Raw genomic sequence first — 72,089 nt, 5'->3', positions numbered from 1 at the left:
GTGCCGACATTGTGTGCAATTCGGATGGTGGAGAATGAATCAAATCTCCGTGTATTTGGCATTGATGACACTTGCGCACAAAACTGATACAATCTCGCTCCATGGTAAGCCAATAGTAACCAGCACGGAGGATCTTCTTTGCTAATACATATCCACTCATGTGGGGTCCGCAAACTCCCGAATGTATTTCAGACATGACAGCTGTAGCTTGTCTGGCATCTATGCATCTTAATAATCCAAGATCTGGTGTTCTTTTATACAAAACTCCTCCGCTTAAGAAGAATCCATTTGCCAATCGTCTAATGGTCCTCTTTTGGTCTCCTGTGGCTTGTGCGGGATATATCCCCATCCTGATATACTCCTTGATGTCGTGGAACCATGGTTTACCATCAAATTCTTCTTCTACCATATTGCAATAAGCGTGCTGATCGTGGACTTGAATATGTATCGGATCTACATAAACTTTATCCGGATGATGCAACATTGATGCCAAGGTAGCCAATGCATCGACAACCTCATTATGGATTCTTGGAATATGTTGGAACTCCACTGATTGAAACCGCTGACAAAGATCATGTAGACATTGTCGGTATGGTATGAGCTTCAAGTCTCGAGTTTCCCATTCTCCTTGAATTTGATGTACCAAAAGATCTGAATCTCCCATGACTAAGATTTCTCGGATACCCATGTCTGCGGCTAGCCTTAACCCCAAAATGCAAGCTTCATATTCAGCCATATTATTGGTGCAATAAAATCGCAATTGAGCCGTAACAGGATAGTGATGCCCTATTTCAGAAATGATTACGGCTCCTATCCTGACTCCTTTCATGTTAGCGGCTCCATCAAAGAAAAGTTTCCAGCCAGGTTTTTCAATTCGCTCCACCTCGTCGATATGCATTGTTTCTTCATCAGGAAAATAGGTTTTCAATGGCTTGTATTCCTCATCGACCGGGTTTTCGGCTAAATGATCGGCCAGTGCTTGAGCCTTCATTGCAGTTCGAGTCACATAGATGATGTCAAATTCTGTGAGCAATATCTGCCACTTTGCAAGTCTTCCCGTTGGCATAGGCTTTTGAAAAATGTATTTCAATGGATCCAACCGAGAAATGAGGTAAGTAGTGTAGGATGACAAATAGTGTTTCAATTTTTGAGCTACCCATGTTAGGGCGCAACATGTCTTTTCCAGATGAGTATACTTAACCTCATAAGCTGTGAACTTCTTGCTAAGGTAGTAGATGGCCTGTTCTTTTCTGCCAGTGAGGTCATGTTGCCCCAATACGCAACCAAATGAATTTTCCAAAACTGTTAAGTAAAGAATCAAAGGTCTTCCTGGCTCTGGCGGGACCAACACGGGTGGGTTCGACAAGTACCCTTTTATTTTATCGAACGCTTCTTGACACTCATCGGTCCATTTGATCGCAGCATCCTTTTTCAACAATTTGAAAATTGGCTCACAAGTTGTTGTGAGCTGAGCAATAAACCTGCTGATATAATTCAACCTTCCCAACAAACTCATTACTTCAGTTTTGTTCCTGGGAGGTGGCAATTCTTGGATGGCTTTGATTTTTGATGGGTCTAGCTCGATACCTCGTCGACTGACTATGAATCCCAGCAATTTTCCAGATGGAACTCCAAATGCGCATTTGGCAGGGTTAAGCTTGAGGTTGTACCTGCGAAGTCTTAAAAAGAACTTCCTCAAATCCCCAACGTGGTCGGCCTGATGTTTTGATTTTATGATCACATCGTCCACGTATACCTCAATCTCCTTGTGTATCATATCATGAAACATTGTGGTCATTGCTCTCATATAGGTTGCTCCGGCGTTCTTTAAACCGAATGGCATTACCCGGTAGCAATAAGTTCCCCATGGTGTGATGAATGCCGTCTTTTCTGCGTCTTCTTCATCCATTAGAATTTGATGATACCCGGCATAACAATCCACGAAAGATCCTATATCATGCTTGGCACAATTGTCGATCAAAATATGGATATTGGGTAATGGGAAATTATCCTTTGGACTTGCTTTGTTGAGATTGCGGTAGTCGACGCATACTCTAATTTTGCCGTCTTTCTTTGGTACAGGAACGATATTAGCCAACCAAACAGGATATCGAGTGACTCGAATGACCTTTGCTTCCAATTGTTTGGTGATTTCTTCCTTAATTCTCACACTCATGTCAGGCTTGAATTTTCTCAGCCTTTGCTTGACAGGAGGCACCGTTGGATCGGTGGGCAATTTGTGAACCACTAAATCAGTGCTCAGGCCCGGCATGTCGTCATACGACCATGCAAAAACATCTTTGAATTCTATGAGTGCTTTAATTAACTCCTCTCGGATTTTTGGTTCGAGATGGACACTTATTTTAGTTTCCCGGACATTACTCGTGTCCCCTATATTGATGTCCTCGGTATCACTCAAGTTAGGTTTGATTTTTTCCTCAAAGTGAATTAACTCTTTACTAATCTCTTCAAAAACCTCATCTTCATCATATTCTGATTCATAATCACAATATATTTCTTGAATTATTACTTCGGAACTAGATTGATTTTTAAGACTGGGCTGAAGGATTCCTCATGCATGCCATATCACTAGAGCCAGCGTAAAAAGAACTGTACAGAAAAAAGAAAAAGAAAAGAAAACTATCAGGAATGACAATAAAAAGGAAACTGCTTTTTATTGGATGATGAAAGATAACAAGGTTTGCACACTTCAAACAAACTGTAAGATAAGCTTTGGGATTACAACCCTGAAGTAACCCAAACAAACTTGAAAGAAAATCAAAATAAACTACCAAGACTCCTTTCGAATGGGGAGAGGAGTGGCTTTCCAATTATTAAGCTTTGTTTCTGGCCCAACGAATTGAACTTCCGCATTGCTACACCCTTCTCCGCTTTCCAACATATTCACATCATCAAACAACTTCTCGAATATTTCAATCAACTTCTCCTCAGGATCGACCCGGGATTTAGGAATTGTTGTTATTGGGCGATTTCTAGCACCGGTCTTGACAAAAGATTTTGACAGATGTGGGACTGGTTTTGGAAGATCCCATGCCTTATGTTTCAACTTTCTGGCCTTTATCACGTCATTTACGGTGGGTATGAACCCCAAACCGAATGTTCCCCAGTTCTCGGGGAGAGATACTGGTTGTATAATTCCTTGCAAAGATAAGCCCAGGTCTTTGCCGGGTATAAAACCATTCTTTAACATTTCATAAGCTATCATGACTGATGCAGAGGATATCTTTGGATTCGGAAGGTATTTCCCTCTGGAATTTTCTCTACCGACACTGTGTTGGATACTTGGTATACCCATGGTCCCTGGTCATTTTCTATTCCCTCGACCGGTACAATGGCACTGCTGCGAGCATTTAAACTTTCTTCCCCATGCACAACTATTTCTTGATGATCCCATTCAAACTTGACAGCCTGATGTAGTGTTGACGGGACTGCTTTAGCAGCATGGATCCATGGTCGACCCAACAACAAGTTGTAAGAAACAGTTATGTCCAACACTTGAAATTCCATTGTGAATTCAACTGGCCCTATAGTTAGTTCCAACACTATGTCGCCAAATGAATCTCTGCTTCCACCGTCAAACCCCCGTACGCAGATACTATTCTTCTGGATCCTCTCCTCTTTAATTTTTAATTTGCTTAAAGTGGAGAGAGGGCATATGTTTGCACTTGACCCATTGTCAACCAATACCCGGGTTACTACGGAGTTTTCACATTTCACGGTGAGGTAAAGAGCTCTGTTATGCTCGGTACCTTCCACAGGTAATTCATCATCAGCAAATGTAATTCTGTTTGTCTCAAAGATTCTGTTGGCTATTCTTCCCAAATGATTTACAGAGATCTTTTCAGGAACATGAGCCTCATTCAGGATTTTCATTAAAGCCAGACGGTGCTCCTCTGAATGGATCAGTAATGACAACAATGAAATTTGAGTGGGCGTCTTCTTTAATTGATCCACAACAGAATAATCATGGAGTTTCATTTTTCTTAAAACCTCTTCCGTCTCTTCTTCCGTCACAGCTCTCTTTGTTGGTGTTGGATTATTTTTAGTCTTTCTTAACTCTTCGGGAGTAAAACATCTTCCCGAACGAGTCAAGCCTTGTACCTCACACACTTCTTCCTTGACTTCTTTTCCCTTGTACATTACAGTCATCCGTTCATAGTTCCATGGGATGGCTTTGTTGTTGATGACCGGCAGCTGGATTACAGGTTCGATAATAACCTGATCTGTACGGGCTCCTTCCACGAATACAATGGGTTTGTTAGAAACCCCTGGTACTATCACTTTCGGCCTTTCTTGTTTTGGAGCAACTTTGCTCGATGATCCCTCCTTGTCTACCACAGATGATTCATCGCCATTTCTGCTCTGTTTAGGTACCGATTTCTCCTTTGTTAACTGCTTATCTGGTTTGGCTTCATGAGACTTGATCATCATGACAGTTTGTGACGGCTTCTTTGTCTCCCCATCAGCTTGTATGATTTCTATCATATTGGCCTCTTGATGGGCTGGCATTGGATTTCTATTGATATTTGGAGTTTCTGGGGTTTGAACCTCGATTTTATTAGTATCAATCAGTTCTTGTATTGCATTTTTCAAATGTCAGCATTTCTCCGTGTCATGGCCTGGTGCACCGGAGCAATACTTACAGCTAATGGTGTAATCCAGATTCTTTGGAGGAGGATTGGGTAGCTTGGATTGTATTGGTCTCAGCATGTCCAGCTGTCTCAGCCTGTGGAACAGACTAGTGTAAGACTCTCCCAATGGAGTGTAAGTTTTCTTTTTCTGTTCTCTTTCCCCCCTGAATGCTGGCCTCGGCCTGAAACCTGGTCCGGGATAGGCTCGTGGGTAAGTACTTGGTATGACAGGAGCACGCCAATTGGCGTGAACAGGTGGCTGATTGTATGCTTGAGCATGGTTAATGGAGAAATGAGACTCCGAAGGGTGATAGTAGTGTTGGGATAAATCATGGTGGTAAGTTGATTGGCGAGGTCGTTGTTGATTATAGTAAGGCGGTGAACCTCTTGGTCCTGACCAAATTCCTGAATCAACTACTGCTGCCTCTTCCCTCTTCTTTCTTCCGATTCCTCCTACCCCGCCTTGAATAGCTTGAGTAGTCGCCTTAATTGCTGAATAGCTCATGATTTTATTTGTCTTGAGGCCTTCTTCCACCATACCTCCCATCTTCACTACTTCGTTGAATGATTTCCCAACCGCTGAAACCAAGTGGGCATAGTAAGTTGGTTCCAAGGCTTGGAGGAAGTAGTCTACCATTTCACTCTCCTTCATAGGAGGATCCACTCTTGCTGCCTGTTCTCTCCACCGGAAGCCGTACTCTCTGAAACTTTCATTGTGTTTCTTCTCAAATTTTGTCAAAGATAGTTGATCTGGGATGATTTCCAGATTGTATTGAAAATGGTATGCGAATGCCTGTGCCAGGTCATCCCAGATGTACCATCTCCCATGATCCTGGCGTGTATACCACTCCAAAGCTGATCCGCTTAAACTTTAACTGAAGTAAGCCATCAATAATTCATCTTTTCCCCCAGCTCCTCTCATCTTGCTACAGAATCCCCTTAAGTGGGCTACTGGGTCGTCGTGCCCGTTGTATAGGTCAAATTTGGGCATCTTGAAGCCAACTGGTAATTGTACATTAGGGAATAAGCACAAATCTTTGTATGCTACACTGACTTGTCCACCTAATCCTCGCATGTCTCTGAATGATTGTTCTAGACTTTTGACCTTCCTGAACATCTCTTCTTATTCAGCATTTTTGGGTGGCTTGTCAATTTCTGTTGGGAGATCAAAATGAAGAGCAGTTGAATTAATTTCGGAGGCTTTGAGGGTGGGCTCTGGGGGTAATTTTGGTTGTCCTAGGCCTGGAATGTAGGCTCACTAGGAGATTTATGAAATGTAGCAGGGGGAGGTGCTACGAAAACAGGAGTCATAGGTGGAGGAAAGTATGGAACTGGTTTCGGAGGTGGAGACTGTGGTGTCTGAGAGGTGGTGCCTCGGTAGTGCTGGTAAATGGGGAAAGTTTGGGGATAATTCAGTGGTAATATTATCCTGAGTTTGGGTCATTGATGGAGCAGGGTTATTTGGGTAAGATGGGGGTAACTGTCCTGTAGACCAGGCTTGGTACATCTCAGCCATTTGCTGCTTGAGTTTAAACATCTCTTCTTTCATTTTCCCGACATCCATCTCCTCTAGCTCAATACCTGTGTCAACATCTGGGATAGACATACTTTCGGGTATTGGTCCTTTTGATCTTGTGTGATAGTGATAATATGCCAGTATACTCTTTAGAGAAACTAACTGCTTGAATTCTGAAAATGAACAAACTTGTTAGTTTTGAGAGTTTAACACATATATAATCACACGTTGAGATGCAATGCTCCTAGACAAATAATCCCTTTCTATTATGCATTTGCTCGGCTGCTTGTGTCGTCCCAGCTTTCTTGAAATTTTTATTGTTATTCACTTTTATTTATTATATATGTCTTTTATCGTGGTGGTCGAATCTTATAGAGATTGCCTACGTATCATGCCCTTACATGAATCAGACCTTGCGTAGTTCGGACTAAAGGCAATCACTTTTATTCATTATACAAAGATGGAATTACATTTGAAAACTTTTAAGAAAATGGTTTGAAACACACACACTTAAATCAAAATAAAAGATACAATTCTTAACATCTCACAACATGCCCCACTTTCCATTTTTGTTGTCAAATATTGGATTATCTGCTCAATGCGGGGCTTGACCTGGATGGCCTCCCAGCGTACGATACATCCTTTCCAACTCCATTGCTAGATGACGAGAAAAAGTGGGAGCATGCTCTGTAAACCTTTCATAATCCATTCCTTGGCAGTTTACATAACTTTGAGATGTGAAGACTTCCAGGTCGTGGATTTGTGCCCTGAAACCTTGAAGACGTTGGTCTTGGTCTTGCAATTGCTGCTGACGAGTAGTGGCTATATCTCTGACACGGTTTTCACGATCTAGAGCTGATTCTAACAGAGCTCGGAGTTTGGCCTGCTCTAATCTTGCTTGCGCTCTTTCTCTGTCGAGGTCTGCTTGTTGATGTTCTCTGTTGCATCTTCTTGCCTCTTCTAGTTGTGCACGAAGCTGGTTTTCTGATCGTATCCAATGGTCTTTTTCCTTCTTGAATTGTGCCCTGTCTTTTTTGGATTGCCTATCTTGGCGTTCCTTATTAGACATGGCTTCTTCGTTTAATCGTTGGATCCTTTCTTTTGCTTTGCTCAACGTCCTTTCGTTTTCTGCAAGAATAGAATCATAATCTTGCATTCTTTCAAAAAGATTGGCGATGGTTTTTTGATCCTTCCAGCTCCTCTTTGGTGTTTCAGAAACTCTTTTCATTTTTTGGAATCGAAGCATGAAGATTTTCATTCTCACAAGCTAGACTCTTCTTGTCGCCTTCGGCTTCTTGTGCTTGCAAATCTTTCTCCAAACTGAGGCTTCTCAGATTTTCTTTTAGGGCATGGATAGTTGCTTTGTACCCTTTTTCCTTTTCTCCCCAGATCAACCGCTCTTGGATTTTATCATTGAAGTTTTGAACATGGGGTCTTTTTGTTGGCCTTCTTAGCTCAGGCTCTGGTACATCATCCACGCGAGACCGTTTTTCAAACCACCTTGCATATCCAGGATTTATCTCACCCTTTGTAGTGTCTGGGACTTGAGTATCACTTTTTAAGTATCGACATCCATTCCACATCTGCTGAAGTAGAGCCTCGGGAATAGTGGCTTCTGGGTGTAATTCGATTACTTGCATACTCAAATCTTCATCATCAGGAACTACTTGATATCTCCCTAGTTGCCTTAAGACTCTTAGTGGCGCATACGGCTGAATGCTTCTCAATCCCAATAGTAGTAGATAACTATTTGAGGTTGACATGTGTATTACTTCCCTCATCGGGAGCCATCCCAAAGTCCATTCAATCTGATTTGCCGTTAAAGCCTTTAGATGAGATACCCATGCTTCTATTCCTTCTGGAGCCTGATAATTTTTTGTTCTTTCCTCATAGCTCTCGATGCAATTATCATTGTTTGACCCATACTGTATGATCTTGGGCTGTTGTTGGAGATGTTCCATTACCCACATTTGCAACAAAATTTTGCATCCTTCGAAGACCTTTGCTCCTGATTTACATAAAGTCAAAGCCCGATAAATGTCTGATAGAATGATGGGGACAAGGGTGTGATTTTCTTTGGTGGTGAGGATTTGCACAATTTTTGCGGTGCGAATATCAATTGTTCGCTCTTTGTTTGGGAAGATCATGATTCCTAGAAAAGCCACCATGAAGGCAAAGCGACGGTGAATCTGCCAAGTGTCTTTGTTTTGCTTGTTAGTAAGGCCTTTCTCATGAATTTCGAACCCATCTGACTTTCCGAACCTTGAATACAAAAAGTTGAAGGAACAACATCCATTGATGACATTGCTTTTCCTGATTTGACTGCTGATGTTCAGAAGACCGAAGAATCGAAGTACCGAAGGAGCCTTTGTGAATATCAGGCTTTGATTTTTTAGACTTCCGTCAAAACCAGCATATCCAGCTATCTCCTCTAATGTAGGAGTTAGCTCGAAGTCAGAGAAACGAAAGACATTGTGAACAGGGTCCCAAAAAGTTATTAACGCCGCAATCAGATCATCACGGGGTTTAACTTTCATAATGTCCGTGAGATTTCCCAAATGCTTGACGACCCATTTTTGACCGTCTTCGCCTAAATCATACCACCACATTTGAAGCTGAAAGAGAAATTCTTCTGTACTCGTGGATGAGGGGCTTTGTGTGGTGCTCATTTTGTATCTAAAGTTTAATTTAATAGAGTTAAGACTCATTTTGAAAAAAAAAAACTATTTTCAGAATTTTATATTTTTTGAAAATTTACACTAAAAAAAAACATTTTATTTATTAAATATCTTTATTTCAAAAAAAAACAACCCATTTTATTCCTCTCTTCTCACCATGATTTCGTTTAAGCTGGTCAACAAGTATGTTCGAGGCAAATGAATGCACAAGTAGCAAGTAGGATGCATCAGGATGGTCTTTTTGTTTCGGGTTCACCTGTCCTAGACAGACCCAACCCCTGTGTTGAGTCTCCAAGGCCAAATGTATATGATGCAAATATTCGTTCCTACTAGGGATCCGGTACATGGCTGAGTTATTCTAAGTGTAAAACCTGAGGTTGATTGTTCTAAACCTGGCTTACCCAAACGGACAGTTTGAGCCGAAGCGGGGGCAACGTACCGGGAGCACGAAAGTCTGCCCGGCCTAGTTACTTGTCCCAACTCCGTCTTATTTGGTATGACTTTAACAGAAAGGTGGGTCACGCGCACGTGTACACCATAAATTCAGAAGACTCAGAAAGAAGGGGGTTTCGTAGCAGTTGTATATATTCACAATTCAAATAATATTAAAGCGGTAAAAAGCAACATTTAGCATATTAGCATATAAACAGTTGAAAATCATATAGTAAATAAAGCCAATTAACACAGATATTTTAAGCTTGAATTCTTTAAACCCTGAACCCATGGCTCTGGGTTACAGTTTACGCCCCTATTCCCCAGCAGAGTCGCCAGAGCTGTCGCACCTCCTTTTTCCGCCCCCGCGAGGGTGCAAGGGAGTTTTCTCCAATTAAAGGACAGTCGAAACGGGATTTGTTTGTTTGTTTCAGAGTCGCCACCTGGGAATTTTAAGGCGTCCCAAGTCACCAATTTTAATCCCTGAATCGAGGAGAATATGACTCTGTTTATTATTCTGCGAACCAGAAATCCTGAGTAAGGAATTCTGTTAATCCGGAAGAAGGTGTTAGGCATTTCCGAATTCCGTGGTTCTAGCACGGTCGCTTAACTGTTTTTATTATTGGCTTAATTATCTTGATTTTATTAAATATATTTTTGTTACGTGATTTTACTACCGCTTTTACTTATTGTGATTAAGGATCCTTCTTTGAATCGAATTACGCGTACGTATATTCGTGTTATAAATTTAAAAATGCGGAATTGTGTCACGCGTACGTGTACACGATAACTTTTGATAATATATTTATTAAACAATCATTTTTTCGAAATTGTGTCGAATCAAGAATATTTGTTTTTCTTAAATAGTGAACCGCACATCTCGGGTTTTTATGAAATTAATTTAACGTCCTCGAAGAAATCCCTTATATTACATATTCACTCGAAATTGCGCGTACGCATAATTCGAATTGCTTTTATTGGTATAATCAGATTACGCGAACGTATCCCTAATTACACCAAATATTCTTAATGATATTATGAATTTTTCACCAAATTGTTTGTTATATCTACACATTTTATATGAAAATACTGAGAAATTCATATTCAAGGGATGTCTTTGAATTCTTTTAAAAGAAATTCACAATTTATTAAATGTTGCCCGTCGATTATAATTTCCGGATATAAATTATATTCAGCCCAACTATTCAAGTTCAAAGAAAAAAATAAAAATATGATTCTAGCAACTACAACATATATATGCCAAAGGATGAATTGTATATGAAATTAACAAACATGATTTATGAAGGGAAGAAGTATTTTTGAACAATTTTTCATTATTTAATTAGTGCAAATCCTATTTCTAATTGTCATTGATATAAAGTGTTGCAATTTGTATATCTCATCTTATTCTCATATACTTGCTTTTAATCTAATAGGCCTAATTATTTATTTAAGATGGTAAATAGGCATCAATTTGATAAGAAAGGGAATTATAAATCGATTAATAATATTGCCTTACATGCAACATAGTTGTATGTCTAAAACATTCATAGCATTTTAACATCATAATGAGATACATCAACTCATCATCCCTTAATGGTTATATATATACCTATTATCACGCCATATATGAACGTATAACTCACATCATTCAATCCATAACTAAATCAGGTAAAACTAGCAATATAGTTTTTGACATTTTTATATTACTCTTTATTCAACTATCAACATCTAACCTTAATCCACAACCAAACAATCGAAATACACTAACCATGCAATTTCTTGATATTTCAGAATACTCTATACCTGACTAACAATGTCATAGGACTTAACTAATAGCCAACTTCATGCCATGTTCCCTATCTTAACAATTCAATCATAACTATACTTTAATGAAAATTTAGAATGGAAAACATTATTACAAAGTTTTACATGAATTTCAAATAAAGACAATTAACTCATAACTATCAAATTGAATTCACTACTAGTTAACTAACATGAAACAAAAATGAAGTTTAAACTAATGAACTTGAACAAATAAAAAAATAGAATTTTTGCAATTCAAGCTTCATTGATTTGTCATGCTGAATCTTTTTTCCAACATAGAATTTAAGAGATAAGTACCTGGAAATGAAGGTAGAAGAAGTAAGTTTTCAGCAGTTGCAGCAGTAACAAAATCAGCAGAATAGCAGTCTTTCCACAGACTTAAACAATAATGAGACCCGAGAAACCCAGATGCACAGTAATAGTATTTTAAAGAAAACTTCAGATTTTAACTGAACTATGGATTCAAATAAATCCGAACAGATTCAACAAAGGGATAATATTTCAGATTTCAGTTTCTTTTCTGTTTCAAATTCCTGTTTTTGATTTTTTTTCTGTTTCTGATTTTTCTGTTTCTTCTTTCTTCCAATCTGATTTTTCCCTTCTCGGATTTCTGTTTCTCTCAAATGTATATGTATTTATGTGTGTATTTTCTATACTTTAGAAATCAACCTCTCTTTTCTTTCTTTTTCTTTCCTCTCTTTTCTTTCTTTTTCTCTGATCTTTTTTCTTTCTTCAATCTCCTAAAGTCTCCCCTAAATCAGTCTCAATCCCCCTCTATTTATACAGGGCTGTCCTGTACCCTTCTAGTGCTGCCTGGACCCTTTTCTCCTTTTAAAATCAGAAAGTTTTCCATTAAAACTACTTTTGAATACTTTAAATCCTATTGAGTGCTATTATCCTGTTTTTCAGCAGCCCATTACCCTTTGTTTCCCACTATCCTATTAAATTAAAAACCATTAACAACCCACTTTCAACCCATTATTATGTCACATTACCCTTACTGTTTTATCCCAGAAATGCCCCCTGACTCCTACTGTTATTACTGAAAAAATCAGAACCTACTGCAAAACTGATTCTATAATCTGTATAAACTTGATTATTCTTCTGATTTACAGTTATAACCAATCCTATGAACCTCCTAACACAATTGTATTTGACCAACTTTTGTAAACTTGAATTCAAACTTATCATCACAACAATATTACACTGAGTTCAGTATAATGATTCAAACGAACTTTAACTTTGAACAAAATCAAACAAACACAGGAACATTGTCAATATACTGACAATGCCCTGAAACTCAATGTTCAGAAATCAACATATACACACCATTGACAAACTTTCTGATTTATTAAACAAGAATCAATTAATTGGGAAGAACTAATTGATTAATTTCAATGATAATAATCAACTCCAAACAGATAAACAGGGTATTACAAACAACATTTTCAGAAGCAAGATTCACAATACAACTAATCGACGAACTTAATCGAGTCGATTACACACATTGTACATAATCACAATCAACAGAAACAATTCACATTTAGAATCAAGTAGACGGGTAGGGGACAGTATAACAAAATTGACTAGAAAATTATGAAAATTTAGACAAACTAATGAAACGAACATAGAGTATACGTAGAATACACACAAGAAACAGAAAATTACCTCTGAACCTTCAAATTCAACCGGACTCAACTCAACTTGGATTTGGATTTTGTTTGAAATCAAACAGACCTTAGTCGAAGTATTTTCTACTGAAAATACTTTGACTAAGGTCGATTAAACCTCAATCTTTCGTCTGAAGTGAAAAAGATGCCAAGGCTGGAAAATTTAGGGTTTCAGACCTTGGCTTTTAAATCCGAACACTTCTGGGTGGATTCGAGGGAAACCAAAGATGGCACAAGGGTGAGGGAAGCCTAAAGGTCATTTGGTGTTAATTTGGGAGGAATCTGAGTTTGTTCTTGTTTGGTCCGAATCTTCAAAAGAAGATTCGAGAAGCTCGGAAATGATTCGAGCCAAACAAACTTCAGATCCATAACGAGGCATGCTAGGGGATACTATGGTGTTATTTTGGAAGCCATTGGAAAGGTTTGAGTTTTCAGACCCACCTTCGATTTAGTATTCGAAGAGTTGGGGTTTGATTCGAAGGAAACTAAGGTCAGATTTGTGTAGAGGATGTTCAGGGGGTTCTAGGGTGTTATTTTGGTGACCGGCGGCGTTGATGCCGCCGGGTTTCAGGCGATGGGATTCTAGGGCGGCTAGGGTTAGGGGTGGGGTTTGGGGACGATGATGAACAGTGAGAGGAGGGGGTGTTCAGTTAGGGGCCGGGGTAGGGGCTTGAGCCTTATATAGGGGTGGGGTGGATTGATCTCATCCGTTGGATCAATTAAGATGCACGGTTGAGATCAATCCACTTATCCAAACGACATCGTTTGATTTAAGTTGGGGAAAGGGGTCAATCCGGGGTTGAAATGGATCGGGTTTGGGTGAGTTTTTAAGACCGTGGGATCAAGATGGATGAACGGTTCAGATCTAGTTGCCCTTAAACATCGTCGTTTTATTTATGCAGAAGCTGAACTGGACCGTTTGATTGCAATGAATCAACGGCTCAGATTTGAGGTATCTCATGCGGCATCGTTTAGGCTTGTTCGGATTGGACCGGACAGGGGGATGTTGGATTGGGCTGTGGGGGGGGGGGTAATTTGATTTGGGCCTGGATTTTAATCCAGGTCCAATTTTTATTTTACAACTTATATTATTTTTTTTATTCTATTTTATTATTTATCATTAAAAAATCCTAACAAAAATTATAAAACAATTTTTAACCTTACACAAAAATATTAATCACTTCATAACAACTATTCAACATACAGATAAAACATTAATCACACAGTGGAATATAAAAAATAGAACGAAATGCATATTTTGGTGATTTTATTTAAATTATCTTTCAAATACATAATTAAATCTTATATGCATGCAACATGTATTTTATTTTAATTTTCATTTTATTATGACAAAGTAAACATTTACGGACATAACACAAATATTTAACACCACGCAAATTCAAGAATTACACAATAAAAGAAATTTATTTTATTTTTTGATTTATTTTGGAGTAGTTTTCGTAAGGCAAAAATCACGTGCTCACAACGAGTTTCACATTTTTAGGTTAACTTTTGACATCAACAGCTACAGTTGTCGTTTCTCTTTACTTATTTTAGTAGTTTTTCATATTTTGAGATATTTTAACATAGATTTTATCATTTTAATTTTGCGATATGAGTTTAATTAGCATTTTTTCTTCTATTTCTTCTATTTCAAGCATGAGTAGCTAGATTTTTACTAGGATTGTGACCCAACCCTAGTATGTAAACCTTATAGGTGATTAAGTTTATGGTTGTTTATGAATGGGTGTGTGTTATTTAGCTTGGTTTATGCTTTATTTGTGGAACTAGTGGCTGCAAACATTAATTCATGCCTATTTCACTTAGTCTCTTCTTGAGAAAGAGGGACATAGTCTAGGTTAACCTAGCTAACAAGGAATTGGGTCTGTTGAGAAATTGACTAACCCAATTAAAGGGTTCAACCTAGAAATAGTAACAACCCGACTTGAGCTCTTATCAACCGTTTTGGTAGATACCCATTTGATCTTGACAAAGCCAAATTAGGCAAAATCACTCTCTGACCAAGAGGTATTGAGTGAGAAACATAGTGTTGTGAGCTATAATACACCCTAGTCAATAAAACGAGTGTAAAAGTCTTTATCCCATTAGGCAAACACCTAGGTTATGGTCATAGCCCTAGGCCTTTTTATATCCTTGAAAAACAACAAAAAACAATTTCCTAGTTTCAATTCTTAATTTTGCAATCTTAGTTTAAAATAGACATGGAAACAATCCCCAATTTGTGGAAGTGTAAATTGAGATAGTTCAAACTCATACACTACAATATATACTCCTAACTCCCACGTATAGCTCCTTGTGGAATTTGGCCTCGACTCCTTGTTGGTTATTACTATTGCAATCGACCATTTCATAACCTTGATTTGAGGTGTGAATTTGGACGAGATAGATTTTTGGCACCATTGTCAGGGAGCTAAAAATAGATTTAGCTATATATTTGGTTTTATGTGTGGATTGTCTTCTTTTCCTTCTGTGCTACTATTTTTGTGAATCAATTATAGGTACCACAATGGCAAACAACAATGATCAACTCGGAAACATGCCTTTGGGGGATGTGGACTTTGATGATGACCAAGTTGATGAGGTTCCTCTTGAACCTCAAGAAAATAGAAGAGGCCGGGTGCCTGAAGACAACGTCCCAATTCCACCCCTACCTCCACCAAGAGCGCCTCCACACTGGGTGTTACCGAATGAAGGGTATGCAAGTGCTATAGTCCCGCCTCGCATTAGGGAGGGCAACTTTCAAATCACAAATGTAATGCTCACTTTGCTAGAGAACGAGGATTCTTCAAGGCTCTGAGTTAAAATGCATACAAACACTTGAAGGGGTTTGTGGACACTTGTTTGGGGAGTAAACAGACAAATGTCTCTGAGGATGCTTTAAGGTTAAGGCTTTTTCCTTTCTCTCTTCGAGGAAAAGCCTTAGATTGGTTGGAGAGATTGCCAAACCATTCCATCCATACATGGGATGAGTTGGTGGAGAAATTTATTTCCAAATTCTTTTCTTCCGGGCATATGGCTACTCTTAGAGACGAGATTCTAGCATTCAAACAAGAGTCCAATGAGTCGTTACATGAGATATGGTAGCGGTATAGGACAATGGTCAAAGAGTGACCCAATAATGACATGACAAAAGCTATAATTCAACAAACTTTCTATCGGGAGATCAATACGACCAATCAATGCGTGGTAAATCAACTTTCTAGTGGAAATTTCATGACAACACCATATACAGAAGCTTGTGAGATTTTAGATGAAATGGCGGATACCTCATTGGCATGGCAAAGTCGGGCAAATATTCCTCAAGGTGATCCAAATGTGATTCACCTCCATAAAGATTGCATGATTATGGGCAAGCCATTGCCGAGCTGACCACCATGATGAATCAATTAACAAAGGCTCAACTTCAACAAGTGCCTTGGAGGGAGTAAACATGATGATGAACAAAAGAAGGTCCAAGGGTCCACAAGTGCAAAACCGAATGGAGAATTATGTACAAGAAGATAGTGGATTTGATCAAGATGAATCTTACAATGAACAAGAGGAGAAAGTGCAATATGAACAATTTTCAAGGGCAAAGAAACAACTCTCAAGGCCCGAATCAACAACAATGGCGATCTCAAAGTAATTAAGGTAATTGGAATTCTAACAACCAAGGTAATTGGAGTGGTGGCAACAATTAAGGAAATTGGCATAATAACAACAATCAAGGAAATTGGAGTGGAGGAAACAACCAAGGATATTGGGGAGGCAAAAATCAAGGGGGATGGAATAATAATCAAGGCAACCAGGGGTCGAGCTTTCAAAGGCCCCCGATTTCAACAACCGAGCAACCCGCCTCCTTATCATTCCTGTGGTCCCAGTTCTTGCAACAATGAAATGGGGTGTATTGAGAATATATTCAAGCAAATGATGGAGAAAAATGTTGATTCTGATGCCCAACTTGCCTCCCACAATACATCTATCCATAACTTGGAAGTTCAAATGGAGCGAATCTCTCAAGCTCTAAATACTCATCCTAAGGGGGAACTACTAAGTGACACGATGGTGAACCCAAAGGGTGGGAACAACACGGGACATGTCATGGCCGTTACTACAAGGAGTGGAAAAGGTGCGAATGCACCCACCTCTAGTCAAAGGAAACTTGTGGATGATGAGAAAGTGGAACAAGAAGATGAGACCCTGAACAATGTTGTTCAGGTAAATGATGAAGTGCGGATTGATATTGATGACAATGTGTAAGAAACTCAAGAGGAAGTGAACCACTCTAGGGATCACGTTGTTGACATATTGGAACCGGTAGTGCAAAAGGCTAAGGCACCATTACCTAAGCCTCCTCCTCCATATCCTCAAAAGCTTGCCAAGAAAAATGGTGAGAATCAATTCAAAAAGTTCATTGACATGATGAAGAGACGATCGATCAATGTGTCGTTGGTTGAAGTTTTGGAGCAAATTCCCAGTTATACAAAGTTTATGAAGGATTTGGTGACAAAGAAGCGGTCAATGAATTTTGAAACTATCAAAGTCACTCATCAAATGAGTGCAATTATGCATTCAATGGCTCCCAAGTTGGAAGATCCCGGTGCTTTCATGATTCCTTGTACAATTGGAAATGTCGAGTTTGCAAAAGCTATTTGTGATCTAGGGGCAAGTAAATATTTGATGCCCTATTCGGTTTTCAAGACATTGGGCATTGGGCAACCAAGGCCCACCTCTATGAGATTGCAAATGGCCGATCGAACCATGAAGAGACCCTTGGGAGTGATTGAGGATGTTTTGGTTCGTGTTGATAATTTCATTCTCCCGGCAGATTTTTTCATTCTTGATTGTGAGGTGCCAATTATTCTTGGTAGACCTTTCCTTGCTACGGGGAAGGCTCTTATTAATGTGGAAGCTAAAGAACTTACCTTTTGGATTGGTGATGAAAAAGTGGTTTTCCATGTGTGTAAGTCCATGAGGTAACCCAATAGCAATGAGGTGTGTTCTTTCCTGGACTTGGTGACCGATGTGATTGTGGATGAAACAAGTGTTGTGATAAACGTTCATGATACATTGGAGGCCGTCTTACTCAACCTTGATGATAACGAGATAGATAGCTTCGTGGAATGGGTGAACTATTTGCAAGGGATGCGGTCGTACACTTATGAACCCCGCAAATTGTCAATGGATCTTAAAAATAGGACAACTTCTCCTACAAAGCCTTCAATTGAAGAGCCTCCTATATTGGAGTTGAAGCCATTGCCTCCACATCTTTGGTATGAATTTCTTGGCCCTTCTTCTACTTTACCAGTTATTCTTTCCTCTTATTTGACTAATGTGCAGGTAGATTCTACATTAGCGGCACTACAGAAGAGGAAGAAGGCTATTGGATGGATATTGGCGGATATTCAGGGGATAAGCCCTGCATTTTTCATCCACAAGATTAATTTGGAGGAATACGCCAAACCATCCATTGAACATCAAAAGAGACTCAATGAAGTCATGCAGGAGGTTGTCAAAAAGGAGATCATCAAGTGGTTGGATGTCGAGGTTGTCTACTCCATTTCCGATAGTTCGTAGACTTCTCTGGTTTAGTGTGTCCTAAAAAAGGGGGGCATGATAGTGGTCACCAATGACAAGAATGAGTTCATTCCTACAAGAATGGTTATCGGGTGGAGAGTGTGTATGGACTATCGTAAGCTCAACAAAGTCACAAGGAAGGAACATTTTCCACTTTCCTTCGTAGATCAAATGCTTGATAGATTGGCCAGCCGTGCTTTCTATTGTTTTCTTGATGGGTATTTCGGCTACAACCAAATTATTATTGCTCCAGAGGATCAAGAGACAACTACCTTTACATGTCCTTATGGTACTTTCACCTTTAAGCGGATGCCATTTGGGTTGTGCACTGCACCGACGAATTTTCAAAGGTGTATGATGGCGATCACACAGACATGGTGGAGGATTACCTTGAAGTCTTCATGGATTACTTCTCGGTGGTCGGGAATTCTTTTGATGATTGTCTCGCAAACTTGGATAAAGTGTTAGCAAGATGTGAAGAAACAAATTTGGTGCTCAATTAGGTGAAATGTCATTTCATGGTCGAGGAGGGCATTGTCCTTGGCCACAAGATCTCAAAGAATGGCATTGAAGTTAATAAGGAAAAGATTGAGGTGATTTCTAAACTTCCACCTCCAACTTCAGTGAAGGGCGTGCAGAGTTTCTTAGGCTACGCGAGGTTTTACCGTCGTTTCATCAAGGATTTCTCTAAAGTGGTGAACCTGTTGTGCAAGTTGTTGAAGAAAGATAATAAGTTCCACTTCAATGCTGATTGCATGAGAGATTTTGAATTGCTAAAGTTCAACTAGACTACTACTCCCATTATTACCGCTCAAAATTTGGAGTGTTCCTTTTAAGCTCATATGCGATGCAAGTGATGTAGCAGTTGGGCTGTTTTGGGACAACACCTCAACAATATTTTTCATCTGGTCTACTATGACAGTAAGACCATGAATAGTGCCTAAGTTAACTATACTGTTACGTAGAAAGAGCTCCTTGTCATTGTATTTGCTATTGAGAAGTTTCACCCATACTTAATGGGTGCAAAAGTGATTGTCCACACGGATCATGCGAAACTTCTTATCTTATGAGTAAGAAAGATTCCAAAGCCCGATTGATGAGATGGGTGCTTTTGTTGCAAGAGTTTGATATTGACATCCAAGATCGAAAAAGAAGTGAAAACCAAGTGGCGAACCACTTGTCTCTTTTGGAGGAGGAGGGGAGGTCGCTTCATGGCCTTGAAATCAATGGCTTTTTCCCCAATGAACAATTTTTGGCTATTTCAATGAAAGAGGTGCCATGATTCACATATCTAGCAAATTTTCTTGTGAGTGGTATCATCCCCATTGAGTTCTCTTCAAACCAAAGGAAGAAGTTCAAACAGGATTGTCAAGACTATTATTGGGATGAACCGTACCTTTTCCGTATTTGCACGGTTGGGGTGATTGGAAAATGTGTACCGGAGGAGGAGCAAGGTGAAATACTTGGGGCTTGTCATTCTTCACCATATGGGGGCCACCATGGTAGAGCAAGAACGGAGGCCAAAGTTCTAAGTTGTGGTTTCTATTGGACCACTCTTTACAAGGATACAAGTGATCTAGTCAAGTGTTGTGATGAATGTCAAAGAGTTGGAATCTCAAAGAAAAATGAAATGCCCCTTACCACCATTTTGGAGATTGATATTTTCGATGTGTGGGGTATTGACTTCATAGGTCCTTTTGTGAGTTCTTGTGGAAACACCTACATCTTGATCGCGGTTGATTATGTGTCTAAATGGGTTGATGCTATTGCTCTACCGAACAATGAGGCAAGAAGTGTGGTGGCGTTTTTGAAGAAGAATATTTTCACAAGGTTTGGTACTCTGCGGGCTATCATAAGTGGTTGGGGGTCATATTTTTGCAACAAATATTTTGATACCTTACTCATCAATTATGGTGTCACACATAAAATCATGACTTCCTATCATCTACAAGCAAGAGGTCAAGTAGAAGTCTTCAACCAAGAGATAAAGTGTATTTTGTCCAAAACAGTGAATTCTAACTGGATGGATTGGTCCAAGAAACTTGATGATGCTTTATGGGCTTACCGAGCAGCTTACAGGAATGTCTCCATACCGGTTGGTGCTTGGAAAAGCTTATCATCTTCTGGTGGAACTTGAGTACAAAGCCATATAGGCTCTAAATAAGTTGAATCTTGATTGGGATGTCGCCGCCAACTTGAGGGTGGCACATTTGAATGGGTTGGATGAGTTCTGGCACCATGTCTACACAAGTTCGTCCTTATACAAAGAGAAGATGAAATATCTTCATGATAATTACATTTGGCACAGAGAGTTCAAAGAGGGTGATCTTGTATTGTTGTTCAATTCATGCTTGAGGATGTTTCTTGAAAAGTTAAAGCCTAAATGGAATGGTCCGTTTGAAGTTGTGGGTGTGACACCCTTTGGTGAATTGGACTTGGAGAACAAAAATAATGAGGTGTTTCGAGTAACTGGTCACCGGGTGAAGCATTATTTAGGAAAAGTGGGTGATGGCCATGTTGTGGCGGCGATTCATTTCAAGTGATAGTAGTCTGCGTCGTGCCGCGACATTAAATCAGGCGCTTCTTAGGAGGCAACCCATGTTTCTTTTTCTTTTTTTTTCTTCTTTTTTAGATAGGTGTTATTTTTGTGCTAACTAAATTTGAAGTGTGTTGTAGGGATGAGGGTGCTTTACAGGAACTGTGCTCAGAAAATTAGCTAAGCATGGAAAGAAGTCCGGGCCGTATGTATATTTTGCGGACCGCACAGTTGTGATTGCTAATAGCAAAATGGAAATGCGGCCGCACAATTGTAGTGCGGACCACACAAATTGGAAAAGGAACACAAATTGGAAAAGGAAAATGTAAATTCTCTGAAGTTTGATTTGTTATAGAAATGGCCAAAGTGCGGCCGCACATCAAAATATGTGGTCCACATCAGAAATCTGTTGTCACACCACAAATTGTGTGGACCGCAGACTAGCAAAAGCTTTTGAGCCCCAAGTAACAGAGTATGGACCGCAGGAGGAATTCTACGGCCATACTCGTCCTCTTGTCCCTTAGCCAGGCCCATTTCGTATAAATAGGAGGCCTAGGGTCACTGTACAATTTTTTCCCTCTCTGATCTCTCAAAGTCCTAAAAATTGAAATCTCTTGTTAAAGTTGTTGCTCACAAGCCTAACATATATTGATCACTCATCTCTTGCATTCTTTCATCTCTGGTAAGCATCATAATCTTGATTAAGTTCTTTAAATTTTTAGATTTCTAGTAAAATTTTGAACCAACTGTCTATGAATCTATTTGAACAATGTTGTGGGTAAAATCATAATTGCTATCTGGGGGATAGGTGAATTGATGTTCAAGTTTAATTGTTAATACCATGTCGAATTTGTGCTAAAATTGAAAACCCTAAGAACTCTGTTCGTTAACGTTTTGAATTCTGTCGCCCGCAAAAGAAATTGTGCGGTCTGCAGAAGTGGAGATTAAGGGCATTGGTCAAGCATGAATCTGCAGATCGCAGAAATTCTACCGCGGCCGCAAAAAAGTGAGTGCGGCCGCAAAACAGCCTAATCTCTGTCATCAGAGAGTTGGCAATTTTAGGATATTTGATGTGTGGCCGCAATAATAAAAGTGCAGACCGCACTCTGGTTCTACAGTCGCACTAATAATTGAGTAGACCGCAGTCCAAGTTCTGCGGCCGCAAGATCAAATTGTGTGGTCCGCACAGCCCAGCCAGCAGCCGCACTTGTAATTGTGCGGACCGCACTTCCCCACCCTGCAAGCATATTTTACACTATGTTCATTGTCTGTTTGAACTTGAATTCCACTTGACTCCTGCTACTGCTTTTTACAAATAATGATTAGATCTCGAGGCCCTGGAAATACTTCAAAGGGGAGGGGTGAACCTTCCAGAGGCCGGGCAAAAGCACTTTACCCCTCACCCTCCAAAAGATTATAACTAAGAAGACCACAGCTGGCCGAGAAAGAAATGCAGAGCCCGCCAAATCCAGTTTTTATGCCCCATCTAGGAAAGCATCGGAGGGCAACTCAGTTGAAGAGCAGTCGGTTGTATAATCAAAGCCTCCAGGAAGGTATCAACTACAGGACGAGCCTTCCACAACTCAGAGCACCTCCTAGGGTTCGAAGCGTGCCAGTTAGGATTTAGAGCCTTCTTCTACACCTGTCCCTAAGGCACCATCGACTTCAGTTGATGAGATTCCGGATGATGGCTTAGGGGGTAATAGTATAATTGCCGGTCTTAAGTGGTCAAAGAAGAAAAAGGTCTGGGAAGACAGATTTGTTAGTTTGGCTGCTTTCTACAGTTTTCGTGAGTGGTGGCCAACAAGATAGCTCACTCTTGAATGAAAGTTCCAATTGAAAGACCTCTATAAGGACAATTCGGCAGTCTTGAGGCAGTTCCAAGAGCGGAAGGGGTAGATGTGGTTCACCAAGAGTGTAGTGGACACAAAGAAGTATCTGGTCCGGGAATTTTATGCCAATATGGCGCACATAATAAAGGTACCAAAGTTACTATAGTGAGGAATCTGAAGGTGCAGTTTGACCAGTACATACTGAACACCTACTTGGGGTTTGAGGATGTCGAGCCCACACACTACATGGAGAAGTGTGCACTCGGGGAGGCAGCCCGTCCCTGGCAAGCTAAGATTCTTGCAGCCTTGGGGCCACCACCCCCATGGATCACAGCAGGGATTCCTATTCATCGGAACGCCCTGAACTTCGAGGAAAAGGGATGGCAGCCTTTTGTATGCAATAGACTACACTCATGCCAGAATGAAACTAATCTTCCTATTCAGGGGGCAGTTCTAGTCGCCTTTTTTTTTCTGGGTACCCGATCAATATGGGTGCCGTGATATCAGCCAATATATCTATGGTCACCAGGCAAGCTGACACCTCCTACCCGTATCCCAACACCATCACTGAGTACCTTATATATGCACGGGTGGAGCCGAAAGATTTTGATACGAAGGTGCGGGTGAAGAAGCCCTTCTCATGGTATTCTCTGATGAATGCGCACAACCCTAAGAGAAAGGGTCAGCCTACTACCACTATTGGCCAGTCTGATGAGCTATAGGTGATACCTATACAGACAGCTGATATGCCATCCTCTTCAGCAGAGCCTTCAGCCAGTACAACTGTCATGCCCCCACCTTCAACTTCAATGCCTTCCACCTCGGCTTTGAAGCTAGTACCTATGACCACTTATCCACTATATATGGTGCGAGTCTCCTAGACACTGGCAATTCTCAACAACTGGATAGAGATAGCCACTGCAAAGTTGTCTGACAATCCAGTAATGTTGCAGCGCAGTCATCCATTCCGGCACCCCAAATTCCTCCGATGGTGGATGAGTCTTTGAAGAAGCTCTTGGAGAACCATACCACCACAATGAACACCTTGGTAGAGCATGGATTAGTGATTGAGGAGCTGGGAAAATAAGTAAAGAAAATGAGGAAATCCCAGGCATCCAAGAAATCAGTTGACAGGTTGCGGACAGATGTGATCAAGATTGCAGCAGCTGGAGATCTTCCATTTGACATGTTGATAGATCCAGCTCTTTCAGCACCATCAGTTCCAGTGGCACCAGCTGGCCAGTACGCCAGAAGTTCACCAACCCAGCTACTCCCAAAGTCAAGGATGATGAGATCCTGTCAGAGGTGATTGAGGGCGGTGACATTGTTGGGGACACAAAGATGTCCAAGGCGACATAGGGAGTCTTCTTCACTCTTACCCTTTCCTTTACTCTTATTTTGTTAAGCATTGGGGACAACGCTTACTTTTATTCGAGGGGGTGGAGTTTATTTGATCTATTTGGATGATTTTGAGACATTTGGTTTGTAATAACTGACAGTATTTTCTTTTTTCTCCTTATCCTGTATATATTCTCTCCTTTCTCTTATGATGTATATATTCGCTCTTTTCCTCTCTCATTATGTATATTCGTTATGCTTTCAGTAATTTTCTTTATAGCTTATTTATTTATGTTTTCTTATTAGGTAGTGTTTAATTTAGTAGCTTCTTTTTATGCTTTAGTGGACAATAAGACTTTGATTTTCTTAATGCCACATTTCTTTCCAAAGGTAGTTTTTGTGTGAACCGGGTGACGCTTCCTAATGATGGATGGCGTGACAACCTTCTTAAGGGATTGAGTCCATCTTTGGTGTCTAGGTAGTAATAGTAGTAATAATGAATAAAAAGATCTGATTAATTCAAACTCGAAGAGTCAACACATCTAACTACGTGTTTATGATTAGAGTCAAGGATTTTTAAAAGGAAATAGCTCTAGTTAGTGACTTTGTGACTCTTGTGTTGACTTAGGCAATCATCGAGTGGTTTTATTGAACCATAGTGATTTTCAATCTTGAATGTGATCGTTGTGGGCCCTCAACTCTATCCTCTATAATAATCTTGTTGTGTGAGGGGTGAGATGCTTTGTTGCTAGTCCGAGTACTTGTGCGGAAGTTCTAGAACTTGCCCAAATGTGATTTAGAATTATGATTAAAATAAGAGCCTTTCAATAGAGAAATAATTTTGTATTACCTTGATAAGCGTGTTACCATGTATGTATTGAATCAAAAATTTCCCCTTTATATAGTAGAAAATTTTTGCCCCTAGTACAATTCTAAAAAAGGTAAAAGTCCTCCTTGTACATCAATTAATGATATGCTACCGACATCGGGCGAGATCCGTGCCATGATATCCGGTTGGACGCGGATATCACGGCCCTCTGTTAGTCGTGTGCAACCGTTTGTAGTGCTTTTTGAGGTCTCGGAGTTCGTTCCGGGTTCGGGGGGTGTTGTCTTGTCAGGTCCGGTGGCGAGCATCCCGTTCCATTCTTGATTCAAAGAGTTCGCGGATTCGGTCTCTATCTCATACATTCATACTTCTTACTTCGTTTGATCACGGGAACTCGAGGTGTGTGCTAACTCCGAGTTCACCCGTATACAATAATACTACTACCCTTTTAAGTAGTTTGTGTGTGCGTGTATGTCAAAAGAGTTTTAAAAAATTTATATATCAAAATTAAAATGGAAAAATTGGATAATTTGACTCTCTTATAATCTCATAAGTTTCGTTTTTGGAAGGAGGAGACTAGAAACCAAATGCACCCTAGTTTCATGTCCTTTCAAGAAGACGAACTCTGAGTTTAACTTACGAATCCGTTTATCACCAGTTGGATGATAAATATTCGAGTCAAAGCTAACTACTGAGATCGGATAAACTTGTAAATTATACTTTTATTCACCCCAACCCTGCTGCTTTCATGATCCTTGAGGGATACTATTTGTTAGTTAATTTCCCATATAGTCATCAAACTTACTAATTTTTCCTACTAATTTTGTAAATTTAAAATTGCTGAATTTATGATTTGCTACTAAAAAATAAATTTGGGTGGAAAGTTCATTAAATCTGACTGAAAAGTCCTATATGTATGCCAAATCAGCAAAAATGCCAATGTGGATTTCTATATCAGCAACTATTTTTTTGTTTGTTTGTGCAGCAACTATATTTTTTCTACCCATATGAGAAGTTATCTTGGGTTTGGGTACGAAAGAAAATGTTTTTCATGGAAAATATTTTTCTAGAAAATGTTTTTCATGGAAAATATTTTTCTAGAAAATGTTTTTCATGGAAAATGAGTGATTTTATCACTTATTTTTCTTTGTTTGGTTGGTGAATGAAAATGTTTTTTCACAAAAGACTTTTTGGTATTTGATTAGAGAGCAGAAAATATTTTTTTATACTACTCTTCCCACCCTCTTCCCTAAGTTACCATGTTTCCTATGCTCTCCCCCCTCACCCCCCACCTCCCACCTCCCAAATACCCAACATTTTCAGGATTCTATTTTAATTTGCTGCTTTACTTTTTTATTCAAAATCAATATTGAAGTTTGTGCTCCATAACTAAAAAGAATATACTTTTTTTGGTTGAAAAAAAAAGTATTCTACAACATGAAAATAAAGTACTTATTCTATTGAACTAAAAGAAAATACTATTTTTGTTGAAATGAAATAAAAATACTTTTTATTATATCATTTTGTTGAAATAAAAGAATATACTTTTTTTACATCATGAAAAGAAATACTCATTTTCTTGAAATGAAAAAAATACGCTTTACTACGTTATTTTGTTGAAATGAAAGAAAATGTATTTTACTACATCATTTTGTTGAAAATAAAAGAAAATAATTTTCTACATCATGAAAAGAAAGTACTTTTTTTGTTTAAAAAAAATACTTTTTTTACATCATCAAAAGAAAATACTCATATATTGAAATGAAAAAAAAAGTACTCTATAAAATGAAAAGAAAATACTTTTTTGTTAAAATAAAAAAAAATACTTTTTTACATCACGAAAAGAAAATACTCATTTATTGAAATAAAAAAAAAATACTCTATTTATAGCATGAAAAGAAAGTACTATAATAATATTACTATGGGGTGATGGTAGGGGTAGGTGTGGGGGTGGGGCAAGGTGGGAGTGCGGGTATGAGGGTGGATTGATGGAAACGGGGAATAGGACAGAAAATATTGAAAAAGAATTTTAGAAAATATTTTCTTTTCTTTTGATAGGGAAACATTTAAGACAATCAAATATGAAAAATTGAAAAATGTTTTCCTAGCTACCAAAACACACCCCTTGTTGACACTCACTTAAGACATCGATGTGTTAGTCTGATCACTGACTCGTCAAGGGAAGCTGCACCTCATTCCAATACTCAAGTCAATATTACGTAATTGGTTTTGAAAGAAAGTTGAAGCAATCAGAATTGTCTGCAGAGATGAAATAACAATTAAATAACAGCTGAAAGTAGTGCCGTCCAAATCCAAGAATTAAGTTAGGCAAAAAAGGTATTATGTCACTAATTATCATTTTTGGGAACCATACTTTTCACAATAACAGTATATAGACTGGTTGGGTTGTCTTGCACTAATGAAATTCATGATCCAGAACATTATTTACTTTTTCAGTAATGATTTATTCAGTTGAAGGGAGCCTCGGAGCATCGGAGCAACGATTAAATTGTCTCTGTATAATTTATAGGTTACGGGTTCGAGCCATAGAATCAGCCATTAATTCTTGCATCTGGGTAAACTGACTGCGTCACACGCTTTTGAGGCGCGGTCCTTCCCGAATCTTGCGTAAATGCGGACATGCTCCTTTTTTTATTTATCCAGTTGAACTCAAAATACATTTGACCCTATCTCTAATTATGAAGAAAAAAAGGTTCTCTTTTTATTTGGGTAATAAATGGCCTTGTGGTTATTCTTAATGGATAGAATACTTGTAAATGTTTCTTTCACTATGTCCTTTTTGTTGTCCTTTTAGGTTTCGATTTGAGATATTATAGTATCTTTTGGTGAATTATTAGTGATCCCAAGGGACTACTACGAATTCTTGATTAGTTTGCTTGTCAAAAGTGAACTTTGACCTGATCAACGACCTAGTCAACCATTCAAATTTCATCAAAAAGTGCCTCCCCCCAAAGACTACCCAACCAATCGTTCAGATAGGGAAGAAAATAGAAACTCAACAAGATACGAGAAGGTAAAAAGTGTTAGGATATACTATAAATCATGCGTATTGTTATAATATTTTTTTATGAAATAATTATTTATTTATTTAGTTCAATAAAGTTTTATTTTAAATAGATCATGTATTTTGTTTGTATGTATGTTGCTTATATAGTAGATGATTTAGTGTATAGAGTTTAGCTTATACACGGAAGATTAAATTATCGGTTCTTATAAGTCATAAAGTTTATGTTCACAATCTAATGATAGAATTGGACAAACCATCGGAATGGTTGTAGCACAAGATTAAATGTAATTTATCTTGATTATAGGAATGGTTTAATTCCAACTTCATGTGCTAGTACATTTTGTATGTATTTGTAACGATCCGGCTTGTCGTTCTGAGAGTTATAGCCACATTTCCCCCATCTATGCTTATTTATGTGCTGTTCAGTTGTGTTGAGTTGTATCGAGTTGGTAGGTTTAATTTGGGTTCAGAGTAGTTTTGGAGTGAAATGAACACTTAGTCTCTCACTTAGAAAGTTAAGTTAGAAAAGTCAACCGAAAGTTGACTTATGCGTAGATGAATTTGGATTTGGATTTTTATGATTCGATTAGCTTCGTTGGGTGATTTTAGACTTAGAAGTGTATCCGAAATGTAATTTGAAAGTCAGTGGCAGAATTAGGCTTGAATTGGCGAAAGTTAAAAAATTTACAATTTTGATCGACCTTGGAAAATTAGGTATCGGGCTCGGAATATAATTTCGGAAGTTGGAATAGGTTCGTAGTGTCATTTGTGACGTGTGTGCAAAATTTGAGGTTATTCGGACGTAGTTTGATAGGTTTTGGCGTCGCTGGCGAATTTTGGAAATTTAGAAGTTCTAAGACTTGAATTCGAGGTTGATTTGGTATTTTGGTGTTGTTTTGGATGTTCTGGAGGTTCGACTAAGTTCGGGTAGTGATATATGTCTTGTTGGAATTATTTGTTGAGGTCCTGAGGGCCTCGGGTGAGTTTTGAATAGGTTTGGGTTGTGTTACGCTCGTTTTTCTTATGTTTCGACGTTGTTTCTTCAAGCATAAATGATATGATATTGAACAAACGAGCTCCAATTTCTTTTTTGATTGAAGCATTAGATCCGTATTATAATTACGGACCCGTAACAAAAAGAATGATCGAATTTGGACATTGTATGAGCATTCTGTGGTCATTTTACTAAGAATTAGGTTGCCAGATTTTTTAGATTAATTATGAAATTGCCCCTGACGACGTATTTAAAAATCTACACTATTTGCAAATATTAAAACCTACATATCTCATTCATTATAAGGTCAAATTGAGTGATTCAAAAGCCTTGCTTGACCAGACTTTCACAAGGAATCCATTGGAGGCATAAAATACGAGTTTCGGGATCGTTTGGCACGAGAAATGACGCAGAATATCTGGCAAAAAAATATACAAGACTAGGGTTTGTTCATTCGGACATATTTTGAGTTGGGAATCTCAGATTTGGGTGATTTTGGAGGCGGTTTTCACCATAGGGATTGGGGTAAGTGTTCTTTACTCAGTTTTGGTTATATTTCATAAATCCATCTTCATTTTTGGGATTTGATTTATGATTTCAAAGTGAAATTGAGGGAGTTAAGACTTGAGTTTTGGAGAGTTTTAGGTAGGGATTTGAGGGACCAAACGGAGTCCGATTTTGATAAATTTTATATGGATAGACTCGGGAGAGGACGAGAGTTTTGATTCTGCCATTTTTGACTGAATTCGAGACGTGTGCCCGGTGGTCGAGTTTTGGCCGGTTTTTGAATTTTTGGCCTATTTATATAATTTTTATTGTGGAATTCGATTCTCTAGCCATGTTGATAATATTATTCTGATTATGGTTAGATTCGGAGATTTTGAAAATCGAGTCCAGAGACGAGGGCATCCCGGAGTAGGATTTTACTCTTTAAGGTAAGTAACAGTTTTAACTTTGGCTTTGAGGGTATAAACCCGGAGAATTTGATATCATGTGATTGTTTAGAGGTGATACCCACGCTAGGTGACGGGCATGTGGGTGTATACCTCGAGGGATTGAGACTTGGTCCGTCTCGTGATGCTGTGAGGCCTAATAACCATCATATGTGTTTACGTAGTTACTTGTTGTTGAACTAGTTTGCCTCATGTTAGAGATCATGCTTAGGCTTTATTCATGCTCACATTATTTATACTGAGTCATAGAAAATATTGTACATGTTTACCTCAGCCTCTGTTATTTGCTAATATGTGGTGATACTTGATGTGGGTTGTGTTCCCTTATTTGTTGATGATGGTGAGGTTAGTGAGGTACATAATTAAGTAGGGCCGAGGGCCTGGATGTGAGGATATTAATACCATAGCACGTGAGTTGTCTGCGTAGCACGTGAGTTGACTGTGCGGATCTAGGTATTGATATGATGGCATGTGAGTTGTCTATTCTTAGCGCTTGGGCTTTGGGAGCCCCTCCGGAGTCTATACACACCCTCCGTGAACACAGAGTATTGAGTGTTATGAGTGTGTTGAGTGTTGAGTGCGAGTGAGGAGTGATGGAGTGACACTGCTCTGAGGTTGTATTTATTTGTGCTGTTGCTGCATTTATCTTTTAAATTTCTTTGTGGCATTTGTTGAGTTATAGAATTTACCTGTTTATTTATGTTTATTTTTAAATTGTGAAAATAAATAATTGGACTGTTTTACTTAGCTCGTCACTAGTGCTTAGTTCCTTACTTATTTCTGTTACTACTGAGTCGGTTGTACTCATACTACACCTACACTTGTGAAAATCCAGGTGAGTTAGAGTGTGGCGATCATTGAGTTTAGGCCGGATATCTGTGGAGATTGCAAGGTAGCTGCTACTGTCTGCAGGACCTTGTTACTCCTCTTGTCATTTCTTCTTTTGGATAGTTAGACAGTTTATATATCTTAGTTTATAGTTTTAGACGCTCATGACTTAGTGACACCCCGATGTTTAAGGTTCGTTTCTATATTTTTCTATATTATATTTAGAGTTGATTTAGTTTATGAAAAATTTAAACATTAAAATATTTTATTAATTTCTTATAATCGGTTTAGTAGTAATATTTTGGAAAGTATGCTTGCCTTGTAACACGATAGGCGCCATCATGACCATGGTTAGATTTTGGGTCGTGACAAGTTGGTATCAGAGCCTAGGTTACATATGTCTCACGAGTCATGAGCGAATTTAGTAGATTCTTGTGGATCGGTATGGAGACGTCTGTACTTATCTTCGAGACGCTGCAGAACCTTTAGGAAAACTTCACCTTCTTGAATTCTTATCGTGCGGTATTGATTCAGGTTGAAGTGTAACTTTTTGAATTCCTTCCACCATTCGTATGCGCACATGAGAGTTGGGTATCAGTTGTACATCGACGGCTTGTGATTCCCTGGATGTGGTGTGAGTCGTGTGGTATGTTGGGTGATTACATCTTGGATTGTGGTTATGACTTGATATAGCTTGTTCAGGCTTATACAGTATGCAAATGCGAAGTTCGGGTCTTGTAGTAAATTTAGGATGTTGAAAATTGGATTTTGTGGTTTACGGACTAAGGTTGAAGTAATGATCTTCAGTTATATTGTGTTGTCGGGCCTATATGGAATAGGATGACGTAATCACCCCCGGGTATGTGCATGGTAAGGTTGCATGGCGGTTTGACGGCATAGGAACAACTCTTGGCACGTTCAAGGACGAACATTTGTTTAAGAGGGTGGGGATGAAACGACATGGCCTGTCGTTCTAAGAGTTATAGCCCTATTTCCCCCATCTATGCTTATTTATGTATTGTTCAGCTGTGTTGAGTTGTATCGAGTTGGTAGGTTTGGGTTCGGAGTAGTTTTGGAGTGAAATGAACACTTAGATTCTTAGTTAGAAAGTTAAGTTAGAAAAGTCAATTGAAAGTTGACTTATGAGTAGACGAATTCGGATTTGGATTTTTATGATTCGATTAGCTTCGTTAGGTGACTTTAGACTTAGAAGTGTGTCCGGAGTGTAATTTGGAGGTCAGTGGTAGAATTAGGCTTGAATTGGCGAAAGTTGGAAATTGTACAATTGTGATCGACCGTGGAAAATTAGGTATCGGGGTCGGAATGGAATTCTAGAAGTTGCAGTAGGTTCGTAGTGTCATTTGTGACATGTGTACAAAATTTGAGGTCATTCAGATGTGGTTTGATAGGTTTCGGCGTTGTTGGCGAATTTTGGAAGTTTAGAAGTTCTTAGGCTTGAATTCGAGGTTGATTTGGTGTTTTGGCGTTTTGGTGTTGTTTTGGGTGTTTTGGAGGTTCGACTAAGTTCGGGTAGTGATATATGACTTGTTGGAATTATTGGTTGAGGTCCCAAGGCCTCGGATGAGTTTTGAATAGGTTTGGGTTGTGTTGCGCTCGTTTTTCTTATGTTTCGACGTTGTTTCTTCAAGCATAAATGATATCATATTGAACAAACGAGCTCCGATTTCTTTTTTGATTGAAGCATTAGATCTGTATCATAATTACAGACCCGTAATAAAAAGAACGGTCAAATTTGGACATCGTATGAGGATTTTATGGTTATTTTACTAAGAATTAGGTTGTTAGATGTTTCAGATTAATTACGAAATTGCTACTGACGACGTATTTAAAATCTGCACTATTTGCAAATATTAAAACCTACATATCTCATTCATTATAAGGTCAAATTGAGTGATTCAAAAGCCTAACTTGACCAGAATTTCACAAGGAATCCATTGAAGGCATAAAATACGAGTTTCGGGATCATTTAGCATGAGAAACGAGGAAAAATATCTGGCAGAAAAATATACAAGACTAGGGTTTGCTCATTCGGTCATATTTTGAGTTGGGTAGATCCGATTAGGGCGATTTTGGAGGTAATTTTCACCATAGGGATTGGGGTAAGTGTTCTTTACTCAGTTTTGGTTATATTTCATGAATCCATCTTCGTTTTTGGGATTTGATTTATGATTTAAAAGTGAAATTGAGGGAGTTAGGGCTTCAGTTTTGGAGAGTTTTAGGTAGGAATTTGAGGGACCAAACGGAGTTCGATTTTGATAAATTTTATATGGTTAGACTCGGGAGAGTACGAGGGTTTTGATTCTTCCATTTCTGACTGAATTCGAGACGTGTGCTCGGGGGTCGAGTTTTGGTCGGTTTCGAATTTTGGGCCTATTTATATAGTTTTTATTGTGCAATTCTATTCTCTAGCTATGTTGTTAACATTATTCTGATTATGGTTTGATTTAGAGCTTTTAAAAATCGAGTCCAGAGATGAGGGCATCCCGGAGTAGGATTTTACTCTATTAAGATAAGTAATAGTTTTAACTATGGCTTTGAGGGTAAAAACCCAGAGAATTTGATATCATGTGATTGTTTGGAGGTGATACCCACGTTAGGTGACTAACGTGTGGGTGTATACCTCAAGAGATTGAGACTTGGTCAGTCCCGTGAGGCTGTGAGGCCTAATAACCATCATCTGTGTTTACGTAGTTACTTGTTGTTAAACTTGTTTGCCTTCATGTTAGAGATCATGCTTAGGCTTTATTCATGCTCACATTATTTGTACTCAGTCATAAAAATTATTGTACATGTTTACCTCAGTCTCTATTATTTTCTAATATGTTGTGATACTTGATGTGGGTTGTGTTCCCTTATTTGTTGATGATCGTGAGGTTAGTGAAGTATATGATTGAGTAAGGCCAAGGGCCTAATTGTGAGGATATTAATACCATAGCGCATGAGTTGTCCGCGTAGCACATGAGTTGACCGTGCGGGTCCAGGTATTGATACCATAACGCATGAGTTGTCCGCGTAGCACGTGAGTTGACCGTGCGGATCCAGGTATTGATATGATGGCACGTGAGTTGTCCGTGCTTAGCGCTTGGGATTTGGGAGCCCCTCCGGAGTCTGTACATACCCTCCATGAGCGCAGAGTGTTGAGTGTTTTGAGTGTATTGAGTGCTGAGTGCGAGTGATGAGTGATGGAGTGACACTACTGTGAGGTTATATTTATTTGTGTTGTTGCTGCATTTATGGCATTTACTGAGTTATAGAATTTACCTATTTATTTCTCTTTATTTTTAAATTGTGAAAATAAATAATTGGACTGTTTTACTTAGCTCATCACTACTACTAAGTTCCTTAGTCATTTCTATTACTATTGAGTCGGTTGTACTCATATTACATCCTGCACTTTATGTGCAGATCTAGGTGAGTTAGAACGTGGCGATCGTTGAGTTCAGGCCGGCTATATATGGAATTGCAAGGTAGCTGTTAGTGTCCGCAGTACCTTGTTACTCCTTTTGTCATTTCTTCTTTTGGACAGTTAGACAGTTTATATATCTTAGTTTATAGTTTTAGACGCTCATGACTTAGTGACACCCCGATGTTTGGGGCTCGTTTCCGTATTTTTCTATATTATATTTAGAGTTGATTTAGTTTATGAAAAATTTAAACGTTGAAATATTTTATTAATTCCTTATAATCGGTTTAGTAGTAATATTTTGGAAAGTAGGTTTGCCTTGTAAGACAATAGGCGTCATCACGACCATGGTTAGATTTTGGGTCGTGATAGTATTGAACGGATCAAGGAGAGATAAGTATTTTATACTGACTTAATAAAATAGTTTCTCTAGTCCATTCACTATACTTATACTCTTAATCTTGATATAATTATTATCAGTTGTGTATGTCATTTATTGTTTTGATTTATTAAAAAGCGAGATTCTTTTGTGGGTCAATAAGCCTGATAAATTGGACAATAATGATATACATTGGCAAAGTAATAATTCATTGATAGAATCCATGTCTCGATTTTGAGATTGATGATACTCCTTTATGAAAACTTATAAGTTTTCATGTGTAAACCCGACAACTGGATTTTGTATCCGACACATGAAATAAGTTAAGCGAAAGTCTAAAGGAAGTAATCAATAAATTAAATTGTCAGTAATTTAATTTGATTGGTTAGAATCTGAATCTTAACATGGGGAGCTAAATAAGATTTTTTGGAAGAATTCCAAAATTGAACGAAGGAGTGCAATTACGAATTTTTAGTGGAATAATTCGTAATTTATTATGGTAGAAATTAATGTCAAAATTTCGAAATTAATTTCATAATAAGAAGCCTTGTTAATTAAATTATGTGGTCTCTACCGTGCCTAAATAATAGAAAATAGAGGAAACCTTTCCTTAGTGGAAGAAGAAAACTTAACAGGTTTTGAAAAGGGGTTTTAACCAAAAAAACGTGGCTATATATATTCAATATAGGGCTGGCCGTTTTTTGCACTGGTTTTACACGTTTTCCTCCTTGGAATTTCGCCCACCCAAAATTCTTTCTTTTCGGATATTGTTTGGGTAACACGGTAGAAGACTATGGAAGTTTTTGCTGAGATCGCGGTCTTGCAACTCTGGAACTGGAGACTGAGATCAATCTTCATTGTTCACGCTTCAAGAGGTAACTCGAATAATCTCCGTATGTGCTAATTGTTTAATTCACACGTGAATATGATATTGTAATTACTTCTGTTGCGACATGTAATTCAACAATTAGTATCAGAGCCTACTCACGTCTAATTAAATGATTAGGATGAACAATAAAAATTAGTATCATGTTAATATGCAAGTTTGAATTACATGCAAATATTGTTTTTCTATAAAACTGCATTGTTTTTTTAGCATGAATATTTGTTCTGAGTATTATGATTATTCTGAAAATCATGTAATATCTGCTTATTGTTGATGATATTTGATTAGAATAATCTGAAAATTACATTAATCCATGAAAAACGCAAAAGTCACTATTTGGCTGAATTGGCCAGAAAATCGGAGGTCAACATGTTGACGGACTTTGATTGACCTGAAACTTGGTATGTCCATGCGAAACGGCCCAATGAGAAATACGCATCAGCTTTGCTTATGATGTAAGCCGTTTTTGGGATTTCGAGGTTGTTTAGATGGTGTTTTGGACGTTTTTTAATTTTCTGGAAATTTTTCAAAAAATATTTTGAGTTGTTTTTAATCCAGTGGTGTTAGGGATCGTTTCCTATGGACTCTAGGGTTAAATTATAGTGATATAATATTTTTACACGTTGACATAGGTCTTCTTCCATATCGGATAAACTCATTATGGATAATCACTAGGTTATACTAGTTGTTGATTATTTGTATTTACTCTCAATCTGAGTATACATGTTGGTTCAATGGGACTAGTATATATATTGAATGTTGATATTCACTTGAATTAAATTAACAGTTTACTCTCCATCTGAACATGGCCTGTTTAAATTCATGGAGTGAATAATCTGTCATTATATATATATTGCAAGAATAGCTCTTTTTCCATCAAAATTTGTTGTTCAAGGTGCATAGATTATATATGTAGTGTGTTTTGAATATTAATATTCAAATAATACATGACTGATTTTGATCTATTTATTTAATTGTCTCTCAAATTAACAATGACTTCTTTCAGTTCCCTTAATGTTATTCTTACTCAAAACAAACCTGAGGGTCCGAATTATGTTGATTGGAAATGAAACTTGGATATTGTCCTAATTGCTGAAGAGTACAAATTTGTGCTCGATGAGGTGTGTCCAGAAAAACCTGGAGATGATGCAACGGATGATGAACAAAAGGCTTACCGAAAATGGGTTAAGGCTAATGAGATGGTGCGGTTTTACATTCTAGCATCTATGTCAAATATTCTGCAACATCATCATCAGTCTATGGAGTCTGCTTATGACATTCTGGAAAATCTCAAAGAAATGTTTGGAGATCAGAATCGTGCGGCTAAGCAGGCTGCCATGAAAGCTCTTCTGAATACCAAAATGGTTGAAGGTTCATTTGTTAGGGACCATGTTCTGAATATGATGAGTCTTCTAATGAACTGAAGGTCTTTGGAGCTAACATTGATAAGGATACGCAGGTTGAAATGACCTTGCACACTCTAACTAACAGTTTTCAGCAGTTTCGCCTGAATTATAACATGAGGAAAATGAATTTGTGACTTGCGAAATTGTTGAATGAGCTGCGGTCGGCAGAGACTATTATTAAGTAACAAGCTCCTCCTGTGGCATTGAATTTTGAGGAAGGTTCTTCTTCTAAGCCGGAAGGCGGGCAAAAGAAGAAAAAGGCTCAAAAAATCTTTGTTGGTGGCGCAACAGCTGGTGTGAAAAAGGCTAAGGGCAAGTGTTATCACTACAAACAACCTGGGCATCATAAGAAGCAGTGTCTGACTTATCTGACCAAGCTGAAAAATAAACCAGCTTATTTACATCTACTTGTTGTTAAAACTCTTTTAGCAGTTGTTTCTACCATGTCATGGTGTGTAGATTCGAGAGCCACTAATCATGTCTACACTCATTTGCAGGGGTTTCAGGTAATGCGGTTGCTAAATAGAGGAGAAATCAATGTTTATCAAGCAGATGGTACGACAGCCCCATCTTTAGCATTAGAAAATATTAGTATTTTGTTTGGTAGTGATAGAGTTTTAGGTTTAAAGGACACATTAAATGTACCTTCCGTTAGAAGGAATTTAATTTCGATTTCTAGTGCTATGAGAGATGGTTATGACATTAATTTTCATGATATTGATAAATGTGTTATTAGTCATAATAGAAATTATCTCTCTTCAGCTACATTGATTAATGGTCTTTTTATTGTTGACTCTATTCCTAAACTATTACAACCTAAAGAATTGAACTATGTTGATTTACCAAATAAGAGAAAACTTTCTTTTGATTTGAGTGAAACATATTTATTGCACTTGCATTTGGGTCATATAAATCTAAACAGAATTTCAAGGTTGGTTAAGGATGGACCTTTAAGTTCATTAAAAGTGGAGGCACTGCCAACTTGTGAATCATGTTTAGAAGGAAAAATGACAAAATGAAATTTCCCTTCAAAGGGAAATCGAGCAAGTGATAAATTAGAGTTAATTCATTCTGATTTGTGTGGTCCAATGAATGTCTAAGCAAGAGGTGGTTTTGAGTATTTTGTGACTTTCATAGATGATTACTCAAAATATGGACATATTTATTTGTTGCATCAAAAGTCTGAATGTTTTGAAAAGTTCAAAGAGTTTAAGACTGAGACTGAAAAGCGACACAATAAATATATCAAGACACTACGATCTGATCGTGGTAGGGAGTACCTCTCTGCGGAATTCATTAGTTATTTATCAGAATGTGGAAGTACATCTCAATTATCTGCATGTGGAACTCCGCAACAAAATGGTGTAACTGGAAGAAGAAATAGGACTCTTATGGAAATGGTTAGATCAATGATGAGTTATTCCAATTTGCCTTCGTCCTTTTGGGGACATGCCTTAGAAATAGCGAATTACGTTCTGAATTTAGTTCCTTCAAAGTCAGTACCTTTGACCCCTACAGAATTGTGGACTAGGAACAAGCCTAGTCTAAGGCATATTCGAGTCTGGGGTTGTCCGGCACATATGCTAAAAGGGAAAACAGATAAATTGGAGGCGAGAACGGATGTATGCATATTTGTAGGTTATCCAAAAGGGACGAAAGGTGGTTTATTCTATTGTCCTAAAATAAAGAAGATAATTCTTAGCAAAAATGCCAAGTTTCTTGAAGAGGACTATTTGATGAACCATGTTCCTAGAAGTAAACTGGTTTTATAGGAACTCGGCAAAAAGAATGGAAACTCAGTCATCTGAAAAACAAAACGACCAGATGCAAACCCCAAAAGTCAATTTTGACATACCATTGCATTTTACTAGTGGGAGAAATATCAATAGACTTGATGTCCCACGTGAACAAGTGCCCAAAGTCATACCACCACAAAGTAATGGGAGTTATGTTGAGCAGACTGCACAACAGGAAGAAGTCGTTGATATTCATGTGGATAGCATGGAGACTCAGGTTCCTGATAATGATGTGGTTCAACCAGAAAATCAAAATAGTGTAATTGTAACTGATGTAGTGCGTAGTCATAGTGGGTGAGAAATAAGACATCCAGATTTTTAAACGCTCTTGGGAGAATCATATGATAGGATCCCTGAGGAGCCTACTTCCGAACCTGTCAATTACGACCAAGCACTACATGATAAAGATGCCGATAAGTGGGTTGTTGCTATGAAATCAGAGATAGGGTTTATGTACTCTAATCAAGTCTGGGATCTTATAGAACCACCTGATGGGGTTAAACCCATTGGATGCAAGTGAATCTATAAGAAAAATAGAGGTGTAAACGGAAAAGTGCAAACTTTTAAAGCAAGGGTTGTAGTGAAAGGGTTTACTCAGAAAGAAGGGATCAATTATGAGAAACCTTCTCGCCGGTAGCCATGCTTAAGTCTATAAGTATTCTCTTATCCATTGCTGCTCATTATGATTATGAGATTTGGCAAATGAATGTCAAAATAACTTTCCTTAATGGAAGTCTTGATGAGTGCATCTATATGATGCAACCAGACGGTTTTGTGGAAAGTGGCAAAAAACACATGTTGTGCAAGCTTAAAAGGTCCATTTATGGACTGAAACAGGCATCTAGGGCATGGAACACTTATTTTGACAAGGCGATCAAAACTTTTGGTTTTGATCAGTGTCTTAACGAGTCTTGTGTATACAAAACATGGGATGAGGACAAAGTGGTGTTTCTAATCTTATATGTAGATGACATATTGCTTATAGAAAATAATGTGTACATGTTGGGTTCAATTAAACAGTAGTTGTCCATGCACTTTCATATGAAAGTTTTGGAAGAAGCGGCTCGTATCCTTGGAATCAAGCTCTTACGAGATCGCAAGAAAAGGATATTAGGCTTATCCCAGACTCTTTATATTGATACAATACTCTCCAAGTTTAGCATATTCCAAGAAAGGACTTCTCCCTTTCAGGCATAGAATTTCTCTATCTAAAGATCAGTCTCCTAAAACTGATGAAGAGATAGAAAAGATCAAGGTGGTCCCCTATGCATCTGCTGTGGGGAGTCTAATGTATGCTATGTTATGTATTTGACCTGATATCTGATTTGACGTTGGCATTGTTAGCATATTTCAGTATAATCCTGGGAAGGAGTGTTGGACAGCGGTTAAGCATATAATCAAGTACCTGAAAAGGACTAGGGAATACATGCTAGTCTACTATTCGGATGACCTTGTGCCTATTAGGTACACTGATTCGGATTTCCAATCAGATAGAGATTCTAGAAAGTCTACCTCAGGAAATGTGTTTACTCTGGGAGGTGGAGCCATAAGTAGGAGGAGCATCAAGCAAACTTATGTTGTTGATTCCACCATGGAAGCAGAATATGTGGCTGCCTCTGAGGCAGCCAAAGAGGCGGTTTGGCTCGGGAACTTCCTAAGAGAGTTGGGTGTGGTTCCCTCGATTCAAACACCAATAACACTTTATTTTGATAATAGTGGTTTGGTTGCAAATTCGAAGGACCACGAAGCCACAAAGAGCAAAGCACATTGAGCATAAACATTATTTTAATTCGTGAGATAGTGCAAAGAGGGGATGTAGTAGTCACCAAGATTGCATCGAAGAATAACTTGGCGGACCCGTTTACTAAGAGCTTGCCACAGAAGACTTTTGATAGGCATGTAGACGGAATGAGTATTAGAATTGTAGATGCATGGTTATGAGTCTAAGTGGGAGATTGTTAGGATATACTATAAACCATGCGTATTATTGTTATAGTATTCTTTATGGAATTATTATTTATTTATTTATTCAATTCAAAAAAGTTTTATTTTAAATAGATCAAGTATTTGTTTGTGTGTCTATTGCTTATATAGTAGATGATTTAGTGTATAGATTTTAGCTTATACACGGAAGATTAAATCATCGGTTCTTATAAGTTATAAAGTTTATGTTCACAATCTAATGATGGAATTGGACAAACCATCGGAATGGTTGTAGCACAAGATTAAATGTAATTTATCTTGATTATGGGAATGGTTTAATTCCAACTTATTGTGCTAGTACATTTTGTATATATTGAACGAATCAAGTAGAGATAAATATTTTATACACTTAATAAAATAATTTCTCCAGTCCATTCAATGTACTTATACTATTAATCTTGATATAATTATTAGTTCTGTGTGTCATTTATTTTGTTGATTTATTAAAAGGCGAGATTCTTTCATGGGCCAATAAGCTTGGTAAAATTGGACAATAATGATATACATTGGCAAAGTAATAATTCGTTGATAGAATCAATGTCTCGATTTAAAGATTGATGATACTCCTTTATGAAAGCTTATAAGTTTTTATGTGTAAACCCAGCTAGTGAATTTTGTATTTGACACATGAAATAAGTTAAGCGAAAGTCTAAAGGAAGTAATCAATAAATTAAATTGTCAGTAATTTAATTTGATTAGTTAGTATCTGAATCTTAACATAGGGAGTTAAATAAGATTTTTTGGAAGAATTTCGATATTGAATTAAGGAGTGCAATTACGAATTTTTAGTGGAATAATTCGTAATTATTATGGTAGAAATTAATTTCGAAATTAATTCCATAATAAGAAGACTTGTTAATTAAATTTTGTGGTCCCTACCATGCCTAAGTAATAGGAAATAAAGGAAATCTTTCCTCAGTGAAGGAAGAAAACCTAACATGTATTGGAAAAGTGTTTTAACCAAAAAAATGTGGCTATATATATTCAATATAGGGCTGGCCATTTTTTTGTACTGGTTTTATACGTTTTCCTCCTTGGAATTTCGCCCATATGAAATTCTCTCTTTCTGGATATTATTTGGGTAACACGGTAGAAGACTGTGGAAGTTTTTGCTGAGATTGCGGTCTTGCAACTCTGGAACTGGAGACCGAGATCAATCTACTTTGTTCACGCTTCAAGAGGTAACTCGATTAATATCCATATGTACTAATTGTTTAATTCACACATGAATATGACACTGTAATTGCTTCCGCTGCGATATGTAATCCTACAAAAAGAGGGAGGATATATATATAATTGCTTCCGCTGTGATATGTAATCCTACAAAAAGAGGGAGGATATATATATATATTAATCCTTATCCGGTAGAAAAAAATTATATGCACTTGATATTTGCACCAAACAAAAAAATGCAAGATATATGTTCTGTATATGGTTTTATCACGATTAAGTGATGTATTCTTACTTTAACATGTAATTCTTTAAGTTAATTTACTTGATTCCATATAAACATCATATGCGAGTCAATATATTTCATAATTATATTGAAGTGCTCGCCAGCACCTGCGGTTTGAAGACACAAAATCGACCTTATACCTACTTAAGAAGAATATATAGGTGATGGCATATATTGTGCTAAACAGAATGAATTATGTCCATGACGAGAAACTTTTCGTTCCTTTCAAAATGCCAAGTTTATTGTACCACCAGGGGCGGATCTCGGGTTCTTTTAACACAGGTGCACCACATAAAAAGTAAAAAAAAAAAAAAAATACAAAGTGAGAATGCTTGTTCCTTAAGGTAAATAACTCAATATTCAACCAAGTGCATCATTCAATCTTTCTAGAGTATAAATACTAACAGATAATATTAGATTAATTCTAAAAAATAAGTACATAACACACCTAGTGTAATAGTGAGACCATGATGATGCATGCTACTTATGCGAAGAGGGGCTGACTGAAACTCAAAAACATATATTTGTTGAATGTTCATGGATTACTGAATTAAGAGAAGAGCTGTCAGCATGGCTAGGAATTCAGTTGCAAAGCTATGGGGCGAGACAAACGATAAGCTGGGTCAAGAGAAGGCACTGGAGGCAAATAAAGAAGGATGTGATCATGACAGTCAGGGGAGCGATGATATACCATGCATGGCAGGCCAGGAATTAGAAGTTGTTTCGAAATATAAATGTAACATTAGTTTTGTTACAGAGCAGATGCAAAAGAAAACTAGGCATAGACTAGATATGATACAAGATACAAAGAGAGCTCGAGGTTGTCAAATATTAATACCGAGATTATGTAATTAGTTTTTCCCCAGTTGAGGCCTAGAAGTCTCAAGCACCCTTCCTAGAAGGTGGTTTGATCTTTAGGTGTATCAATTTGGTTGTAATATTTCACATTTATTACCAAAAAAAAACCTTGAGATCATAGGTTCACGTGCATCATTAATGGCGTTATAGATCCGCCCCTGTATACCTTCCCTATGTTAGAAGTTTCATCTCTTTTAGAAGAAAGTTTTTTAAAAAAATGAATAAAAGTGAGGTCTCATATAAGTTTTTCGTTAATGTAACAACATGCGAAAGTTTTTCGTTTTAGGAAAATTGACATGACCTTATACAAGGATTAAAAGGTTGATTAAATGTAAAACGGCTGCAGTAGTGCTAAGTGAATACATGCTAGTACAAGGGTTGTGGTGAGATACAATGACATCCCTATAGTCTTAATTAACATGAGTCTTGGGTTCGTGCCTTTTTTTTCGTTTCTCATTTGACGCTCGATATTTGTGATCCGACTAGGAATTAGACCTAACACAATCCAAATAGAAAAATTTCAATCATGTTAATTTGTTTATTCAGATTTTCCGCAAGAAGCCCCACATTCAAGAAATTAAATTTTAAATAAGGAATGTTTCCCCTTTAATGGGTTCTACGTGGCCCAAGTCATGATTAATTGGACTAGTAAATCTCGATTTTTAAAGGTGTTTTTGTTCGAATTTTATCTTTTTACGAGAAAAATGCTAGATTTCGATTACTTTTTTTTAATTACTACTTGTAAATCTAGCTATTTATGATTCTCCCCCCCCCCCCCCCAAATTATCTAGATCAATTGTATAGAAAAGCCCAAAATTTTAAAATAATTACATTCACTAGTCAAATATACAAAATATTTATATAAATTATTATTAAATTATATATATATATATATATATATATATATATATATATATATATATATATATATATATATATATATATATATTATATAATATATAATATATAAAAAATATATATTAATCAGACAATATTATTCTGATAAGCGGCTATACAATGTAAACTTGCCAACTTTATCTGGATCAAATTGTATAGAAAAGCCCAAAATTGTAAAATCAGAATCCTCAAGGAGTCCATTAAGTCCAGCTAGACTTTTAAGCCCAAAACCATCAAGCTACATCCTGTCTTCCTACTTCTCTAAGTAATACGTACGTACATAGAGACTTAGGGTAAATGCTTATCCACGCTCCGTATCTATATTAAATTAGGCAACTTAACATTAACAACTAAATTAAAGTAAAATACATATTTCGTTTTCAAAATTAAGTGACAAATATGTTATGAAAGAATATGTGTTTCGTGTTATGAAATAAAAGCAATTTAGTAAAACATGAACAAGAAATAAAGACAATTTAGTAAAATATGAACAAGAAATAGAGATAGAGAGAAAGGAAAAGATTTTCTTCTTCAATTGTGTGTATTTTTCTATCTATTACAAGGCCTTTATATAGGCATAAAAAGTGAAGAAAATATGTTATGGAATATGTCATTGAACATACAAAATATGTCATTGAATATGTCATTAAGTATTTGAGATGAAAAATCATCGGCATGCTTATGTGGATCAGACAAATAACCTGCATCGGCTTTATGTGGATCAGACAAATAGCAGTACCTCCATATGTAAACAAATAGCCTGTTTGAGATCGGGTTTTATGTGGATCAGACAAATAACCTGCATCGGCATAGCCAATCATTTCTGACTTGAATTCATTAGAATAAAACAATCCCATATCTATGGTTCCCCGAAGATATCTAAATATATGCTTAACACCTTTCCAATGTCTTCTTGTTGGAGATGAGCTGAATCTTGCTAATAAGCTCACTGCAAAAGCAATATCTGGTCGAGTATTGTTGCCAAGATACATCAGTGCCCCGATTGCACTAAGATATGGAGTTTCATCACCAACGAGCTCTTCATCATTTTCTTGAGGCCGAAATGGATCTTTATTTATGTCAAGCGATCTCACAATCATTGCGGTACTCAATGGATGTACATTATCTATGTAAAATCGCTTTAAAACCTTTTCAGTGTATGTTGATTGATGGACAAAAATTCCATTTGGTACATGCTCAATTTGGAGGCCAAGACAAAATTTTGTCTTACCAAGATCTTTCATTTCAAATTCTTTCTTCAAACACTCTACAGCCTTTGGAAGCTCTTTCGAAGTGCCAATGATATTCAAGTCATCAACATACACAACTATGATGACAAATTCAGATCCAGACCTCTTAATAAAGACACAAGGGCAAATAGGGTCATTTTTGTACCCTTCATTTAGCAAATACTCGCTAAGGCGATTGTACCACATCCTCCCTGATTGCTTCAATCCGTATAAGGATTTCTGAAGCTTTATTGAACAAGTTTCTCTTGAACTTTTATGTTCTTCAGGAACTTTAAATCCTTCAAGGATTTTCATAAAAATTTCATTGTCCAGTGAGCCATATAAGTAGGCTGTGACAACATCCATCAACCACATATCAAGTTTTTCATGGACTGCCAGATTTATTAGATACCTGAAGGTAATTACATCTACCAGAGGAGAATATGTCTCCATATAATCAATGTCAGGCCTTTGCGAAAATTCTTGTGCCACAAGTCGTGCTTTATATCTTGCGACTTCACCTTTCTCATTTCGTTTTCACACAAAATCCCATTTGTAACCCACTGGCTTGACACCTTCAGGCGTTCAGACTATTGGTCCGAAAACTTCACGTTTTTCGAGTGAAGCCAATCCGTTTGAATTGTGTTTTTCCATTTTGGCCAATCATTTCTCTATCTACATTCATCGACAGATTTTGGCTCAAGATCCTCATGTTGTTGCATTATTTCAAATGCAACATTATATGCAAAATTGTTGTTAACAACAACGTTATTTCGGCTCCACCTTTTTCCCGTAGAGACATAACTTATTGATATCTCTTCATTTTTATCATTTCCAGGTACTAGAACCTTTTGTGAGGTCTTATCAATTGCTATGTTATGAACAACTTGATCATTTGCTCCTTTCCTTTTTCGGGGATTCTTATCCTTGGAACCAATTGGTCTACCATGTTTAAGGCGTGGCCTAGACTCATTTGCATCATCATACTGTCCAGTTTGGATATCAACTCGAATTAGAGCATTTATAGCTGGAATATGTGATTTAGTAACCCGTGGAAGGTTAGTAAATGCATCTGGCAATTGATTTGTAATGTTTTGCATATAAATGATTTTTTGAACTTCTTGTTCACATTAATTTGTGCGAGGATCTAAATGAGATAGAGATAATACGTTCCAATCTATCTCTTTTTCTAGTTGTTTATTTTCTCCCCCTATGTTGGAAAAACTGATTTATCAAAATGATAATCAACAAATCTGGCTGTAAATAAATCTCCTGTCATATGCTCCAAATATTTGATAATAGAAGGAGATTCTTAACCAACATATATTCCCAACCTTCTTTGGGGACCCATCTTTGTGCGTTTTGGTGGAGCAATTGGAACATATACTGCACATCCAAAAATTCTTAGATGGGAAATATTTGGCTCCTAACCAAAAGCCAATTGTAATGGGGAGACTTTATAATAACTTGTTGGCCTTATGCGCACAAGTGTTGCTGCATGCAAAACAACATTTTCCCACACTAAAAGGGGAAGTTTTGTCCTCATTAGCAATAGTCTAGCTATTAGTTGGAGGCGCTTAATCAATGATTCTGCTAGACCATTTTGAGTATGAACATGAGCAACCGGATGCTCAACTTTTATTCCAATGGCCATACAATAGTCAATAAAGGCCTGAGATATAAATTCACCAGCATTATCAAGACGAATTGTCTTAATTGTATAATCTGAAAATTGTGCTCTTAACCTTATTATTTGGGTCAACAATCTCGCAAATGCCATATTACGAGTTGACAATAAGCACACATGTGACCATCTTGTAGATGCGTCTATCAAGACCATAAAATACTTGAATGGTCCACATGGAGGGTGTATAGGCCCACATATATTACCTTGTATACGTTCCAGAAATGCAGGGGATTCAATCCCAACTTTAGCTGATGTTGGTTTAATAACCAATTTTGCTTGAGAACAAGCAACACATGAGAATTCCTTAAATTGAAGAATCTTCTTGTTCTTCCATGTGTGCCCATTTGAATTCTCTATTATTCTGCGCATCATATTAGAACTGGAATGGCCCAACCAGTCATGCCAAATGATAAAATCATTAGAAGTAGTAAACCTTTTGTTTACTATGGCATGTGATTCAACCACACCAATGTTTGTGTGGTACAATCCAGAAGAAAATGCGGGCAATTTTTCGTGCACATATCTTTTACTCGCTTTTATTGTAGTAACATAAAGGTATTCAACCTTTCCTTCGTTTGATGTCTCAACATGGTAGCCATTTTAGCGAATAACTTTGAAACTCATCAATAGTTAATATCGTTCATCCGGGTAATAATAAGGCCGTTCTTCCAGAGCCCTCAATCAACTTTGTACTACCAGATATTGTATTAACATAGGCCTTTTTCATAACTAAATAAGAAAAAAATTTCTTTTCTCTTAATATTGTGTGAGTTGTAGCACTATCCAAAAGACATAAATTTTCATTACTCATCTTGGATCCAATTGAAGACTGGGGAATTTTAATTTCTTCACAAAAAAAATACATCGTGAGAAATACGGAAACAACTAACATCACTAACGACAACATAAGACAACTTAAATACTACTTGAAAATAAAAACAACTTCAGACGAGACAAAAACACCGAAAATAAAAATAACAACATAATTGCATTCCCCAGTAAAATGATCAAACATTAGTTTTGATCTCCAAAGAAGTCTTCAACTTCCAAATGAGTAATATCATCGAGACCTTGAAAATCATCATCATTCAAAGCAAGATTTGTCTCGGCATTGTCATCATTTTTGTTTGAAGGCCCTGCCTCAAAATCATTTTTAAAGGTCAAATGTGACTCCACTGGAGCATTAACAGAAGATGCTTCAACATTATTTGCCTTTCTTTTAAAGGAGTTTTGATAAAGTCTGACAAAATGCTCAAGTGCACGGCATTCAATTTTCCAATGACCTTTCATGCCACAGCGGTAGAAGTTACCGCTTTTGCCTCGTGAAGGATTGTTTCGAGAACTCATATTATTTTCTCGTTTGCCATGACCACCGCGATGACGACTATTATATCGTCTCTTACCATTGTCATGCCCACGTACATTCATGTGGCCATGATTATTATTCTGTCTTTTTCCAGACTTATCACGTCTAGCTATCATATTCGCTTCAGGAAGCGGAACTGACCCTGTGGGACGGGCTTCATGATTTTTCAGCAAAAGGGTATTATGTTGCTCAGCCACCAGAAGGCATGAGATCAATTTAGAATACCTTTTAAAATCCCTTTCACAGTATTGTTGTTGTAATACCATATTTGAGGCATGAAAAGTCGTAAGAGTCTTTTCCAGTAAATTCTCATCATTCATAACTTCCCCACATAATTTCAATTGGGAAGTTATTCGAAATACAACATTGTTATACTCACTTACGGTCTTAAATCTTGCAACCGCAAGTGCATCCACTCATATCAAGCCCTTAGCAATACCGTAGCCTTAAAGTGATCATACCTTTCCTTCAGACCACTCCACAATTCAAGTGGATCTTTCACTGTTAAATATTCAACCTTCAAACCTTCATCCAAATGATGACGAAGGAAAATCATGGTCTTCGCTTTTTCCTGTCTTGATGCCTCATTACCATGAGTAATGGTGTTACCAAGGCCTTTAGTAGCTAAGTGAATCTCAGCATCGAAAACCCATGATAGATAGTTCTTTCCAGAAATATCAAGTGCCACAAACTCAAGTTTTGACAAGTTCGACATAGTAAAGACTATCAGAGAAGATAAATAATTAGAAATTATTAGGATAATAGCGTAAAGAAACGATTACACTAAACTCTTCTGATTCTGTATGATATTTAGGTGACAAATACCAATCCAAAATGAATGATAATGGTATATTCGTCTATACATCTATTGTTCCCAATATACTGGATAATGAAATTTTATTAGCTCCTCTTAGCTATGAGATTATTACTAGGAATATTTACTATAACGTCATGAGATTCATGATTATTTCTGTTTTTCATTGTGTTAAAAGGATTATTTCTATTTTCCAAAAGATTTACACTTTTGTTCATCGATCTTTGTCAGTACTATATTCATGAATAAAAAAATGATGTTCAAGTTTATATTATGATGAAACATCACAAGAAAAAATAAATAAATAAATAAATGAACCAGTATTCATTTGGCGGAATATACTCATATGTATATCTGGAAAAAAACTAAAGAATTATTAGGCTTGATAATTTTGACAGTAAATCATAGAGATATGCCTCGTAAGAAGTGGAGTTCAACCTTGAGGGTAGAGACTTCGTGCTGATAACGTGTTATGAAATAAAAGCAATTTAGTAAAACATGAACAAGAAATGAAGACAATTTAGCAAAACATGAACAAGAAATAGAGATAGAGACAAAAGGAAGAGATTTTCTTCTTCAATTGTGTGTATTTTCCTATCTATTACAAGGCCTTTATATAGGCATAAAAAGTGAAGAAAATATGTCATGGAATATGTCATTGAACATACAAAATATATCATTGAATATGTCATTAAGCATTTGAGATGAAAAATCATGGAAGAAGAGTAGACATCCACCATAATGTGATATTTATCATAACATTTCACATTTATTAGTCTGGTAAAATATCGGTGCAATGCCTATTAGGGACACATAGCATATGTTAGAATTAATGGTTAAGATTTAATTGATTAAAGTATTACGAAATTGGGTATTTCATAACCCAGGCCCAATTGGAGTTAGTCTAGCTTGTTGATGGGCCTGAGGTAAGAAGAGCAATTTCAATGTTATTATTCAGTCCTAGGATTAGTTTTCTGGCTAGTATTTCAATTAGGGTCCCAAACGGCTATTTACAGCTGGGAAGGCACGTGTTACCTTTTCAGTGTAAGGACAGCTGTCATAGTCTAGTATTTAACCTATCTTTGTAAAGGGAATCAGTATCGATATATGAACATTCCTCTATTTTTATCTGTTTTTTCTAGTCTTTCCTTAATTTTCTTTTATTTTCTGGGAATCTCTGTTCTTGGTTGGTAGCAGCGGCTACATAAAGCAATGCCTTAACCATGATTTAAATAATTAATAACTTGTCCATAAATATATTAAAAACTTTTCTCTCTCTTAAAGAAGTTGTGATGTATTTTATTTTTGTTGGAATCAAAGTTGAAAACAATCCCTGTATTTTTGTTCTTTCATGGAGTCCAATCTAGAAGTCATTCCATTTACTTTTGAATATGAATTTTATATATATATATATATATATATATATATATATATATATATATTAACTCATTTCTTACGCCGACAAGACAAAATCCCTCTTAGGATTTTTTTTTCTAGAGGTTTTTAACTTTGATTCCAACAATTTGAAGCAATTTGGCATTTATTTTTTATTGGGACTCCACAAAAAATTAAAATACACGGCATCACTATAATTGTAATAAAGAAAATATCTATCTTTGTGAGATCGTCAATATTGTATCGAGGGATTTGGGCGTAGATACTGCCCGGGAAAAGAAAGAGTAGGAAGAAAGAGAAAAGTCTTTAACATATTTAAGGACAATTTATTCCTCGTCCACAATAAGTGATAATTTTGCTTTGGGCATATCCATTAAGAAAATACTAATTTTAAATAAAAATAATTAATATGACTAAACTATCCTTAATTAAATATTGCAGCATAATTAATGTAAGAAGTAAAAAACTTTTTAGGAATACGTAAGTAACTTTGTAAAAAGAAATTGAATTTTTTTTTTGATTATATAAATGAACATTTATTTTGGATCAAAATAAAAAAATAAATTAATCATCTATTTGGACCGAAGAGAGTAGCTATTTAAACTATAGCTAAGGCCTTGCTTTGTTCAAATAAATCTAACCATTAATTTTACTTTATGCCATGTGTGGGAAAATGGAGAGAAATCGGATCCCTCGTTCATAAATAACTAAGCAAAAATATAGGATTTGACTCCCCTCCATTTCTCATTCTTTCAATTTCCCCAAGTTTCTATTTAGATTTATGACACTTGTCCTCTTTGCATATTAATGGTGCAGATTTAATTAACTATCAAAATTTTTTAATCATGGTTAATAAGGTTTACATTACCATTATTTTAGGAAAAATACTCTAGAACTTTAGTAAGAACTCATTATCTCCAAAAATATTATTAAAGTATTTGCCTAACAAAATACGGAAACGCTGTATTTTTTTAGCTATTGATAAATACGTTTCTAACTTCATATTTGGTCCATGTTAAATGGGTGACTTCATGGCTTCCATTCAGTTTTGTTCCATGTTAAATGGGTGACTTCATGGCTTCCATTAGTTTCTGCTAGTGGAAAAACTAGTTACCTTATGATGTTTTTTATCCAATGATGTACAACTGTTAAGAATATTTCTCAACAAAAACAAAAAAAAAATAGAGGCGATAATGTCAAATTTTAAATATATATTGCAGCAATTTATTCCGCCTTTTTTGTGTGTGTGGTTAAAATCTACGCCGAGTAGGCAAATAAGTTACATATTATCTTCATTTAGTCTGTGCATTCTTAATATTATTTTTGGAGATGAAGATTTCATACTAAAGTTAGAGAGTATTTTTTTTTTCCTAAAATAAAGGTATGTTAACCATGATTAAGATTATTTGATAGTTAAATAAATCTGAACCATTAATATGTAAAGAGGACAAGTGTCACAAATCTAAATAAGAACTTGGAGAAATGGAGGGGAGTCAAATCCATTAATGACATGTATTTCTATAAGAACTATTGAAGATAATGTAACTTCAAACGAAAATTACCCAATTCCACGTCACCTCACATTTAAAAAACATAAACCAAATATACTTAAAACTCAAGAGAGGGCCCCCAAACTTCAACTCTAATATATCAGCGTACACAAATTCAAGTCTTGTTTCATGAACTATAGCATGGTGACTACGTACAAATTAAACACGTACTTTAAAGTAAACTAAATTAAACCCTAGCTCCGGTGACACCAGTAGTACCCTTCTCTCCAACTCCGCCGGGTGCGCCGACGCCGTATTCGGTATCTCTGTATCCTGGACCGTACGTACTGCTAAACCATCCAGCGTGAAGCATTAGAACGTAGAGAAGTTGGGTGACTCCAAGGACAATCACAAAACCTTCAAGAACTCTTAGCCTCCATCCTCTCCATCCTCCTATGTTTATCTCCTTGCATGCCAATCTACAAAATAAATTCCCAACAAAATCAGAATATTACAAGTTATAAGATTTAATTATTGGCTTAGAATTTAGATTCTATACTGACAATGCAGAAGGATCACTATTAAAATCACATATTCACGGGTCGAGGTAGTGTATCATTTAATTTAGTGGTTCGAAAGAACCAATTATCTTTTGCTTATATAAACCCTATTTCATATTGAAAAATTTATTAAATGTATAGACAAATATCTAATTGGAACTCGGTGTGAACAAGCTTATGAGTTCGGTGGCATGTTCAAAACTTATAAGCTTCAAAATTATGACTCAAACTTATAAGCTTCAAAATTATGACTCCGCCGCTCTGAGTAGATTTACTATATAAAAAGACAATGTAAAACTATTTTCACATGATCAATATATTTTAACCTATAATAACATAAGTTAGTTACCATTTTGACTAGATTATCGCTAATCATCAAATTACTTGTGATTTACCATAAAAGGACCTAGGTGCACATGTAAGCATTGCTTATTCCGTTCCGTCATACGCATTGAACTTGATGAACTAATAAATATCGTACATGTTACTTATGTACATAATAATAGGTGAAACTACGTTTACATCGCAATATGCATAAAACTTAAGCTCATAATAAACAACTATTTGTCTATCAAAAGTACACAACTAATTCTCTGAAAAAATGAGACAAACACGACCTAAATTTGACACAACATGCTAAATTAGCACTAATTGATAGTGTGAAATTATTTACACCATCCAAATTAAATCAGTATGTATTAAAGATAGTTCGGACTAGAAATAATTAAAGGTATCAAAGTTACCCAAATGCTAGTGCAGTTACAGCCCAAGCTATTACAGCAGATGAACCAGCAGCAGCTAGACTGTCATTTCTCCACGCCCTTAGATGTTTTGCACCTATCAGTTTCGATATTATTCCCAACACTGCTGCTAATATCGCGAATACGAGGAAGAACATCGTCGCTCCATTCCCTCCAAAACCTGCAAAAATTTACATAATATTAAACTCATAAAATCAACTTACCATAAACTTTCCAAGTAAAAGATTCTACTAAATTAAACTCACTCTTCCCCTCAGACTCATCAATTTTTACTTTTAAAAACTAATTATAGAATCATATATATATCACTTTTTAAAAGACTAAGCAAAAAAGATGTCACATACATTAAACAATAACACCTTATTGTCTTTCAAATTTACTTCCTTTGAATGCTGCATGCAAATATCGCGAAATATTTAATTGCTGATAGACCACTACCAAAAAAGAAACGAAAATAACTACAAACTTCATTGTTGGTTTATCGCTAAATCGTTAGCCAACAAAAATTTCAATAATCTGTCGATAATACGATTAGCAATAGATTTTTCTGTAAGCTAGAGAATTTCTCCATTTCTCCGTCGCTAAGTCCTGCTTTTTTTAGTTGTGAACTCTTCATAAGGAGCCATTGAAACTAAACGTTCTTGAAATAAAATAAAACAAAGAAACATATCTATATGACTTGACCTTTTGTGTACCATTTAAAATAAAAAACCACATAGTTCATGAACAAGATATATAAAACTAAAGAGAAATAAAGAACTTACTAGGATGATTAGTTTGGCCATTAATGAACCTGTTGAGACACCAACTAGCAAAACCTAAAACAATAAGATACATTACTAAGTTAATAAACAACAACGGTGCTGCTAATGTTCGTGCCACTGTCCTTGCCATTTTTTCTTCTTCTTTCTTTTCTTGTCAATGCCTTAACAATTTCTTTCTTCTAACTTTGAGCTATTTTCTCTTCTTTCAGTACGTGTTATTTATGGAACAAAGGAGGTGGGAAGAGAATAATTTATATATAGAAAAAATTATAAGATTATGAAGTAGTACGTGTCAAAATTGTTTGCTTAGTTGCTTTTAACATTGAACAGGTGGAGGGACACTTGTCAATTGCTAAGCTTATATTTTTTGCTCCTCTGGATTTGCGCTTTTCGAGCATCATCAATGCCTATCCACAAGATAATATATATTCTTCTTTAATTTATTATGTTGAAGACCGTTTTATTTGACATTTTGTGCTTCACTCTGGGTGACATGTTACGGCTATTTAGAGGTGTAGTGCACGGTTGACCACTAATAACATATGTATTTACTTTTAAGTGATTGTTTAAAATATTTTTAGTCTTTAGTTACTGTTTTAATAAATTTTAATTATTCGGACAAAAATACCCTTCTGCTAATGTCCTTAACTTTTGTACTTAAGTTCAGGACTTTAAGACTACACGTCCTTAACTTTTGAACTTGAAACTCTAAGTTCAGGACTTCAGAACTACACGTCCTTAACTTTTGAACTTGGAACTCTAAGTTCAGGACTTCAAGGCTACATGTCCTTAACTTTTGAACTTGGAACTCAAACTTCAGGACCAAGCGTCCTTAACTTTTGAACGTGTAATTGTAAGTTAAGGATTGTCTATCTTTAACTTTTGAACTTGGAAATCAAAGTTAAGAACCTATTGTCCTTAACTTTTGAACTTGTAACTGTAAGTTAAGGACTGTCTGTCCTTAACTTTTGCACTTGTAACTATAAGTTAAGGACTGTGTGTCCTTAACTTTAGAACTTGTAACTGTAAGTTAAGGACTGCTTGTCCTTAACTTTTGAACTTGTGTCCTTAACTATTGAATTTAATTTTAGGACTTCAGGACTACATTTCCTTAACTTTTGAACTTGAAACTCTAAGTTCAGGACCATGTCCTTAACTTTGATTTTAACTTTAGGACTCCAGGACTACATGTCCTTAATACAATTATCTTTGTCCTTTTTGGCTTTTTACCATATTTTTCCTAATTATCTGTTGTTTAAGAAAATCTAAAAGTCACTTCTTTTAGAAAATCAAAAGCCACGTCCTCCCACGTCTGTAATAATTATGAGTAAAGTCAAGCAATTCAACTCCTGAAAGCAGACACAAAAGAAAATAAGAGGCTTATAAAATTTATATGATTAATGCATTTCGTTTCTTCTGTTCAAAATTGGGTTTCATATATGAAAATAATGGAAACACTCATAAGGACTCCAGAACCATTGCAGAAAGAGAAGTGGAGCTGTAAGGAATGGATCTGAAAATGGCGTATTTCCGTTTGGGAAGGAAAGGGTAATACTGTCTTTTCATATTAATATTAATAGACTAGTGACTACTTTTGCTCTGCATTAAAAATGCTGGATAAAAAGTAAATACCACTTTAAAAAGTGACTATCCCACACAATTTTTACCTATTTAGAAGCTTCAGGAAACATCCACACATGCAACCAATTAACAGGAAACAAGTTTTTCCGTATTTGCGTATACTACATTAATCAATTTGCAACATTACTTAAAAAAAAGGGTACAAATTAGAAGTATATAAAATAATAGGGTAAGAGATAAAATAATTATTTAATAATAAAAAATGACAAGATGAGAGAAAAAACAAAGTAACGACACCACCACACCAGATCTGTCGTTACATAAAATGATATTTTTTGTCGTTACGTAACGATGGATTTAATAATACAACACAATAAAATTTAAATAACAATCAAATAAATATTATATTTAGAGTAACAATACAATATATCAAAATAGGTAACAACCACTCAAACAAGCTGTAAGTCAATTTCTAATTCAAAATTCAAGTTCTTTTTAATTTTTTGGAAACAATTAAGTGGTTTTTTCTATCCTAAATAATAGTGCAAAAATATTGAGTTGTTCGATTTAATTTGTCCACATTGACAATGAAATCATCTTTTCAGTTTCAGTGCAATAAAACATACTGTATCATGCATGTTACGTGTCTGTTTTATTTTCTAGGTGATTACTTTCTCTTATTACCTTTAATTATCTTTTAGATTATTAATAGTGCAAAAATCCTTTTTAAATATCAAGTATATTGTTCTAGCGGAAAAAAAAAAAGAAACTGAACGAGGGTAAGAGTGATGCTGCCTGGATTTTCAGGATGTTCTATTTGGTGAAACACTACTCTGCTTATGAAAAAATCCAAGAATTTTGGACCAAAAAGATTTGTAGATAATAGCAAATTACACAACAGTTACTAGCTACTACAATAGATTGATGATGAAATCACTTGTATTGTAGGATACAGCTTGCTGGTGTAAGATTGATCAGCAGGGGCGGAACTAAGAAGTTTTGGCGCGCGTTCGGCCGAATCCAATAATGTTGTTCAAATAATATAATTGTATTAAAAATTCACGTAATAAAAGACAATTATCATATTTAGAACCCAATCGTTATTTTAAAATTCAGAATCCATAAAGTTAAAAACCTAACTCCGCTTCTGAATATGAGTTGGAACTTGGAAGAATTTGTATCCAAAAATTCTTGGTATTATCTAGGAGTGTCAAATGGGCGTGTTGGGCGGATTTTGGGTAGGTCAAAATAATTTATGTCAATATTGGCCCGCCCAAAAGTTACTTGAGCTAAGATGGATTGGATTAAGATGAGTTAAAATTCGGGTCATAGCCCAACCCACCCAACTCTTATCAAGCTTTACTTAATAGGAAATCTTACAGAAATGTCCAAAAAAGTACCAATTTACCAACCTCTAACCATTAATCATAAACTTATCAAAACTAGCCAAACACATATAAAAATTAAAAACACAAATAAATAAGGTTCTTCTCTCCAAGAATCACACACAAAGATCTTCTTCCATATTTTTAAGCGCGATTAGCAACATAGATGCAAAACGGAACGAAAATTTCGTTGATGAGGTAGCAAATAAGATGATGTAATATAATATATATATATATATATATATATATATATATATATATATATACAAAATTCCAAAAATCTAAGCAAAAGATGACTTTTTTTAGTGGGTATGGTTGAGATTCATTAAATACATATAGATGAGTCAATATACAAAATTTGAGGAAGATTGGAGGTGATTTGGACTGATTTAATATCAAAATTCATAGTTAAAATCGAGTCCAAAAAATTCTTTTGCGACACATGTATCAAACATGTATCACGCATATATCTCACACGCAGGTATACATGGATATACATGTGATACATATTTGATACAAATATGATGTATATTTGATATACAGTGATACACATCATTTTTTCATGTTAATCTTCTACTTCAAATTTTCAATTCAAACTATCTCAAAAACTCCACCGAATCATCCCAAAACTAAGATTCAAGCTCCTTAATATGTACCCAATCTATTCTAATAACACCCACTCAAAAGAAAGCAAAACTTTGACCCTTTTTTGGCTACAAATAGCCAATTGGCTTATATTGGTAATATTTAGGAATTGACCAATTTTTTTAATAAACTACTTATAAATGGACATAGCTAGTATTTTCCCTACTTAATATGTGTTGTTTTCTTATGAATTTTATAATTGCTATGTAAGATTTTTTTTTCTTTTGTTATGGTCATATATAACAAATCAAACGAAAAAAATTATTTCAATGATATTTTGGCAAAGTTACTCATGCATTAATTTGGGCTAAAAATTAGACCAATTTTAAATAGGTTGAGATGGATTGGGTTAAGATGGCTAAGTTTAATAAAGCAAAATTTTCATAAAGTACTATCTTTTAATGGTAATTAGCTGTCTATAGATATCATTTGCTATATTACGGATTGTAGATATGTTTTTTGTTGTTATAAGATGTATTAGATGTATTTAAGCTACTGCATTCATGAATACAGTAGCAAAAATAGGCGTGAATCAGGGAAGTCCAGTTAATCAATTGTTATATTTGAGTTTATTCGACTGTATTAATGACGTGAAACATGGGATTACAGCTGGACAGATTATTGTATTCGACTGTATTCACGGCGAGAAACAGAGGATTACACTATTTTAAACGAAAAATGAATCAATTAACATAATAGACTCCTAATATAGCTCAACAAACTCAATTATAACACATAAATTTTGTATTTCCAGTTATAAAAAAGATTCTCAACCGAAAAATACCCTAAAAACATACAATCTTCAGAGAAAATATATAATACATCTGAATACATAAATTATATTAATTAAAAAAAATATATATGAATACATTCATAGCATATAGCGAGATAGTGAATACAATAAAATATATAGAATACAGCGGGATACATTGAAATACAATGAAAAAAAGACAGTGAATACAATGAAATACATGGAATACAGCGAGATACATTAAATTACAATGAAAAAAAGACAATGAATACAATGAAATACATGAAAATATAGCGTGATACGTTGAAAATACATTGAAATATATTAATAAAATCAAGTTGCTCAGCCCCAAACTCCGTCGTCTTTGTTCAAGAACAAACCCTAATTTTCGGCGAATCCGCCGTCTAGCAAAAACCCTGAATCTCACTGTTCCCACCGCTGGAAAAGAAATTTCACCATATAACAGAAGCCAAAATGATAGGTGGTTTCTTGAATTTTACCATGATTCGCCTGTTCTTAGGCTTGATTTCACGGACTGTGATATCTTGGTTGGCGATCGCCAGTTTGAAATACTTTTCAGTAGTAACGCTTTGGTTTTTTTCTTTCTCCATAGAAAAAAGAGTGGGAATTTCTAGCGTTTTTGACTGGTGTGAATCTAATAATTGACTAAGTATTATCAAATGCTGCGGTGGCAAGGAGTTTCACTGGATATTTATGGTGAGAGGAATTTTGAGATTGAGCATGGTGTTTTCAGGGAATGGGGAAAGAGAGTGACAAGCATCAAAGTAGAGAGAAAAAGAAAATAGTGTAACTGAATAGCGTATTTAGTGGCTTAGGGGTAGGAGATAACCAAAATTAAATATTTTTAGATGGTATTTATTTAAATGATAGTGCTTTATAAAAATTTCTCTTTATCTTTTAGTTATCTATAGAATATAATTTTTTAAATGGTAATTATTTAAAATAAATAAGGTGTTAACCTTTGCTATAAAAAGTAAAAATTCCTTTAATAAATGGGCGAATAAATAACCAATCCAATCTTGAATGGATTAGACAGGTCATTTGGGCTTGGACCAAATTTGACGGCCCTAGCATTAACCAATAGATCATCCTACTAAAAATTAGATGGCTTCTCCGGCCTAGCATAAAGGGATGTCAAATCTGTTTGCTTGTATATATGTTCTTTTTGTTTTTCATATTTGATCAAAACATTTATTGATTAGATGACATTTCATTTTCTTTGCTCAAGTTTCTAACAATAACCACAATATCCTCTTCATTACTATAGGAAGTCGAACAAAATGTTCTTTGATTAACATTTTTATTTTTTATCCGCTTTTATTACGTATAAAATTTTAGTTTTGAAGATGACAAAGAAAGTTAAAGTTGAATTTGGATTAAAAAATAATAATTAAGGGAATCTTTATCTAAATAGCCGGCTATATTAACTGGTAGCATCAAATTTGCTTCAGTTGTTTGATTTGAATCATATCTCAAATTGACAGTAATGACTTTATAAGAAGCTGGTCTTTTAAGTATTTTTTTCGTTTTTTGAATATATATAGAATGGCCTCCGGCGAATTGGTAAGATTTTAGATATATTTACTCTACTTAAATTGTTAATTATTTCTGCTTGATTGGCATGACTTAGTTTAATTGTTCTTCAAACTCTACCATATTGGCATGACTCTATGTTTTTTGTATTCGACCTATTTATTAAATTATTCACAAACTGTTAGTTTGTATGAGTCCACCAAACATTAGAGTATCCGGTCTTCTATGAGGTTATGCTGAGAATGCTAGTAAAACTGTAAGTAAGTGAGACACAGAATTTTTACGTGGAACAATCTCAACTCAAGGGGACAAAAACCACGACCTACACCTGTAGGCTTTCAACTTCACTAACTTGTAAACACATATTACAAGCCACTTTGTAATAACTCTATTATAAAGGATTCAAATCAACTAACTTGTGGCTAGGGGTGGACATAAAATCTGAAAAACCGAATTCCGAACCAAACCGAATTAATTCGGTATTTTGATTTCGGTTTTTTCCGGTATTTCGGTCTAATTCGGTATTGCATTTTCGATATTTCGGTACGGTCCTCGGTATTAGAATTTTGAAATTTCGGTATACCGAAATACCGAATTACCGAATTTTTAAAGACATTTTTTTTAAGTTGGACCTATATCTCACTGCCCAGCCCAGCGCCCAAGACCAAACGTTTTTTATTTAATTCCCAGCGCTTCAACCCATCACCCCAGCCCAACTGCCCAAGCTTAACAACAACATATTTCATTGTCTTTGTTTCCAGGTCAGCACGCTATTTTAATATTTTTAGTGCCATCAATGTTCAGATGTCGTGGAATCAATTGGGTGTGAGGATGTGACTACAGTTTCCTCGTTGAATCAATTGGGTCAATGAATCATTTTTACTGAAAATGAGAAGCTAAGAGATCAGCTTCTTTAGCTCGTAAGATGGCGCGGAGAATTGAACAACCGCCAAACTCGAATAGGGATCAGCTTGGAAAATTACAGTTTATAGATAATACACTGTTAAGCAGTTTTTGTATGCAGCTGGTTTGGACGCCGGGGAAGTTAGTACGATGATATTATTAGAAGGTGCTTTATATTTTTTATGTATTTGTTGTAGTTTTAGTTGATTTTCAATTTGTAATGCAAGTTGTAAGAAATCAAAAGTTTCTGTTTTGAAGTTCTTTCTTCTCTTCTATTTGATTCAGAATTGATCAATAGTACTTTGTTCATATACTACTAATAGGAGTGTGTGTGAACTAATCAACTAATAGAGAAAAGTTGCATCAACCCAGGAAGGTAGAAGCCATAGTATTAAACTGAAACCGTACCAAACCAAAATAATAAATACCGAACCGTATCGAAATATTTTGGTACGGTATTTGGTATACTCAATTGATAAACCGAATACCGAAATACCGAACCGAAATACCAAACACCCACCCCTACTTGTGGCACTCTCACCACAAGCCCCTTTGTGACTCTCTAGTTACAAAGACTTTGACTAACTTGTGATACTCTCACCACAAGCCACTTTGTCACTCTCTAGTGACAAAGACTTTAACTTATGACTAAACCTAGTCACAACATAAACTCAGAGAGTTTACAGATTTTACAAGAGGATTTATATTCAATGCTTCTAGCTAATCAGTTTAGGAGATACAATAAGAACAATCACAAAGTTACAACTCAACTAAGGACAACAAAATACTAACTTTAGGAATTGGTCCGTAGTATCGTTTAACTTTGTTCTTCAAGCTCGTGAGAATTGATTTCTCTATTTTGCAAAAGGCTTGAATGAGAAACAGAAATGTTCAAATGATGTTTTGATATAAACTCATTGTTGCTACACCTTGATGACATAATTTGAAATGATATAAGCACTTTAGTTGGTCAAGGAATAAGTGGGCACTGGAAACAGTGCAGTGCATGCAGAAACAGTGCAGGCGGTCACGTCGCTTCCAGCTATGTCCAATTGACTTTGTACTACTATAAAGGAACCACAAGAGTATCGGGTCCTTGTTTGGTTTCCTATCTCCTGAAGCTATAGCAGTTCACATTTAGCTAGAATCCGTTAATCTTGTAGTGTAGTCCAAGTGTGTCAGGTTCCATATCTGGTTCTTAACAGTAAGTTTGTTAGATCATCAAAACATAAGGTAAGGACATTTAAAACCTATCAATTTCCCACTTTTGATGATGACAAACTTAACATTGATAAAGTGGATTTAGAGCAAGGAGAACCAAATTAGGTAACAGGAGAACACAAGTTCACAAGTTCCCCCTAACTTTATGCCTTCCTTATTTCTCATTATATACACTTAGGTTATTCCCCCTTTTGGCATCATTAAAAAGACACAAACAAATAAACAATATAAAGAAGTCTAGTCGAGCTAACTCATGCCACATATGTGCACACAACATGATAGAGAAGAGAAACATAGAATTTAAGCAATGAGATAATAAAAGAGGATAAATTTGATATTGATAAAACAATTTATATGCCTTTGCTTAAAAAACAAAGGCAACATTGGACTGTTAAGACGGGAGCAGTACTATTTCATCCCAACCACATCAAAAAAGAAAAAAAACATCTGGCAAACAAAAAATACTTAAAAGAACATTTCCAGAAACTGGTCACTGAAGGGGTACTTAGGGGGCACTAGGAGCAGAAGGCTTGGAAGCTGCAGCAAGTGTTTGGAGAACAAGGTCTATTCGGACATTGGCCGACTTTTGCTCATTGAGCAATTCTGCTTTTAGGTTCTCTACTTGCGCCCTGATATCAACATTCTCTTTTGTCAAACGAGCTACTTCATCATTTGACGCCAGAACCCCTTGGGCTTGCTGACCTTCCAGGATAGCATTCCTGGCCTTCAACCGACGAATCTCCTCAGCTGCACTGTTCTGAGCATTAATAAGTTGTGAGACGGTTGATGTACTTCCTACCCCCCCCCTATTCTTTTCTATGCACTCGCATTCTTCCAATGTTGTCTGTGAGAAAGTCTGCTTCTTAGTCCCCACCTTGCCTGGCCCCAATGGCACCTTAAAGAATTTAAACACTCACGTAAGCAAGAACTCGTAGGGAAGGCCATGATTACCATCTTTGAAGGTGGCGACCTTTTGCATGTGTTCAATCATAATAGCAGGTAGGCTCACAGGAGAAAAGCTATCCAGTTGCTCCATCAAGAACAGGTCAGACTTAGAAGTCACTGACCTCCTCTTAGCTCGAGGAAATAGAACTTTGTTTAGCAACTCGAACAGCAGCTGATAGACAGGGAGTAACACTTTCTTATGGATCTAGTCCCCCTTCTGGTTTGCATTGTCTTTTACCACGACATTTATGAAGCTAAACTGACACACATCCTTTACACTAGACACACCAGCTGTAGGAACTTTAAGAATTTTTCCAAGCAACTTTACATCAAACACGATATCTACTCCATTCAAATCACAGATGTGGTATGTCTCAACGGGAATAAGGCTAGCAAAGAAGCTTTGTACCTCATCCTCATATGCCTTAGGTGAATCAATTTGGAATAGATGCTCCCATCGTTGAAACTCAACCATTTCAAGAATTTGTCGCATACCATCCATCTCAGAGATTTCTAGGTCAAACGTACGACCCAGTAGAACTTTTTGGTGCCTCAGGCGTTCTGAGCCAAGGCTGACTTCACTTCTCATCTTCTTCACAGAACCAGGTTCCTGAACAATTTCAAACTTTCGTTTACTGGACTTCCCACCACTTGATTTTTCTTTTCCCTTGGTTTTGACTAACGCATCCTCATCAGACATCGAGAACTCACTCACAACATCCTTCAACTTGGAGCTAGAGTGTGAAACCTTCTCTACTGAAGCAGGCTGCTTCTTTTTCTGAGACCATCTAACCAGTGAACCAGGTTCATCTGGTGTTTCCTCGTCCACCTCTACCACAGGGATCACCTTATCACTTACGGGCACACCATCTTTCATCAGCTTCCTCCTTTGCTTCTTACTACCTTTTCTGCTCTTTTGAAGGGTAGAGTCATAAGCCACCTTAGCTTGAAACCTGGTGGTGGGTCGCTTGGTGGAAGACTCAAGAGTGGACACTACCCTTTGCTTAACTAAATTCGCTTAACTAAGAACGCGTCGAGAGCCAGGTTATCTAGATCCTCCTCATCACTAGATCTCATCTCAAGTGCTTGTATTTCCAAGGGCACAACAGTGAATGCAGTAGCAGAACTGTCCTGGGAATGAGAACCCTGACCTGGGTCCTCCGGAAAGGGATTAGGTTCCTCATGTGAGGGCCCAGTAGTATCTACTAGTGCAGCGCCTTCAATAGTTACAATGGCCCCTTCGTCCCCCATTCTTTGTACCTCATTTTTCTGAGAGATGATCTTATGCAGACACCACAAAGACAGTTACAATATTTTCTTCCTCAATCAGCACTACTGCCACCACGGAATTGGTAACAACAGTGGCAGAACCCTCTATGACCTCAGAATTTTGACCTTGTTCTCCACTTAGTCTTTGATTAGTGGGAACCTCAGAAGATGGAGAGGACGAGTCAACAATTTTAGGGGTTTCTGAAGTAGAGAGAGATGGCGAATCTGGGTGAGGTGTGATTTTAGCATGAAGGGTAAGAGTGGTTGACGAAGGCTCAGTAGGGACGGAGGACTCTATATGTTTTTCAATAACAGGTATGACTAAGGCAGGGAGGTCAGAGTTTGTATCAGCCATTGGAAATATGGAGCGCAGGTGCTTTGGGAAGTTCTAATAGAGGACTTATGATTTGTGGAGAACAGAAAAAGGGGTTTTATTAAGAATGGATAATTATGAAGAGAGAGATAGGCACCGGTTCTGAAACGGTGGTTGGGCGTGGAGAAGTGCAATGTTTCAGAGGGAGATGGAATGATTTGAAGTGAAGATATGTGATAGAAGGATCTGAAAAGTTGGATGACATGGCAGTTGTATTTTGTACCTTTTTAAGACGTGTATCAAAGATTGCACAGAACTACTAACCTTTGGTACAAGAACTAGGTTCTTGACCTATTATTTGAAAATATTAATCCTCGTTTATCATCCATGCACTACATCTACAGCTTCTATACTCATCATGTGTGTTTACCTGCAACGGTATTGAAGTGAGTTAGACATGGATAGAAAACACTTTTAGCCAGTTTTTCTTGAAGGTGATTTTCATAGCCAACAATGAGGAATCAGGTTCTCAATTTGGCTTTAAAATCCCCAACTTCACTCTATTTCTTTCAAAGTGTTCCCTACTTAAAGTCTTGGTGAAGATGTCTGCAATTTGGTCTTCTGTGGTACAAAACTTTATACATATCAACCCTTTATCCACATTGTCTCGTAGAAAGTGATGCCTCACATCAATATGTTTGGTCCTTTTGTGTTGAACTGGATTCTTGGCCATGTTGAGTGCACTGGTGTTATCACATAGAAGGGCCACACTCTTAGTGAGTACCCCAAAGTCCTCCAGTTATTGCTTAATCCATAGAAGTTGTGCACAACATGATGCTGCTGCTACATATTCTGCTTCAGCTATTGAAAGAGCCACTGGATTTTTGCTTCCTTGTGCCCCAAGAGTTGAGACATGAGCTTAGGAAGAGAGCCATTCCAGAAATGCTTTTCCTGTCTACAAGATAACTTGCATAGTCTGCATCAGCATATCCAATGAGATTAAAACTATCACCCGAGGGATAATAAAGGACCAGGTCCTATGTTCCTTTAAGATATCTCATAATTCTTTTGGCTGCCTTCAAATGAGATTCCTTGGGATTTGATTGAAATCTTGCACATAGCCCCACACTAAAGACAATATCAGGTCTATTGGCAGTAAGATAGAGAAGAGACCCAATAATGCCTCTATACATGGTTTGATTCACAGGAGTCCCAATTTCATCCATGTTCAATCGAGTGGCCATAGCAATGGGAGTGCCTATCACCTTTGATGCTTCCATGTCAAACCACTTCAAGAGCCCCCTAATGTATTTTTATTGATAAATAAATGTACCCTTTGGGGACTGTTTTACTTGAAGACTCAAGAAGAAGTTCAGTTCCCCCATCATACACATTTCAAACTCACTTCCCATGGGTTTTGCAAATTTTTCACACAGAGATTCAGTTGTTGCCCCAAAAATGATGTCATCAACATAGATCTGAACAATGAGTAGGTTCCTTCCTTTTTTTTAGGAACAGGGTGCTGTCAATTTTCCTTCTTTTAAAGCTATTTTTCAAGAAAAACTTTGACAGTCTTTCATACTAAGCTCGAGGAGCCTGCTTCAGCCCATACAATGCTTTGTCCAGTTTAAACACATATTCAGGGTGTTCATGACATTCAAACCCTGGAGGTTGCTTCACATAGACTTCTTCCTTAAGAAGTCCATTCAGAAATACGTTTTTGACATCCATTTGGAACAAGGTGAATTCCATATAAGATGTAAAAGCAAGTAGAATTTTAAGAGCTTCCATGCGAGTGACCGGAGCAAACGTTTCATCATAGTCAATCCCTTCCTCCTGATTGTAGTCTTGAACCACTAGCCTGACCTTGTTCCTTGTGGTATTCCCATGTTTATCAAGCTTGTTCCTGAATACCCACCTGGTTCCTATAATGGTTCGATCTGAGGGTCTGGGTACCAGGTGCCAAACATTGTTCCTTTCAAACTAATGTAACTCGTCTTGCATGGCTGTAATCCAATATGCATCTTTCAAGGCTTCCTTGATATTCTTGGGTTTTATTTGGGAGAGAAAGGCTGAGAAGGCAAGTGAATTTCTGGCTTTTGACCTGATTTGTATTCCGGAATCTAGTGGGATAATTATGTTGTCAAGAGGATGAGAGCTTTTGTATCTCCAGTTAGACGTATGAGGTTCATCTAGAGAGAGTGTGGGTACATTTAACTGGTTTTCCTAAGTTCTTCTCTCAGGTGCTAGTTGAGTACCCTAAACTGCATCAATCACTCTTTCTTCAACTTCAGTGGTTGTAATTGAAGTACCTGGTTCCATTGAAGATGAGACAGTGTTGTCTTCACTCAGCTCTTTACTTGACTCATCATATCTGCCTTTCCATTTGCCATGTCAATGACTTCACCTTGGACTAGTAAGGGTTCTCCATCTTGATATTCTTCAGCATTCTTCTCACATGATGGATAAGACTCATCAAAAATAACATGAACACTTTCCTCAATACATTGAGTCCGCTTATTATATATCTTGTACGCTTTGCTTTGAGAAAAGTAGCCAGAAATATTCTTTCATCACTCTTGGCATCTAATTTACCAAGCTGACACTTTTCATTATTAAGAACATAGCATTTGCACCCAAATGTTCTTAGGTGAGTCAGCTTGGGTTTCCTTCCATTCAACAGCTCATATGGGGTTTTGTTCAGGAGAGATCTGATCATGCACCTGTTCAACAAGTAGCAGGCAGTGTTGAATGCTTCAGCCCAAAAGTTCTTTGCAATTCCACTATCGATTAACATTGTTCTTGTCATCTCTTCCAGAGTTCTGTTCTTCTTTTCCACTACTCCATTTTGTTGAGGAGTTCTGGGAACTTAGAAGTTGTGGGTGATACCATTTTCATTGCAGAACTCATCTAATTTGGCATTGTCAAATTCTGTTCCATGATCTGACCTAATGCATGCGACTCTAGACTCCATCTTCACCTGTATTTTCTTCACAAAGGCCACAAACACCTCAAAGGTTTCATCTTTAGTTATAAGAAACATAGTCCATGTGAATCAGGAGTAGTCATCCACTATCACAAAGATGTATCTTTTTCCTCCTCTATTTTGCACTCTCGGACCACATAGGTCCATATGCAAAAGCTCTAGTGTCTTTGAGGTGCTCAAATCCCTTTTAGACATAAAAGAGGACTTCACATGTTTTTCTCTAGCACAAGTATCACAGATTTTTTCCACCTTGAACTTTGACATGGGCAGACCATGGACCAGGTCCTTCTGTATTAGTTTGTTTAGAAGAGAAAAGCTTGCGTGCCCCAGTCTTCTGTGCCATAGTTCAGCATCATCATCAACAGCTTTCAAACAACACAGATCACCACTTTGTAAGGACTCGAAATCAGCAACATAGATGTTCTTGTATCTTTTGGCCACAAGTACCACTTCACCAGTTACCAGATTAGTAACTGTACATTCTTGGACAAGAATTCCACCTTGTTTCCTCTATCACAGATTTGAGAGGCACTCAAGAGACTGTACTTAAGGCCATTGACATAGTACACATTTTCAATAGAATGAGCAAGTGACTTCCCAACTTTTCCAACTCCAAGAATGTACCCCTTTTTCCCATTTCCAAAGGATACACTCCCTCCTTGCAGGGCTTTTAGTGAAAAAAAGTCCATGGTGTTCCTAGTCATGTGCTTTGAATACCCACTATCCATGAACATTGTTGACTGCTTCCTTTCACTGTTCCCTGCACAAGAAGATCAAGAGTTAGTTTTAGGAACCCAAGCAAGTTTGGGTCCCTTGTAGTAGGAAAGAGGATGAATAAGAGCTCTCTTAGTCCATGCAGGCAATGTGCGCCTTTTGTGAGTGGAACCTGGTCCCTCTTTTGTAGTCACTTTTTCAGCAAACACTTTGTTTTTCTGAACAGATTGAACCTTGGCCTGGCATTTTTCTTTGAAGTGCCCATTGTTCCCACAGTGGGTACAAAGCCAGTTATCAGAAATAGTGACGTATTTGCTGTGAGGGTTGTAAGGAGTTTTCTCCCTTTGAAACCCTATTCCTTGCCTGTTTCCACCATTATTAGTGTACATGGCAGTGATAGCTTCTGAGGACCAAGTCCACTTTAAGGACTTTTCAAGATCATTTTTTACTCTTTCCAAATCAGTTTGGAGGTGCTTGTTTTTCTTAGTTTCAACACACATCCTTGTTCTCACATCTTTCAACTCATTTTCAAGCCTAATGTGTTCCTCACTGGCTATCTCTTTTCCTTTTCCAGGATTTCCAAGTTTTGAATTAGTCTCTGGTCTCTCTATTGTTTCCCTTAGGTCTGCAATTACTGCCAAGAGATCATTTCTTTCTTCTTTGAAGTTTTCAATGGTTTCCTTATGGTCAATAACTACAACTACTAAGTCATCTCTAGTTTTCTCAGCTTCTCCTAGTTCTAAGGTCAAGGAATCCCTATCCTCCACAAGACTATGATAGGCATCAATCAATACACTAACTAAAGACATAAGTTTCTTAGAAGAGTAAGATTTCAGATTTCTTTGAACATCCCTGAAGTTTACCTCCTTGTTGTCACCGTCTTCATCATAATCTGATTGGGCCATCAAAGCAAAAGTTGAGTCGTATTCATTTTCCTCGACTTCAACCGCCATCATGGAACTATCACCAGTATCAGTTTCATCTTCAGATTTACCAGAGGAATCTCTCCATGCTGCAAGAGCCTGTTTCATCACATTATCAGCAGATCTCTTTCTTTTGAAGTCCTTGAAAGGAACCGGGTTCCTCTTAGCTGCCTTTTCAGGGTTGTTCTTGGAGAATTCTTGCTTCAAGAGAGGACAGTCTTTGATGAAGTGTCCAGGCTTTCCACACTTATGACAGAGATCATAGTTTTTTTGTTGGCTGGAGCTGCCCCTTTTTAGCATTTCTCCATTTCTTCTGACCATCTTCTGAAATATTGGGGTTAAGTAAGCCATGTCACTGTCTTCCTCACTTGAGTCATTGTTGTCAGCTTTGAGTAACAGGTTCTTTTCTTTCTTTGGTTCTCTTCTTTCACTGTCTATCTTCCTCTTCATATCGTAGGTCTTCAGATTTCCTACCAGCTCTTCTATGGTCAGCTCCTACAAGTCCTTTGATTCAATAATAGCATTCACCTTGCTTTCCCAAGGGCTAGGCAGAATACTGAGGATTTTCCTCACTAGCTTGTTTCTAGGAATGGTTTCACCAAGTGAGTGTAACTCATTTATGATGGAAATGAATCTTGTGTGCATATCTTGAATAGATTCATCGTCCTTCATCCTAAAAAGTTCATACTCGGTAGTGAGCATATTGATCTTAGACTGTTTTACTTGGGTGGTTCCCTCATGAGCTGTTTGCAAAGCTTCCCATATCTCCTTAGCAGTGTTATAAGCGGAGATTCTATTATATTCTTCAGGTCCTATTCCACATACCAGAATCTTCGTGGCACGAAAATTCTTCTCGACAGCTTTCCAGTCTGGGTCGATGTATTCTTTACTGGTTTTTGACATTGAAAATGAAAGTTCTTCCAGTATCTTTGTTGGAACATAAGGACCATAACATATGAAATCTCATAACTCAGAATTCTCAGCCATGATAAAATCATGCATTCTCGTTTTTCACCACCCATAGTATTGTCCATTGAACCTGGCTGGTTGGTATATAGATTCACCTTCTTCAAAATTTGGTGGAGGAGCCATAAGGATCCTTCATAGGTGTTAGCCTGATAGGAGGAACCTGCTCTGATACCAATTGTTAGTTTATATGAGTCCACCAAACAGTAGAGTACCTGGTCCTCTATGAGGTTATGCTGAGAATGCTAGTAAAACTGTAAGTAAGTGAGACACAAGATTTTTACGTGAAAAAATCCCAACTTAAGGGGACAAAAACCACGACCTACACCTGTAGGCTTTCAACTTCACTAACTGGTAAACACCTATTACAAGCCATTTTATAATAACTCTATTATAAAGGATTCAACTCTACTAACTTGTGACACTCTCACCACAAGCCGCTTTGTGACTCTCTAGTTACAAAGACTTTGACTAACTTGTGATACTCTTACCAAAAGCCACTTTGTCACTCTCTAATGACAAATACTTTAACTTATGACTAAACCGAGTCACAACATAAACTCAGAGAGTTTACGAATTTTATAAGAGGATTCCTATTCAACGCTTCAGGCTAAGCAGTTTAGGAGATACAATAAGAACAATCACAGAGTTACAACTCAACTAAGGACAACAAAATACTAACTTTAGGAACTGGTCTATAGTATCGTTTAACTTTGTTCTTCAAGCTCGTGAGAATTTATTTATCTGTTTTGCAAAAGGCTTGAATGAGAAACAAAAATGTTCAAGTGATGTTTTGATATAAACTCATTGTTGATACACCTTGATGACATCACTTGAAATGATGTAAGCACTTTAGTTGGTCAAGGAATAAGTGGGAATTGGAAACAGTGCTGTGTAGGCAGAATAGTACAGGCGGTCACGTCGCTTCCAGCTGTGTCCAATTGACTTTGTACCGCTATGAGGGAACCACAAGGGTATCAGGTCCTTATTTGGTTTCCTATCTCCTAATGCTATAATAGTTCACATTTAGCTAGAATCCGTTAATCTTACAGTGTAGTCCAAGTATGTCAGGTTCCCTATCTGGTTCTTAACAATAAGTTTGTTAGATCATCAAAACATAAGGCAAGGACATTTAAACCAATCACAAACTCTACCCCATCAATATAATTTTATATTTTTTCATTGTTCAAAATCTGCCAGATTGGCATGACTTTGTGCTCTCTGCAATTTGACCAATCTATTAAATTATGCATCAGTCTATCTAATTGGCATAATTTATTTGTGTTATTCTACAAAGTTTTCTTCGAAATTGCAATTCCTATTTCGATCAAACCACTAAAATTGAAATAAAACCTCCAAATACCAATACAAACAATTTTAATCAGCAATTTCATCAAATAACACTAAATCAAAAAGACCTACTTTGGCTTATCCAAAACTTTCTAAGGACCAATTACGCAGTTTTGAGATTTTTAAAGCAAAACACTAAATTAATGTTTGAACTAAATATTTAAGCACATATTATCAACATCTGAATGATTTTAATAATATTCAGTCATTAACTTTTACTTTTCCCCCTTAAACAAGAATTTAAAGCTTTCAATACTGAATAACTATGGTATTCTTAGTGAAAAAGAAACTTGTTTTTACAATAAAATCAAAGACGGGAATAATATTTAAAGATCAATACTTCAAGGGACAACTGGTGCAATTTTGTGATTTATTTTATTCCCCTCCCTTTTTTTATTTCCCCTTTGTTGGAGTTATGCTCTTTTGGTGACTCGAACCCATAACCTTGAAGTTGTAGGTGAGGGGTGCTGACCATCTAAATTTTAGCCATAGTTTCAAAAGTAATCAAATTTTATCCACTTTTCATGTAAAGATGAATCTGAATGAAAACAATGTTCAAAATCCGAAAAATATTCCAGCATAATATACTGGAGTTCTAGTACAATATACTGGTCTAGCATAATATGCTAGAAGTTCATACACAAGTGTTCCAATCTCCAGTATATTATGTCGTAACTTTCCGTGCATTGGAGTTCCAGCATAATATGCTGGAAGTTCATACACAGGTGCATCAATTTCCAGTATA

General features: G+C 36.8%; 6 protein-coding genes across 6 annotated transcripts; 2 read left to right on the top strand and 4 right to left on the bottom strand.

Moving 5' to 3' along the window:
* The first annotated feature begins 20,282 nt into the window (after positions 1-20,282).
* Positions 20,283-20,895, top strand: LOC104215182 (uncharacterized). Its single transcript, XM_009764937.2, has 2 exons — positions 20,283-20,447; positions 20,506-20,895. Exons 1-2 carry the CDS (start codon positions 20,283-20,285, stop codon positions 20,893-20,895), a joined length of 555 nt encoding a protein of 184 aa, XP_009763239.2.
* A 17,675-nt stretch (positions 20,896-38,570) lies between these two features.
* On the top strand, positions 38,571-39,098 carry LOC138868395 (uncharacterized). Its single transcript, XM_070145948.1, has 2 exons — positions 38,571-38,872; positions 38,927-39,098. Exons 1-2 carry the CDS (start codon positions 38,571-38,573, stop codon positions 39,096-39,098), a joined length of 474 nt encoding a protein of 157 aa, XP_070002049.1.
* Positions 39,099-47,702: 8,604 nt separating this feature from the next.
* On the bottom strand, positions 47,703-48,374 carry LOC138868384 (uncharacterized). Its single transcript, XM_070145935.1, has one exon. It carries the CDS (start codon positions 48,372-48,374, stop codon positions 47,703-47,705), a length of 672 nt encoding a protein of 223 aa, XP_070002036.1.
* Positions 48,375-51,830: 3,456 nt separating this feature from the next.
* LOC104215181 (membrane protein PM19L-like) lies at positions 51,831-54,047 on the bottom strand. Its single transcript, XM_009764935.2, has 3 exons — positions 53,839-54,047; positions 53,057-53,234; positions 51,831-52,232 (listed from the first exon to the last, which is right to left on the bottom strand). The coding sequence occupies exons 1-3, from the start codon at positions 53,966-53,968 to the stop codon at positions 52,001-52,003; spliced, it is 540 nt and encodes a 179-aa protein (XP_009763237.1). The 5' UTR covers positions 53,969-54,047; the 3' UTR covers positions 51,831-52,000.
* Positions 54,048-67,460: 13,413 nt separating this feature from the next.
* Positions 67,461-69,478, bottom strand: LOC138868377 (uncharacterized). The gene is made up of 2 exons (XM_070145931.1): positions 68,186-69,478; positions 67,461-67,901 (listed from the first exon to the last, which is right to left on the bottom strand). The coding sequence occupies exons 1-2, from the start codon at positions 69,476-69,478 to the stop codon at positions 67,461-67,463; spliced, it is 1,734 nt and encodes a 577-aa protein (XP_070002032.1).
* Positions 69,479-69,523: 45 nt separating this feature from the next.
* LOC138868370 (uncharacterized) lies at positions 69,524-69,931 on the bottom strand. The gene has a single exon (XM_070145923.1). It carries the CDS (start codon positions 69,929-69,931, stop codon positions 69,524-69,526), a length of 408 nt encoding a protein of 135 aa, XP_070002024.1.
* Between the last annotated feature and the right edge of the window lie 2,158 nt (positions 69,932-72,089).

The sequence above is a fragment of the Nicotiana sylvestris genome, chromosome 1 (genome assembly GCF_000393655.2).
Source record: "Nicotiana sylvestris chromosome 1, ASM39365v2, whole genome shotgun sequence".
Lineage (NCBI taxonomy): Eukaryota > Viridiplantae > Streptophyta > Magnoliopsida > Solanales > Solanaceae > Nicotiana > Nicotiana sylvestris.
The sequence above is the reverse complement of the archived record's forward strand: the minus strand, read 5'-3'. Positions and strand labels throughout refer to the sequence as shown.

What these genes read in the sequence shown, in the direction of transcription:
- LOC138868384 (XM_070145935.1), bottom strand. Translation starts at nt 48,374, where the DNA reads ATGAATGATGAGAATTTACTGGAAAAGACTCTTACGACTTTTCATGCC.
- LOC138868395 (XM_070145948.1), top strand. Translation starts at nt 38,571, where the DNA reads ATGGAAACTCAGTCATCTGAAAAACAAAACGACCAGATGCAAACCCCA. An exon ending in GTAGTGCGTAGTCATAGTGG is followed by an intron (nt 38,873 to 38,926) that starts GTGAGAAATAAG and finishes ATCATATGATAG; the next exon opens with GATCCCTGAGGAGCCTACTT.
- LOC104215181 (XM_009764935.2), bottom strand. Translation starts at nt 53,968, where the DNA reads ATGGCAAGGACAGTGGCACGAACATTAGCAGCACCGTTGTTGTTTATT. An exon ending in TGGCCAAACTAATCATCCTA is followed by an intron (nt 53,235 to 53,838) that starts GTAAGTTCTTTA and finishes AAATTTTTGCAG; the next exon opens with GTTTTGGAGGGAATGGAGCG. An exon ending in GTAACTGCACTAGCATTTGG is followed by an intron (nt 52,233 to 53,056) that starts GTAACTTTGATA and finishes TTTATTTTGTAG; the next exon opens with ATTGGCATGCAAGGAGATAA.
- LOC104215182 (XM_009764937.2), top strand. Translation starts at nt 20,283, where the DNA reads ATGACTTCCTATCATCTACAAGCAAGAGGTCAAGTAGAAGTCTTCAAC. An exon ending in ACAGGAATGTCTCCATACCG is followed by an intron (nt 20,448 to 20,505) that starts GTTGGTGCTTGG and finishes AAAGCCATATAG; the next exon opens with GCTCTAAATAAGTTGAATCT.
- LOC138868377 (XM_070145931.1), bottom strand. Translation starts at nt 69,478, where the DNA reads ATGAAGAGGAAGATAGACAGTGAAAGAAGAGAACCAAAGAAAGAAAAG. An exon ending in AGGGACCCAAACTTGCTTGG is followed by an intron (nt 67,902 to 68,185) that starts GTTCCTAAAACT and finishes AATCTGTGATAG; the next exon opens with AGGAAACAAGGTGGAATTCT.
- LOC138868370 (XM_070145923.1), bottom strand. Translation starts at nt 69,931, where the DNA reads ATGTCAAAAACCAGTAAAGAATACATCGACCCAGACTGGAAAGCTGTC.